The 61,659-nt window shown below is 37.2% G+C and overlaps 3 protein-coding genes across 5 annotated transcripts; 1 reads left to right on the forward strand and 2 right to left on the reverse strand.

Moving 5' to 3' along the window:
• The first annotated feature begins 16,402 nt into the window (after positions 1–16,402).
• Positions 16,403–17,611, forward strand: LOC116267740 (AP2/ERF and B3 domain-containing transcription factor RAV1-like). The gene has a single exon (XM_031649617.2). The coding sequence runs from the start codon at positions 16,417–16,419 to the stop codon at positions 17,500–17,502; it is 1,086 nt and encodes a 361-aa protein (XP_031505477.2). The 5' UTR covers positions 16,403–16,416; the 3' UTR covers positions 17,503–17,611.
• Positions 17,612–30,864: 13,253 nt separating this feature from the next.
• LOC116267699 (ABC transporter A family member 2-like) lies at positions 30,865–45,008 on the reverse strand. Of its 3 annotated transcripts, XR_007572100.1 has the most exons (18): positions 44,475–45,008; positions 39,946–40,177; positions 39,376–39,545; positions 39,076–39,261; positions 38,429–38,524; positions 38,149–38,349; positions 37,814–37,973; positions 37,486–37,715; positions 37,285–37,402; positions 36,924–37,000; positions 36,732–36,821; positions 36,514–36,657; positions 35,183–35,494; positions 34,858–34,938; positions 34,592–34,768; positions 33,816–34,128; positions 33,488–33,578; positions 30,865–31,037 (listed from the first exon to the last, which is right to left on the reverse strand). XR_007572100.1 is itself a non-coding variant. In XM_031649566.2 (17 exons), the coding sequence occupies exons 1-16, from the start codon at positions 44,847–44,849 to the stop codon at positions 33,853–33,855; spliced, it is 2,925 nt and encodes a 974-aa protein (XP_031505426.1). In that variant the 5' UTR covers positions 44,850–45,008; the 3' UTR covers positions 33,394–33,578; positions 33,816–33,852. The 3 variants fall into 3 exon arrangements, 2 of the variants coding, with proteins under 2 accessions (XP_031505426.1, XP_049931233.1); XM_031649566.2 differs by lacking the exon at positions 30,865–31,037 and having other exon boundaries at positions 33,394–33,578; XM_050075276.1 differs by lacking the exons at positions 30,865–31,037; positions 33,488–33,578 and having other exon boundaries at positions 33,660–34,128.
• Positions 45,009–49,835: 4,827 nt separating this feature from the next.
• Positions 49,836–58,493, reverse strand: LOC116267694 (ABC transporter A family member 2-like). The gene is made up of 16 exons (XM_031649561.1): positions 58,116–58,493; positions 56,446–56,677; positions 55,622–55,788; positions 55,219–55,404; positions 54,272–54,367; positions 53,791–53,991; positions 53,129–53,288; positions 52,638–52,855; positions 52,377–52,494; positions 52,202–52,278; positions 52,007–52,096; positions 51,789–51,932; positions 51,184–51,495; positions 50,683–50,763; positions 50,427–50,603; positions 49,836–50,212 (listed from the first exon to the last, which is right to left on the reverse strand). Exons 1-16 carry the CDS (start codon positions 58,491–58,493, stop codon positions 49,943–49,945), a joined length of 2,907 nt encoding a protein of 968 aa, XP_031505421.1. The 3' UTR covers positions 49,836–49,942.
• Between the last annotated feature and the right edge of the window lie 3,166 nt (positions 58,494–61,659).

A 61,659-nucleotide genomic window follows, 5' to 3' on the forward strand; every position in this document is an offset into this window, starting at 1 on the left:
GGGGTGCAACATCTAAATTGAAGGGTACATTGCAGCCATTGTTTATGCCGACGTAGCTCAGGACCTCAAAGGCAAGAGGAACGGGAGGGTTGCAGGACCTTGATTTGGATGATAGAGTAAGATGAACCTATCCTTCACCCTGATTTAGTAGAAGAATTAAATTTTCATATTTTTACCCTCCAAAGAATGAGATGGAGAATATATTTAACTTTGTTGGTACACCTACGCTTTCCTTTTGAATAAACTTATAGCTTCAACGAAGAAAGACCGTTCACCTTATCACTTTTAAATATTAATTAAAGTCCAATCTAACGCTGCAATGCTTAACCATGTATGATATCAATAGTATAGTTAAATAGACTCCTGCAAAATAATAAACTCGAAATTTGTTACTATTCATGGTATTTTAGCATTTTATCTCACGAATATAGCTTTGAGTTAATAATAACCCATCGTATATTGACGGAAGATTATTTTCTATTAATAGATTATTATGAAAAAACAGTCTTCAACAACATAAAAAGAACAAATTCTATTTTCTTTTTATTATAGTAAAAAGTTCAAGTGTACATTCTAAAATTTCAGTAAAATTTAGTGCTTCTGATTCAAGGGCATTTTTTGCATACGACACGAACCTGAATTGGGAGCTGCTTGAAAAGGAAGGTGCTGCCAACATCAGACAAGCAATCAATGGCGTCTTATCAAGATTATGGACTTTTCCTAGTGCGCAAGAAACCGCAGGTCCCGCCATTTTATCATTCAATTCCCACTGTCGGTATCTCTGTGTCTTTTCCCCTCTCGCTCTCACCGGCCTCCTGCAGATGGCAGATTAACGTACGAGGCCTCCGGCGTCCGGTCTCTGCCAATTTGTCGACCCGTCTCTCTCCTATTTCCTGCCCTGACATGCAACTTGCCCGCCCTCCGGCCTTTCCCCGGCGCTCTCTTTTGTTGTTCTTATCGTTGTCGGCATCGCTCTGGCTCTGGTTACAGTCCGTCGACTCCAATTGCATCAGCCCAAAGATGACGAAGCAGCGACTTGGTTTAGTAGAATATTATGATCCTATTGCTAGTAGGATCATACAAATATAAGAAGCAATTTTGAAGTTTCTTCACCCACATAATGTCTGCCTTGCCAACAGAAATTTACAAGACCAGATTAAAGGCAGGCAGATCTAAGCCTTGATTCAACCAAGATATCGAACAAAAGTAAAAAAAAATAAATATAATTCTCTAATCAAACTAATTGCACATAGGAAAAAAGTTATCCATTCCATTACGAGCTCCATGCATGGGAATTTAAGAATGTCAAGGGATTAGATTGGAATCAGATGTATTTTTAACAATATCCTTTTTTTTTTTATATTCATGTACTTTGATTCAAATTTCGGATTCAAATGCAAATGAAAACAAGCTGTATCCAAATCCGGATCCTAAATCTAATTTCCCAATCTAAATCTGGTTTTTAAAATCCGAATCTGAATTTTGAATGGTATGTGGCCGCTTTTCAAAAGGTAAGAGCGTTGGATATATGATATTTATTTAAAACTAAATCCGATCCAAATTCAAATGTATATCGAATTTGATATTTATATATATTTGAATCTAATCGGATGTCATTTCTTAAATTCGAATCCATTTCGATTTTTTAATCTGCTTTTTCCCAAAGGTTCAATCAGATATTCAATCTAGATTAGATATATTGACCTCCCTAAATGAGACCTTCATATATTATAGAATCCAAGAACAAGGGAACTTTTATGTCGATTATCAAATTTTTGGGCAGGAAGATTGCATGTGTGCAGATAAGTTTCAGAAAGATCGCATGCATATATGAACAAAGTGTTCACGTCTTATGTATCATATGTGCTGCTAAAGTTGAGAACAAGGCCTGATCTTCCGCTTATCAACTTAAACTGGCCTCTAGTTTTATGTTTCTTGGACGGCAGTTGTATCTGGACGGTGGGACGAATGCGTCCAAATGAAATGACAGGAATATACATAAAGAAAATAACGTACGAATTCCAAAATAGAGACAATGAAGTACGGGAAAAAGGTGTCATTTGCAAGTTGCACACTGAGCAACAAAATAAATAATAAAATCTTGAAGCACCAGCAGGAATCTGCCTTCCAGTGGGTGAAATTAATATCGTATTGAATTATTGCCAATGAAGAAATCAATAACGTGCTCGCTCTGCCATGTCAATTATCCTCACTGCCTCGTTTTGCCCTCACTTCCATTACTTAGGATTCCATTTACCTATTACCATGCACTGTAGAGGTAATTCTCCATCGTCCAGACGCTTCTCTTTTTGGTAAAGATATAGCATAGATAGTCGGTTAAGTGTCATGTTGACAATACTTCAGTTCAATTTTCACTATTCTTTTGGACCCCAAATGAAGGACATATCATGAAGGACATATCATAAGACTGTTAGTTAATGTGAACGTGTGAGCAATATGTGAAAGTGGAGAGAAATGTTAGTTAATGTGAACGTGTGAGTAATATGTCGAAGTGGAGATCCTGTAAACATGTGGGTATATTTTCTCAGTCACAAATCTGATGCAATGGATAAATTTAAAGAGTTTAAAGTGTTTGCAGAAAAAGAAAGTGGAAATGTAATAAATATACTACGTACGGCTAGAGGAGGAGAATTTTTGTCTGATGAATTTGGTTTATTTTGTAAAAATCATGGCATTTGTAGACAGTTTACAGTAAGGAAGACCCCACAACAAAATGGTGTAGCCGAAAGGAAAAATCGGACAGTGGTGGAAATAGCACGCAGCATGTTAAATGAAAAACAATTACCAAGTGAATTTTGGGCTGAAGCAATCCATACGGCAGTATATCTTCTCAACATTTCTCCAACAAAGGCAGTCAGAAATAAAACTCCATTCGAAGCATGGTGGAATCGCAAACCAAATGTAAGTATGTTAAAAGTCTTTGGATGTGTTGCATATGCATTAATTGATCCTAGTGAAAGAAGCAAGTTGGATAAGAAGAGTGAAAAATGCATTTTCATTGGTTATAGTAGTGAAACTAAGGGTTATCGTCTTTATAATCCTATCACTAAGAAGATGATTATAAGAAGAGACATTATATTTGATGAAAAAGCTTGCTGGGATTGGGTTAAAAATGAAACCATGAAACTCCAAGTTGACGGGGAAGAAGTGAATCCAAGTCATATTGACGAAGAACTAAAGGAGAAAGATGAAGCCTTGAAGGAGACGATCAATGAAGGTATTGAATCCATTTCTGAAGAAACTCCTCCAAGAAAGGTACGATCCTTAAATGACATTTATAAGTGTGCATTCGCTTTTGCTGTTATAGAACCTTCAACTTTTGATGAAGCATGTGTAGACAAAAATTGGATGAATGCTATGGAAGAGGAAATACAAACCATAGAAAAGAATGACACATGGGAGCTCTCTAAGTTGCCGTCGGGGAAGGAACCAATTGGAGTAAAATGGGTCTATAAGGTGAAGTATGATGCTAAAGGTAACGTGAAAAAATATAAAGCAAGGCTGGTTGCTAGAGGTTTTGTGCACGTATATGGAATTGATTTTACTGAGACGTTTTCACCTGTTGCAAGATTTGAGACAGTAAGAATGGTTCTTTTTATTGCTGCTCAATTTAAATGGAAAGTTTTTCAGTTTGATGTCAAGTCTGCGTTCCTAAATGGCTATTTGAATGAAGAAGTGTATGTTGATCAACCACCTGGATTTAAAATTAAAGGAAAAGAAGACAAGGTTTATAAACTTAAAAAGGCATTATACGGACTTAAACAAGCTCCTCGTGCTTGGTATAGTCGTCTTGATAAATTTCTTCATCAAAATGGCTTTCAAAGAAGTGATAGTGAGCCAACTCTTTATGTCAAAGTGAGTGAAAATCATTTACTTATTGTAAGTGTTTATGTGGATGACATTATCTATACTGACACTTCTTCTAGCCTTATTGCAGAATTTAAAAATTGTATGATGAGGGAGTTTGAAATGTCTGATTTGGGATTGTTGCATTACTTTCTTGGTCTTCAAGTAGTACAAAGTGATGAAGGAATCTTTATATCGCAAGGAAAATATGCATTAGATACTCTGAAAAAGTTTAAAATGATGAATTGTAATGGTTGTGCAACTCCCATGAACACCAACGAAAAGCTGAATGCAGATGATGGAATGGCAAAAGTAAATGAAAAATATTTCAGAAGCATGGTCGGTGCATTGATGTACTTGACACATACCAGACCTGACATTGTGTTTTCAGTGAGTTTGATATCAAGGTTCATGCAAGATCCTTCAGTGCAACATCTTGGTGCAGCAAAAAGAATTCTTCGTTACATTCAATCTACACTCAACTATGGAATTTTTTATAAACCTGTGACTAACTTTGGTTTACTTGGATATACTGATAGTGATTGGGTAGGTTCTGTTGATGATCGAAAAAGTACAAGTGGTTTTGTATTTGGATTTGGTTCAAGTGCTGTGTCGTGGTGCTCAAAGAAACAAAGTTCAACAGCCTTATCATCTTCGGAAGCTGAGTATATTGTTGCTACTGCTGCTGCATGTCAAGCGATATGGATGAGACGTATTTTAGAAGATCTTCAATTGAAGCAAGAGAATCCAACTCAGTTATACTGTGATAACAATTCTACTATTTCCATGGCAAAAAATCCATCATTTCACGGAAGGACTAAACATATAGAGTTACGTTATCACTTTATTAGAGACGTGATTGAGAAAGAAGAAATTGAGTTGAAGCAATGTTTCACAAATGAGCAAGTTGCGGATGGTTTTACAAAAGCACTACCACCATCAAAGTTTTTCAATTTTCGAGAAGCGATTGGAGTACAAGATTTTTCACATTAAGGGGGAGAAATGTTAGTTAATGTGAACGTGTGAGCAATATGTGGAAGTGGAGAGAAATGTTAGTTAATGTGAACGTGTGAGCAATATGTGGAAGTGGAGATCGTGTAAACATGTGGTGGTTTTTTTTTAGTTTCTTTTCTTTAGCCATAAAAATAGGAATTAGTGGTTATGTGTCCACAAAATGAGGCTGTTTTTTGGCAAGTGGCATTAGTGGGTAGTTTTTTCTTTTGTTCTATAAATACTAGTTCCATGCGTGTAATCCAAGAGTGAGAAAAAGAATGAAAGTGTTGAGGTCTTTTCAAGTTTTATTTTAACGTGCCCTTTTGTAGTGTTGTTTGGTGTGGGAGTTAGAAAGACTTCCTTCAAAGACTATTCAGGTTCCTCCTAAAATAGCCCTGGATCCTACAGGGAGAAGGAGAGGAGGGGGTTGGCTTTCAAGATTCAGAATCAATCTGCAACTGCAAATGCTTATGCTTGAAAACCCCCTGGAAGTGAGGCGCCTGAAGTTGCCTTTCTAAAGGAAATGTATATGAGTTAAGCGAATAAGGGTGGGAGTTAAATCTGAGATCCAGTTGTTCTCCAACTTCAAACGCACAAAAACCACTTAGAAGATGAGGCTGCCTGCTCCAATATCGAGACTCTCTCTCTCTCCCCATTCTGGTGCTTTGTGTAAGGGGGGAGGAACTGGCCTGATCAGAAGGAGGTCCACACTCATATTGTTCAGGCAACCAACATGATCATTTGGACCTGCGTCTTTCAACCATCCATAGAAAGAGAAAAGAGGATTCTTACTGTAAATATCATCAATCTGCTCAAGGACCACATAGAACTCCTCGTGTTGAAAAATTGGTTAATCTAGAGACAGCACGAACGAGCAGGTGCAGACAGCTTTTCTTCTAAACGATGAGAGAAGCCACTTTTCTGTTCTTTTTTTTTTTTTAATCTTTCCCTTCTCACTACACTTGCCGACCCAATAGGCGCCTGTTCCACGTGCCATTGTACGATTGTCTGTAACTGTAAAACCCGAGGCATATCCCGCAGTCTCTCCCACCGACCAAAAAGGACCCTTCCAGGCGCTGAGAGACAGCTAGAAAAGACACAAATCCCAGCTACATTGAATCGTTGACCTCTTTCATTATGGAGAACAATTTGTTCAGGTTTTTAATTGGAGCCCTTCTGTGGTAATCCCTTCATTAATTCACTAGTTAAAATCGAGTGAAGATCTTTATACTGAAAAATATAGTTTCCATCTTCCCCTCGAAATGGGCGGCCAGCTGCAGAAGGCACCATGTATTCAGGAACTGGACCATCCTATGTCTGTCTTCTTGTCACTTGCCAAGAGGAGCTTGGACCATCTTGTATGAATTGGACTGTTTTGATGAGGATTGAGGAACACAGAAATTTACAATATGTGGTCTTGTTTTTCACTCTAATCATGCAAGTAAAAGGGGAGATAGATTTCACAAATAGAGACGCCCTTGATCTGTTGTTGTATTTTAGTGTGTTGCATACACTTGCAACATTGTGTGTGTGTGTGTGTGTGAGAGAGAGAGAGAGAGAGAGAGAGAGAGAGAGCTCATTCACCTTTGATCGACCATATAATTTGTGGTCTTTTCGTTGTCACACACTATTGACCTTGCAGACATGGAGAGAATCCAGGAATGCTGGCGACGCAGAGGGGTCCAAGAGATTCCCTTAAACTCTTCCATGACAATAGCAGTGACACAACCACAAGAAACAATGTCATATTGGTGACCGAAGCTGGTTATATGCGCCATCTTAGTGTATAAAATTTTATGTGCTATTTTAATAATGACAAAAAATGCCCATAATTAATACAAAAAGAAACTTCTTGTAGGGACAAAACAAGAAACAACAAAAAGAATCAATTCGTACATGCATATCATTGTAACCAATATACCCATTTTAAACAATAAAAAAACATTTTCATTTTTCTGTTTCGCTCATAACATTATCTTATTATCTTATAAATATTTTATTATGTCATAAACATTATCTCATACTCATGCTTAACGTTATCTCATACATCAGTCTGTTATTTCATTATCTCATAAAAATTTTGCTATCTCATAAACATTATCTCATACTTATTTGTTATTTCATACCTATTTGTTATCTCATGCACATGCGTATACAATAATTGAACATGAAAGTAAATGTGCACATTAGTAGTAGGGTCTACATCCACCGTACGCTTGTTACATACATGGAGCGTCATACATAACTTGATTCCATTCATGACCCCTAGTCGAGAAGCTTCCATCTTCCCGATACAAGGGAGTGAAACAGCAAGTAGGGAGATCAAATATACAAGCAACACCAGTGGGTGTATATGGAGACGTTCCGCACCCAAGGTGGAGGTGGCGGTAGCCTATGACATCGCCACCCTTAAGTACAGAGGTGGTGAGGCTATTGACAACATTTGGGTCAGGAAACACAAAGAGAGAAAGTAGAAAACATGAGACTGAGAAATTTTAGAGTGGTTTCGTGTAAACCAACATCCATTGTTCATTTTTATTCAGTTATTACACTGGATCAGCATTTTTTTAGAGAGGCTTTCACTATGTGTTTCTTATACATGAGGAGAAATTTCCAATGATCATACAATTTTCTTTTGGTAAGGACCATGGTGACTTTCCCACGTATTGTTTTAGAGATTTGGAAACAATATTAGTTTCATTTTCTTTTTTTTTTCATTTTCCTTATTTCCTTGTCTTACATTGGAGTGATTACCATTAGAGAATTTTCATGCGACATCTGAGTCTTCCTTCACATTCTTTAGTCTCCCTTTAATAGCCTCTCTCAAGCACATTATGGAGATTTCTGCATTGAGTGTGCTCACAAAACTTTAAGTCTTTGGGTTGGACATTGGCTAATATATCTCCCATTTGGTCTTCAAAAGAAATACATTCCACTTGTAATTCTTTCTTTGCAATTTTGTCTCCAACAAAGTGCACGTCGATCTCAATGTGCTTACTTCAATTAGGAAATATGGGAAGTGATGCCAAGTAACATGCATCTACATTATCACACCATAATGTAGGAATTTGAATATTATTTTCATCAAGTTCCCATAAGAGTGTTGTTATCTATGATAATATTTCGTTGCCACATTAACTACAGCTCTATATTTTGATTTAGTATTTAATATGGATACTATATTTTGTTTCTTTGAACTCCATGATATTATATTTGATCCATAATAAACTACGTATCCTCTTGTAGATTAATTTCTAGTCATCTATACATCCAACCCCATAGACATTAACCGATGCATGAGTATTTGCTTCTAAATTTAATCCATAATCAATTGTTCCTTTTAAATGCCGAAGAACCATTTTCATTGTTGTCCAGTGTTCCATTGTTGGATCTTGCACGTACTGACATATTACTACAATGGCTATACCTGGACACATTCAAATAGCATATCAGAGTGCCCCAACAACACTTCTATGAAGTGTAGCATCATTGAATGGAGTTCCTTCTTTGGTTAACATGAGAGAAGTACCCATAGGCATAGAAGCAGGTTTGGCATTGACCATATATGTTTGCATGAGAAGCTCCAAAATGTATATATTTTTTGAGACAGTTTAATTCGCTTTTGTGACCTATGGACTTCAACACCTAAAAAGAAATTTAATTCTTGAAGATTTTTCATAGCAAATTCCTTAGCAAAACTTTGAAACAGATTAGGGATATGCTTATGAAAATTACCTGTTACAATAATATCATCTACATAGACTAAAACAAAAATGATAATATTTTCTCTTTTAAAAATAAATAGTGAAGTGTCAAATTTGGATCCTTAAAACTTGAATTTTTGAGAAATGAACTCAATCTAGAGTACCAAAGCCTAGGCACTTTTTTTAAAGAGTAGAATACTGTATGGAGTTTTAAAAAATAATGGGGTTGTTGAGAGTCTTGAAAGTTTAGTGGTTGTTCTATATAAACATCTTCATTTAAGAATATGTGAAGAAGAACAAAGACATTTTGAACATTTATATGCTGAATTTATCCATCTATCTTTTAAGACTATAGATAATACTAATCTTATGCAGTGGATTTGACTTAAGGATTGAAGGTTTCAAAATAGTCTAGTCCTTCAGTTTGACTTAACTCATTGGCTACTAAATGGGCCTCATATCTCTCTAAGGTTCTATAGTCTTTTTTCTTTGATTTTGTATATCCACTTGCACCCCAAAACATGTGAAGCTTGACTATGGGGTACTATGGACAAGGTTTGACTATCTTGAAGGGCTAAAATTTCATCTTTCATTGCAGCTTACCAATTTGGGTCAACATTAACCTCCCTAAATGTAATGGTATCATAATTCTCTCCTTATATCATAAATAAAGCAGTGGTAGGGCAAAATTTTCCAACATTAAACAATCTAGGTTTGAATGTTCCATCTTGAGATGTAGTGATCAAAGTGTGTGTTAGAGTTGGGGCTGGTAAGAGAGATGACACACTAGGTGTTTGAGTTGAGTTCAATGAGTGTGGAGGCACACTAGGCAACACTGTAGGGTCTAGTGATTGTCTATCCATATTAGGCCAGTTTTCTACGTCAATAGTTGCTGAGTTGTCTACTACAGAAACATCAAGATTCGGCAGATTAGGAGCTGAAATAATAAACTGTTCTATTCTAAGTGGAGTCAAAACATTTTCAGTATTTCTATAGTCAAATTTATCAAAAGAAATCTGTTTTAGTAAAAAACAACATTCCCAGAAATATAGATACAATTTGTCTTTAAATCAAGACAGATGTAGCTATGATGGCCAAAAGAGCATACCCAAGAAAAACACATTGCTCATATTTAAAATCGACTTTATGTTTTCGATAATCTATCAAACATGAGAAGCATGTGCACCAAAAACTTTAAAAAAATTCATAGTTTGGGGATTTTTTGAACAAGGTTTCAAGAGGAGATTTATGTTACAAGGCTTGATCAACATACAATTGATAAGATGTATACTGTGCTAAAGGCATATGTCAAGTAATTCTAAGGTGTATGAGTGTGAGCCATGAGATAGATGTCAGTTGCCTAGACAAGAAATTCGATGTCCAATGTTGTTCTCAACAAAATATTTTGGCTGGCTTGAAATTCTCTTCCCTAGTCAATGAATGTACTTGATCTTAGAGTTTAAGAAACATTTTCAGCATGTTGTTTAAACATCTTGAAAGCAATAATCACATCAGATTTATACTTCGAAAATAAAGCCACGTATATCTAAAATAAGCATCTACGAACACCACATAAAATATAAATTCATCTGTACTTATTATCAGGGAAGGACCCCACACATAAAAATAGATTATATCTAGAGGTTTTTCAGCATGCATTAAAGATTTAGAAAAAGAAAGTAAATGACTCTTGCTATGTTAGCAAGCTTCAAAGACAAAAGTAAATAAATTTGCAAAAGGTAGTCCATGTTTGTTTAGAACTTGGCAAACAAAACTGGTCGACGGATGTCCACAACATTTGACATCAATAGTCATTGAAACCATTCTAATGTCTGCACTTGAGACTCAACTACATTATCATGGATTCAAAATGAGCAACATAGCTTCCCCATAAATTTTTTCAAATAAAATATGATGAAGATAAGCCCATGACTTGAGCAAGAACGTGTTCAGTTAAAAAAGTAATGAGCCAACTTAATAGTAATTGATTATGTTTTTGCCATACAATATATTTAGGATTAATCTCATGTTTTTCATCAATATATTTAGGATTAGTCTCATGTGTCTCATGTGTTTAATCCCTATCCAATTGTTATGCTGGATCAATATTTTTGAGAGGGGCTTTCACTATGTATTCCTTATACAAGGGGAGAATTAACAACAATCTTACAATTTTTTTCTTTTGGTAAGTACCATGACAGGCTTCTTAAATATTGTTTTACAGTTTTGGAATAAATATTAGTTTCATTTTCTTTGTTTTTATCTTCATCATTTCCTAGTCTTGTATTGGAGGGATTACCATTGGAGAACTCTCGTGCCATATTGGAGTCTTCCTGCACATTCTTTAGACTTCCTTTAATAGTGCAAAGACCAATACCAAACCGTCTTCCTAGGGCTCACTCCAAGGAAGAGATCATAGACGCACTCAAGAAGAACACCTGCCACAAAGAGCTGGCCATGGCCAAGAGCAACACTAATGGCTGTTCTTGTCTCCCATCAACATGGGTGGGGCAAGAGTTTTTCCTTGGATTCACATAGAAGGAGGAGCTGTTTGATAAGGTGCTGACACCCAACAAATGTGGGGAAACTCAATAGGCTCGTGATTCCCAAGCCCCATGCTAACAGGGGCGGAGCGAATATTTTTTTCAAGGGTAGGCCAAACAGTCCAACAAACTTATTTGGGTAGGGCTAAGATATACCTGAACTTAAAAAATACATTATCCAAATAAAAATTTTCAATTTTTGTAATGTATTTTTTTTTTCCAGTTAGTTGGGGTGGGGCCACGGCCTAGGTGGCCCCCCCTCCCTTTGCTCTTGCAAGCCGAGGCATGCTTCTCTCAGCTGCTCAACGGCTGCAGTCATAGCCTATTGCTAGGCTTGAAAAACAAGGTGGGTGAGTTTGGAGGATCAAGTACTCATTCTGGAATAGCAGCCAAAGCTATGTCCTGACTAGCTAAAGGCTGCAGAGGGTTTGTGAAGGAGAAGGGCCTCCAGGCAGGGCCATGAGAAACTTTATCATATAACTTTGAAGCATGCCGAGACCAACACCAACAAGATTAGTTGCCGGAGGAGAAGATGGATTGCTCTGCATATGACCAGCATTTTTGTCAGGTCAATCAATCGGCCTGACATCCATAACTCTCCCCAATCTTCTGGCATGATGCGCAAGTGTCACATGGTCATCATATTTAGGAAAGGATAACTTGTTTTTAAGTGGACTTTAGTATATTATATTCTTCTCTAATCAAGTGAATGTTAATGACCATTACTTATCATAGCATGTTGATCAACCAAATGCATTGAAAATTTTGCATTCAATAATGATTTTCAATATCAGTATTGGCACTTGAATCAAGAAAGGATCAATCCTGACATGTATAATCAATTGATCACATAAATTTCCAAACCTGAGTAGTAGATCTATGGACTTATTCACCATGGGAACATTTGATAGCCTTGGATTTGAGATTCTCAAGATCTGAAAACCGTGGATTTAAAGATCAGCTCCTCCCCCAATGATCTTAAATCCGACCTTTTTTGTCAATGCAAATAAATAAAATAAGGATTCTATATGTAGATCTTAAGTCTGACATAAGGTCCATAGTTTGATGAACTATAAATTTTATCATGGAACTTATATATATATATATATATATATTATATGTATATATATAAGTTAATGGTGTTTAATTTTTTAAATTAATTTTATGTGCATGCCTTCTTGTTTTCTTGCCTTTAAGGGTGAGCATCATGCTGGCTGGGTACCCAATGGGTAGTCAGGCTTGGGCTGGTTATTTGACCTCCGGATCGGCCCAATAAAGCTAGTGTGAGTCGGGTATTGGTGCCCAAATAGGCCCGATATATACATTTAAACCTCACCTCTCTTTGTTCTTTATTTTGTTCTCTCTCTTTCCAACTATTTCTACAAGCTTTTAAGCTTTTGCAGTAGGTACACCTTATATATATAATACAATGTTGTAAAAAGTATATAGTAAGCCGTATCAGTTTGGCTTTAAGATATGCTGTATCGTAAAATATCATAACATATCGTAACCGTATCGCTTTTTTTTTTAAATAAATCAGAAAAAAGAGGGAAAAAAATTGAAAAATTCATAAAAAAACAGTAAAAATCAAGAATAATATGTTCTTCATAAAAAACATGTTTACAGAATGATAGACTTATTATTGCTATAAAGTTACGGTTCATCATCCATAGACATCAAAATTCATAACAATATCAATCTAGAAAGCACAACAAATCAACAATTACATAACGTATATCATAATTTCATAACCATAGATTCATAAGTCATAAGGTCTATAAGTCTATGAGATACCACATTAAAAAACAAGTTTTAGATGTTATGTATTACATCACAAAATGATAATGAAATTGTGAATATGTTCAATGTCAATACATATAAAATGAAAGCACTCTCGACTCTTATTCATAATCTTCATCATATTCCTTCTCATCCTCATCTTCATCTTCTTGTTCATCTTCATCTTCATGATGTAGAAAAACCTCTTTCCTCTCAATGGGAATCAGCCACCCACGCACAAATCCATGGTTTAATCGATGGTTTCATGGTGAAAATCGATGATTTAACGATGAAAGTCGATGATTTCCTTTCATGGAGGACACAATCTCTAGGTTAGAAATGAAGAAGGAGCAGGTTTTTATAGAGAAAACTCGAAAAAAGGGTATTCAAGCCTCCTTTTTTTGAAATCAGCTCGTATGGTATGATACGGGGGCATGTATCGTACGTATCGTACGATACAGACACGATATACCCCTATTTACGATACGAAGGGTGTATCGTATCGTATTTTGTAAATGATACGATACATCATACGGTACATATCGTACAATACGACCTCGTTTCGTATGATACATACAACATTGCATATATATATATATATATATATATATATATATATATATATATATATATATATATATATATATATATATATATATATATATATATATATATATATATACCTGCTGCTGAAGCTTAAAAGCTTGTAGAAACAGTTGGTGACATTTATCACACCCATACGATGTACTTTCATTAAACAAATAATTGATTGGGTAATTTGGGGCGAGCGAGAGATTAATAACCCATTGCTTAGAAAAGAACCTGAAAGGCCCCTATTGTCCTTACATCCGGATTCCTGAGTTGCATCGCATCGGAGTCAATAACTGATTGTTGTACTTAACAAGTTGTAAAAGAGAGAATCTTAGAGGGTCCCTGACTTATTTTTGTGTTTCAAATGGCAATTAGATGCATGCTGTGAAATGGCCTTAAAATAACAAAGAAAACCACCAATCCCTACCTAATTTTTCTTTCTCTTGGTCGGTGTTAGTGTTCAGGGAAGCTGATAATGACCGTCTCACCATATGGCAACTGTCGGTATCTCCTCGGCTTCCATAACTTTACGACAAAGGGCGCACACTACAGTCATTAAAATCATCGTCTTTGTTGACATTTTAAAAGCTTTGGTAAACTGACTCGATAATAATATCGCTCAATGGACGACTCGAGTGCAAGAAAAAAACATCTGGCAGCTACCTGCCTGTAGATGTACGGTTAAGCATATATATATATATATATGTGTGTGTGTGTGTGTGTGTGTGTGTATATTAATGAAATGGTGATGAATGCTTGAAAGAGAAACAATGAGAAAATTGTAAAAGATTGATGGCAATAGCCATTGCATGTTCCTGCAGGCTTCAGAGGGAGTAATGGTGTCTTTCAAGACGATGGATTTTAATCAGTGTGTTTGGCAATTAATGATATCAGACATGCACTGCAGCCAATAACTTGTAAATCATAAACATCGGTACCACATTGAGGGCAAATGGTTGTCCCACGAAGTGGAAAATTGTCTGAAATAGAAGTCTGTCGTATGTCCATGAAAGGAGGATCCATATATAGTTGATCCCGGCGCCTATTAGTTATTTTCTGATATTTTCAAATCCTTGTTACCCATTTTCAATTTCTCTGAATTCATAAACTTCCATTTTCCTGTGACCACCATCTTCTGCTTTGGTTCTGATTTGACGGAGACAAGTCTGCCTTTGAAGTTCTAAACCATTGAATTCGGAAACCATCTTGACCAAACCGAAGCACTCTTGTTCTTCACATCCCAGCCTTTCAGGTTATTCTTTGATTCAAAGATGCAACAATTACACCAGATATTTGAAAATCCGTATTCTCACTTTAGATACTTCTCCCCAACCTGAGATGAGGATTCATGGATTTGAAGCATAATAGAAATCTTAAATCTGCCATCCTCAAAACTATAGTTTGCTAAGACTATAAATTTGAGGTGAAACTCACATCAAATTTCAATCTTTCCATTGAAATTGATATCAAATTAGATTTTCTAATATAAACCTGAGGTGATCAAATCTAACTTTTTACCTGGGTAAGTCCAAAAGTTTGAAGACAAAGGAATGAATTTGGAAAAGCCTGGAATGAATTAAAAGCGCGAGTCTAAAAAGGGATCGGAAAATGCCACTAAAGAAGGGGCCTGCATTTACAGATCAGCAGAAAAAACTCTCACATGAACAGGTTGTGCATGAGCGACAAGAAAAGGGAAGGCAAATGAAACGTGCTGAATCTGCCATAGAAATTTATTCTCGATCTCTGACACTTCTTGATCGGTTCCCCACCTCACTTTATCATTTTGGGGTCCATTCCTGAGTTACCACCGTAGGGATAATTCTTCAGCTTTCTTTCTACGTTCATTGCATCCGCAGCTCAGTAGCAGGACAGCACTGAACCGCTGATCACCAACTTGGCGCCATTTACAGCCTGTTCACGAGGACACCAGCTCAGACTCGCCATACATCTACAGCAACTTAAATTCGTCCATGTCTCCCTGCAACCATCATCCATAACCATAGTCACTTGGAAACCCGCATTCAAAACTCCCATTCAGTACTTCCTTCTTCGTACTCCTCTATCGCTTCATCAATGGCTTCCTAGATCTGCAGACCCTTTTCATCTGCTGGTAGCTGTGCTTGTGTACATCCAAAATTTGGGTTGTATTCATATTCAGACAGTCAGGAGTTGCTGAATGGGTTAAACTAACATGGCTGGGGATAATTTCGAGCTAGCTATTTGTTAATCTGCAACAATGAAGTGGATACGCCGACTTCAAGTGAGTCCCATATGTGAGCATTAAATGCCAAGTTCAAAGCCTGGGTACCATTATCGAACGATTCACTTCCTTGCAGACTAAGTAGGAGGGGGCTGCCTTGTTCCATAATCGGTACTGATATCTCTCTCGCCATTAATTGGCTTCACATAGGGAGGTGAACCAACATCAAACAGACGTCCCCTTATCTTCCATAATCGATACTGGTCTCTTTCTCGCTCTGTCTAGATTTCTCTCATCATTAATGCCTTACCATAGGGAGGTGAACCCACATCAAACAGACGTCCCCTTATGTTCAGTACAAGCAAATTTCTGCTCCGACCTCGCATCTTTCGATTATGATAAAATGAGGAAAACGGGAAAAGATAGTCAATTAATCGCTGCCATCGTTTGGCATCTTGTTCAGATGTGGTGTCCCAGCTACAGGGACCATTGATATGTATACAGTAAAAATGCATCTTAAGTCAGCGTCCTGTGTCCGTCTACTGATTTTTGTTGCTTGCTGCGACCCATCTTACATATGGACAGTTTAGTAAAGGAGCACACAGATATGCTCTTGTTTTGACTTTAGATATTGTGTCACAGTGCCGCTGTTAAAAAGATCTGCTCAGTAATATTGTTCTCGTGTTTTCACTTTAATGGCGTCATAGTCCAGGATCTTCCGCCTTTTAAAGAAAGGAAGATGAGAGAGAGGAAGACGAAGACAGAGAGGGCAATACCTCGACTTTCTCCACATGTTCTGGACATTCGCACTGCAGCTCCGAGCAGCATGGAAAGAATCAGTGAATGCTGGAGCCTCGGGGGGTTAGAAGATCAGAAGCCCTTCTTACTCCACGGCAGCAACAGTGAGCCGAGAACCACCGCCATTGCCGACAGCAGATTAGGACTGGTGACTCCTACCAGGAGGCTTCCATGCTCCCGCTATAAGGGAGTGGTTCCTCAACCAAATGGCAAATGGGGAGCTCAGATATACGAGCGGAACCACCGTGTCTGGCTGGGGACGTTTCGCACCGAGGTAGAGGCTGCGGTGGCCTACGACGTCGCCGTCCTCAAGTTCAGAGGCGGCGAGGCCGTCACCAACTTCAGGATCGTGTGGGAAGACCAGCATCAGACCTGCTTTCTGGAGGCTCACTCCAAGGAAGAGATCATCGACATGCTCAGGAGGAACACCTACCATGACGAGCTGGCTGCTGCCGAGGAGAGGGGCGCCGCCGCCGCTGACTCCTTCCCCTCATCGTCATGGGCAGGTCGTGAGTCTTGTCCCCGGTTCCTGGAAAAAGAGGAGCTCTTCGATAAAGTCCTCACGCCCAGCGATGTGGGGAAGCTCAACAGGCTCGTGATTCCCAAGCATCAAGCCGAGGCTTGCTTCCCTCAGCTACTCGAGGGTGAAAGCGACGGGTTGCTACTGAGCTTTGAGGATGAATCTGGTCGAGTTTGGAGGATCAAGTACTGTTACTGGAGTAGCAGCCAGAGCTTCGTCCTAACCAGAGGGTGGAGAGGGTTTGTGAGGGAGAAGGGGCTCAAGGCGGGGGATGTGATTACGTTCTTCAGGTCCAAAGGGCTTGAGAACATGTACTACATTAACTGGAAAAGTTTGGAAGCCGGCGAACTCCATCAGACGCCAGAGGAGTGGCCGGAGTGCAGATCGGTCTTAAAGCACGACCTCCTGCATCAACAAGGTCAGTCGTTTAGGCTCTTTGGAACTGATTTAACTGCGCAACATATTGAGGCGCTAAGTGTAACTAGCAATAGCAGTTCTAGTGATTGAGTCTGTTCGAGGCAAGCATAGTGGCAGAGTTGCTGACTCATGTACAGAGATCACATTTTGCTTTCTTGCAAACTCTATATCCATATATGATAAGGTTTCTGTCTATGGAACTTTTAAAGGGTGTTCGATAGCCTTGGATTTCAGATCCTAAGGATTCGAGAACTGTCGATTTTAAGATCAGACCCTCCCCCTCTCATCTTTTTGGTCAATCCAAAGTTTTAAAAGATAGATCTTTAGCAGTTCTGATAAATCATTTGAAAATACATTTGCAGCTGCAATCTCATCTTATATCAACCTCAACAAATTTCAAATTCAACCTTTTGTCAGTCAGTCAATTGATAAAGTCCGCAAACTGCGAAATGATATTCAAGTTTTCAGCTCCTCTGGAAGTGTCATACATGACTTCATATCCAGGATGATAATTGGAGTCGATGAGCTTAGAAGTGGCTTGTAACGCCTATCCATTTTCTGCTGCACTACAATAGATTATAGTTTAACCTCTTCGAATATCAAAGTTCCCTCAAGTTTCGCTTCCCTATATCTTAATAGTATTACTTCTTACTTCTGCTACTGTAACTACGTATGGCATAAACCTCAATCATTAGCACCTGAGATTGGGTTATCCCTCCACATCTAGAAATAAATTGCTTTCATCTTGTTGTCCTGAAATCACCTTCTCTAAGTGTTTTCGTAAAGTGTGTCCAATGGCAAAACAAACCAGGTTATAGTTCGGTCGCAATGCTCCTGTTTTAGTGCATTCAAACTTATGCATTGCGATAAATGGGCACATTAATCATAGACATCCTTAACAAGAGCCCATTATCTTTTAACTATTAATGTTGAGGACTACTCAAGAACAATGTGAGTTTTTTCTCATGTGACAGAAGTATGTGATAAAACATTTGTTAAAACAATTTTGTAGCTTGGTTGAACATCGGTTTAGAATATCTTAAACTCAAACATGAAAGGTTGGATTTGGCATCTCTTGAAGTCGTAGATCTTCATGAAAAAAACTATTCATGGATCCAGCTCTGTATATAAACCTCAATAGAATTATATAGTGGAGAGAATGCATCAGCACTTATTATCAATTGCACGTCATGCTCCGAGGTTTCAAGCAAATATGGCGATCAAATATTGGAGAGAATACATTTTGATTGCTGCTTATTCTATGAACCAAACTCTATTTCCCGTGCTTCAAAGAAAAATAACTTTATAGAGGTGTGCCTGCTGTAAATGTGTTTGCAAAACAAAATATAGAGCTAATGAACACATTGAAAGGTACAAGTCAAGCGTGGTGGCTAAAGGACTAATAAATCAAAGAGCTGGCCGATTATCATAAAGTGTATACTACATAGGTGCCTACTAACTGTTGCACTAACAAGTAATTGGATTTTCCAGCAGATGGAAGTGTGTAATACTATAATGCCTTCATCCTCAATGATTTAGAAGAACAAGTTTATATAATGTTTCTGCTTGGCCGTGGTGAAGGGGAGACTCAAATGTCTAAACTAAACAAGAGTCTAAATGGTTTAAAGTAGGCACCACACAACTAGTTTGAAAAGTTCTTCGTTGCATCAGAAAAATATGGTTTGAATTTCATTCTTGTAAATGAGATGCTTTTTGGAAGTGTGTTGGATGGCTTCAAAACTACATGGGTACTATTTTAAAGAGCAGAAATTTTTTATTCGTAAACTACCGAAAGAGATAAAATTGGTATAGATATTTTTAATAAATTTTATGCAACATGGTGTACATGGCACTCAAGTCTACAGTTCGTTTATTGATAGAATCGCTATGACACTTTATGTAAAAAAGAAAATTTAAAAGAAAATGGAAGAGAAGCTTTGTATGTAAAATTGTACGGAAAAAAGAGATGGTGCTGCTTATTTTATTGCTTGTTCTATTGGTGGCAGGAAAACAACCAAATTTACTGGAGTCTGGCACAGATGCGTGACCAGCACTTTTAGTTAGCACTGCCTCGAAAGGTGCTGCCAATAGTCTTCAAGGGAATTAGCATTACTGACAGAATAAGAAATAGATAGACGGCCAGGCAGGGGGCTTCATTTCAAATTTCTATCGCGTCAACCATTTGTACTGCAAAGGACACAAAGCAGTTCATATATTTTATAAAGATTCATATATTTTATAAAGATAACTAAGTTAGGTAAAAACTTGAGCCTTCAGCCCCGCTGTGGATCTCCCTGGTCACCCGATAAAGGTGCTGCCGACAATCGAGTAGATCTTAATTTTAGCCAATTCTTGTGAAGAAAGCCTGCGATTCGCCACCTTATCATTAACCCTCTCTGTGTTCTTTGTCCCTTTCTCCTCTCGGCCTCCGGACTTAAAACGCACGAGCCCTCGGTCGCGCACCATTTGGTCTGCCATGTCATGCCTGTTTCCCATTTCCCCTCTGACATGCAACTTTCGCTTCATCACATGCACGTCCAACTGACTGGTGTCGTCTTCGTTGGAATCAGCAACGGGTTTTTGAAATGCTTTCAGATGGGGAGCTCCGTGTACTCCTCTTTAATCAAATAGTTAATCATTTATGAGTTGTCTGGCTGTTCATACGTCACATTGATCATGTAATAGGGGTGTCAACTATCTCATTCTAATCGGACGTATATCTTATTATATCTATCTTTTCCGATATCTATGTATGGATTCAAATTCATATTTAAATTTGGATGAAAAAAATTTTATACCATAAATTAAACCATCTGATTTCATGATCCGAAACCAATTTTTAAATAAACATCTGAACCTGATTTTTAAATTAACATCTGAATCCAAAATTAAATCTGATATTACTATGTTATAGATATTAAGTAATGATATTTGTTTAAAACCATATCTGGTCTGATCCAAATCCGAATTTAGTCAAAACTTACTTAAATTTGAATTTGAATCCGAATCCAATCAAATGCCATTTTTATACCTGAGTCTGATCTGAATTCTTAATTGAATATCAATATTTTTATGCACTTTGGTTGGATCTCACATCCAAAAAGATTTATTAACATCCCCTTGTTTTTAAGATCAAAGAAATCCTATTGTTTGTGGAAAATTAGTGCTTGGTTTTATTAATAATGAATGAATTAACTTTATGAGTTATTGTTTCTGTTTTCTCTTCCTGTTTTTGCACAAGTACTCCATGCTATGATCAGCTTTCTTGACACAGTTATATTCTTTTGCTTCCCAAATGCTGGGGCCATTAATGTTGATCAATATCAATCCGGATTCTAGTTTTCCCTATTTCATTGTTAAGATTAATTTAAATTATTTTTTAAATACATATATAGAACTTACGGCTTGTTTGGTTGGAGGGAAAGGGAGAGAAAGGAAGAAAGTGTGTTTGGCTGCAAGGGGAGGAAAGGAAAGGAAAGGAAAGGAAAGGAAAGGGAGGGATTGTCTAGTCTAAATGCAATCTTTTTCAAATCGGACGGATTGTGAAGGAAAAAAAAGGAAAGGAAGAAGAAGAGTCTTTTTATTCCCACACTACCCCTCTCATTCCTTTCCTTTCCTTTCTATCCAAACAAGCTTTTAAATCATTTTTTTCATTTTCATTCCTTTCTCTTCCCTTCCCTTTCCTTTCCCTCCCTTGATTTCCCTCCCTTTCCCTCCAACCAAACAGGGCGTTAATGTCGGTGACTCTATCCCCTGCGTTTTCTGACAGGAATTTAAGTAGTCAAGTTTGCGTAAGTTCCGGCCATCTAATATTAAGACGTCCAACCCCGGAATAACCTATTTACCATGTGTCTGAAAAAAATAGTTTCGGACCCACCACATACACAAAGTCCAGAATATCTTATTTACTGTGGGTCTAATATGAAATCTATGGATCTCAAATTACTGTGGATCTTATCTCCACATTGAAACATGCTAAGGTGGTTCAGAGTTTCTTTTATGATTGGGGTGGGAAGCATTACAACCACCGACTAAAATATCTTGCATCCATTATTTCCAAATGAGTATCTCCTATAGAAATCTAACTGAAGAGAGAACATTTTACCGGCACGAGTTATGAGAATGAAATCAAAGAGAACAAAAAAAAAAGGGTGTAGGTAAGCCACTAAAAATTTTCCTGTAAGATTTCAACAAGATGGCCTATGATAGATACCATCAAAACATCGAGTGAATCTCCCTTTGTAAGAATCGTCATTGGAGAAAAGATTTTCCCATTTACCAGAGTTTTCTGGGGTAGTATAAAGTGACATCCTTACATATTCAAGTCAAGTAAAGGCCATATTTGATGTCGACCATAACTAAACTTGATTCTTCACACATACTAATGCATATATGCAGATAAATTATGAAAACGATTGCTTCGCGTATTGGAAGAACACGGATCATATTAAATTAATGAAGGTTGGTAATGGCCATTGACTAACTGCGAGCTATCTGGACGGTGGTCGCCAGAAAGATGCATGTAACGCAAGACCTAGATGCCGGACGGTGCCTTCCACGAGATGACTACTCAAGTTAGCCTGCAATGATAGGTTGGCCGGAGGACGGTTCTGTCTGGATGGCGGTGGCCGGAAATGTTTACATACATACGTCCGAACGACTAAAAGCACGAACTGATGAAAACATCAAATAAGGAAGGGGACAAGGAGGCTTCCTCTCATGAACAAGCGTTGCAGAGAGACAGAAGACAAACTAGAAGAAAACAAAAAATCTTTGTGCCCACCACTCCTTATTAAACTGACTCCGGTCGATCGGATTGAATTGCCAACCAGGAGATCAATGCGATCAAACTGTCATGGAAGTTATTGGTCATGATGGTCCTTTGCCTGAACACTGTGATCCCTCTCCCGTACGTCTTGCTTCATTATCGATTTGAATTCCTTCTCCAGGTTCATTATCTGCGCTTCCATGGTTCAGTTACCGAACACTATGCATTGATCACCAACTTGGCGGTATCCACGGGCTGTTCACGAGAAAACCAGCTCAGACTGACCATATACTTACTGACCATATACTTACAGCCATTTAAATGTTTCCAGATTTCCAGCTATCGCTGTCTATAATCATAGGTTCATAGAAACCTAAAGATTATTCATAATGAATTTTGTAAATTCTGCTTATATAACTCAGCTTCCATGCTGGAAATACTGTTAGAAGACCTGTCGTTATATAAGGCTGGTTCAAAATATCCCTAACAAGAATTGATGAAGACTGCGGAAGGCTCCAGAATAATTCAGTTTCGCTTGGAATCTCATTTTAATATCTTGTATCAAAATATATTAAAGAGATTTATTTCCATTCTTTCATTAAACTCTATCCACATGGTAGAAAAGCAATTGCAGTTTTTGTGCAAAGTCTGGTTTTTAGTAGCGCCGCCTCCTCTTCAGCCGAATGAGAACAACAAACTAACGAAGGAAGTCGAAGACTCGAGTCTCGAATGCCATCGATTTGGTGCAAAAATTTTAACCTAGCGGTCCTAGCCCCTTTCCTATCTGAAAATACTTTTTTGCCACTAAAAGGGGCAAACAAGTTTTAAAACAACCAACTTTTTAAACAATTTACACGCTGTGCCATTTTCGGTCGCACCTTAAAGAAAATGGCAAAAAATGCGCGTTTTATACCCTTTTTTTTAATTTTTGCCGTTTTTTTTAATAAAACGTGTCTTATTCCTGTTTTATTGGATGGAGAGTCATTTGGAGAGTCATTTGGCGTATAATACGCGTTTTTTAAAAAAAAACACCGTTTTTTGTGACAATGGAGCAGGTCTATGACACTGGTGCTTTATGCTAAAAACAAGTTAGGATTTGTCAATGGCAGTATCCTCAACCTCTTGTTGTAGTACCTGAGTACCAGTCATGGGTGCGATGCAATGACTTAGTTCTCTCATGGATCATTAACTCATTATCAAAGGATTTGGCGAGTAGTATTATCTATGCTACCACTATGAGGGAGGTTTGGTGGACCTGCAAGAATGTTTTACACAAAGTATGTTCATCGTAAGTACCAGTTGAAGTCTGAAATCAATTGTCTTTCTCAAGGTATGCTTTTTATTGTTGCTTATTTCACCAAATTGAAGGCATTGTAGGATGAGTTGGGATCGTATGAACCTTTGCCACCATGCACATGTGGTGCGTTGAAGGAAGTATCTGGTAGACAACAAGAATAAAAGGTAATACAGTTTTTGATGGGCTTGAATGAAACATATAATGTGATTCGTGGACAAGTTTTGTTGATTGAACCACAATCTACAATTGGAAAAGTATATAATCTAATGTTGCAAGAAGAAAAGCAAAGAGAAGCAAGAGTTCAGTTTCTTATTGATCATGTTAACTTTTTTGTTAATTCAGATTTAAGAATGAACAAAAATAGAAATCAAAAGAGACACAATTCACTTCTCTTTTTGTCAAGCAACAGGGCAAGCTAGAGATAGGTGTTATAAGTTAAATGGCTTTCCACCTAACTTCAAAGGCAATAAATACAAACAGTATAAACCACTCAAGCAGATGAACACTGCTTCTAGTATGAATGATGTTGTTGCAGAAAATGCTCATAGTGCTGCAGGAACAGTAAGCCATGGAAAGGAGGCCAACTAAGATGCAGCGCCTATCTTGACTTTAGAGGAGTACCAACAATTCAAATAACTTTTTAAGGAGAAATTTGTCCCAACTTCTTCTTCACCTCAGCTTAACATGGCTGATATGTCTATTTCTTATCCAAACCTTTGGGTATTGGATAGTGGTGCCAAAGACCATATGTCCTCCTCTCTGAACTCCATGACCAATGTTGTTAAACTTGGCTTTCTTTATTCTATTTGTTTACTAGATTACAATTTTGTTCATGCCACACATAAGACAAACTAAAATCTAATCAACTAGTTCTTAAACATGTTCTTTACATACTTTAATTTAGATATAATATGTTATCCATTAGTCAACTGACCAAGTCATCTAGGTGGTGTGTTTGTTTTGCTTGTGACAAATGTTACATTTAGGTCCATAACTCCAAGATGATGATTGGCGCAGGTGAAATGCAAAATGGATTGTACTTCCTTAAACCAGCTGTGAGCAAACCTGTAGACTTTGTCTCTACTAGCACACAAACTAAAATCTGGCATTTAAGGCTTGGCCACTGCTTAGTTTGCAAAAATAGAATGTTTTCAGCTCTTGATCATTCTATAGAAATGTCAAAAACTAGTTGTGAAGTTTGTTACTTGTCAAGGCAAGCTCACTTGCCTTTTCCAATTAGTAATACTAAATCTGAGTGCTTGTTTGATTTAATTCACTGTAACATTTGGGGTCCTTATAGTCAAACATCTATTTCAGGTGCTCAATACTTTCTCACAATTGTTGATGATTATTCTAAAGCCACTTGGGTCACATTCTTCAATGCTTCTTTAAAATAATTGAAAATCAATTTCATACATATGTGAAAAGGATTAGGACATATAATGAAGCTGAATTCTTTTCAAATGAAATGCAAAAGTTTTTACTTGTTGAAGGCACCTTGCACTGCATCAACACACACAAGCAAAATGGGGTAGTTGAATGTAAACATAGACATCTATTAGATGTCACTAGATGCTTAAGAATTCATGCATGCTTGCCTTTGAAATTTTAGGATCAATGTATACTTGATGTGTATTTTGTTAATAGAACACCCACACTTGTGCTTCAAGGAGAGATTTCACATGAGAGTTTATTTGGTAGAAAACCCTCGTATTCTCGTATATTTGGGTGTCTCTCTGTCATGTCACCAATGTAATGCCAAAATCCAAATTTGACCAAAGAGCTCAAAAGTGGATTTTCTTGGGGTATCCATATAGCCAAAAAGGACACAATATACAATCTTGAGTCTCATAAAAGTATGTCAACAGGAGTAAAATTCTTTGAATTTGTCTTTCCATTCAAAGATTATAATGATGAAAACCCCTTGTCGTGTTACCTATTTCTATTCCTGATCAAGAGTTGGATAACATAGTTGATGCAACAAACACAAGTTCAGCCCATCTAAATCTACCTAAACTCAGCCTAAATGAAGTGAGAATGCCCATGAAACCAGCCCAAATCAAATTCCGCAACAAGAAATTTCATCGGATTTAATCTTGCGTCACTCTCAAAGAGAACGCAGACCATCAACCACAAAGACTTTTATTGTGGAATTGGAGATGCTGATTGTAGCTCACCTGCTCCGTCATCAACTGGGAGCGGGTGGATCAAAACACAGTAGTAAATTTCCTTTGTCTAAGTACATGTCCTTTGAGAATTTCTTTACACCTCATAAAGCATTTTTAGTGGCCATCTCTAAAGATTTTTGAACCGTCCTCCTTTAGTCAAGCGATTAAGCATCAATGTTGGCGTGACACCATGGCTGCTGAACTTAAAGCACTAGAAGAAAATGAAAAATGGGATATGGTGCATGCTTGAAAAGGCATAAAACCCATAGGGTGTAAGTGGGTTTACTAAATTAAATACATTTCTACTGGAATAGTTGAGAGTTTCAAAGGAAGGCGTGTAGCCAAAGGCCATGCCCAAGTTGAAGGCCTTGACTATCATGACACTTATACTCGGGTGCAAAGCTTGACACAGTGAGGACTTTGCTTGCTGTTGCAGCCAAGGATACTTGAGTGCTGCATTAAAAGGATGTCCATAATGCCTTCCTACATGGAGATTTAGACGAAAATGTATATATGACATTGCCACCCAGATATGGCAGTGATGGGGAGATTAGAATATGTCTTAATTAAATTAATCATTATATGTTCTTAAACAAGCCCTAATAAGCTAGCTTTCAAAGTTTTCCACAATACTTATAGACAATCAAAAGCAAATTATTCTCTCTTCACATTGCTTGACAAAAATTGCTATATGATGTCAAAATCTATGTGGATGACTTGATAGTAGTAGGAAATGATAGAAATCAGATTACCTTGTTCAAAAAATACTTAAGCAGCAAGTTTCATATGAAGGACCTTGGAAAACTTAAGCATTTTTTAGGCATTGAATTAACAAAAACAAAGCAGGGAATTTTTTATCACAACATAAATGTACATGTGATATTCTAGATGAGTATGGCCTTTTAAATGCCAAACCAATTGATTGTCCTTTAGAACAAAAACAGAATTTTTGTGATGAAATAGATGAAGCTCTTAAGGAATCATCTGTGTACGGAAGGCTCGTAGGAAGACTTATATAGCTGACCATCACTAGGCCAGATATAGTTTTTAATCCTAGATAGGTTCATCTAAATGCAGCTTTGCAAGTTGTGAGATACTTGAAGGCTAATCCTAGTCAAGCAATCATGTTATATGCTAATACTAAGTTGCAGCTGGTTGGTTATTATGATGCGGACGGGCGGCATGTCAAGAAACAAAGAGATCAGTCAGTGGTTACTGCATTTACTTGCGTAAAAGTTTGATTTCATGAAAAACAAAAATGCAACAATCAGTATCTTGATCTTCAGCTGAAGCTGAATATTGAGCTATGGCTAATACGAGTTGTGAGGTAGTGTGGTTAAAAGTGCTTTTGGCTGATTTACAGGTGGTTCATGATGTTCCAGCAGAATTGTATTTGATAGTAAAGCGACACTGCATATATCTGAATTGGAAAAAATCCAATATTCCACGAACGCACAAAGCATGTGGAAATTGACCCTCACTATGTGAGGGACTGGTTAAAAATAATATAATTTATCCAGCACATATATCATCAAAGCTTTAGCCTGCTGATTTGTTCACAAAAGCCCTAACAAAGGAGCAGTTTCAGTTTTTTAAGTCCAAATTAGGTGTGTGGAATTTGCACACTTTAATTTGAAGGGGAGTGTTGAAGATTATTCATAATGAACTTTATAAATTATGCTTATATAACTCAGCTTCCATGCTAGAAATATCTGTTAGAAGATATGTCTTGTAAGGCTGGCTCAAAATATCCCAAACATAATTGATGCAGAACTATTCGGTTTCTCTTGGAATCTCATTTTAATATCGTGTATCAAAATATATTAAAGAATTTTATTTTTATTCATTATTTTTTCAGCAGTATATAAATATTCATTCATCAAATGAATGAAATGCAAGGGTCTCTTTTCACTCGCCTTCAGTTTTTCATCCTTTTGTTTCATTAAACTCTATCAACACAAGAGACCTGCTTCCCAGCATAGCCTTCACCATAACATATATATATATATATATATATATATATATATATATATATATATATATATATATATATATATATATATATATATATATATATATATATATATATATATATATATATATATATAAGAAAGTTGGTAAAAACCAAACCTATAAAAATTCATTATTAAAATATATTTTTGCAATCTAACTTTATAGATGATCATAAGAGTGATTTGATGAGAAACATATATTCATTAGTCATTTTCTTACTTAAATAATGATTTCTTAATAGTAAACAAATGGACTGTTTTTATAACATCAAAATGTTGATAGCATAAAGATTCATTATTGTTACAAAAATGACTTGAATTAAAGCATGATTTGTATTAAATTAGTTAAAACACATTAGAATGTTTACATTTTTGTTGAAAACACTTTTTAACATAAATTTTAGAGGTCTTGTTTTTTTCCTTACCCGAGCGGTTTGATATATGCCAATTACTCATATATATATATATATATATATATATATATATATATATATATATATATATATATATATATATATAAAAGTATTTTTCTGCATACAGCCCTATAGACATGATCTTAATAATGTTTTGATGAGAATCATATACTAAATTAGTCTCTTTTGAGTCCAACATGTTATTATAGTAAAAAAAAAATGAACCACTTTTATGCCATCAAATTTTAATGGTAGAAAAATAAGTGTTTCTCTTAGAAACAACTTCAACTAAGACATGCTTTATGGATTAATATTTGTAAACATAGCAGAATTTTCATATCCAGTTTAAAATCAATTTTGTCAAGAATTTAGGACCAAAGTGGTTTGATATATACCTATTTTCACATGACTAAGAGAAAAACAAACTTTTTTTGAACTTATTTTTTTCACATCTGAGCCATCAGATTTAGAATGTGGATGACCTTGATTTCCCTTCCTTTTTTCATTTTCTCTCTTTCCCTCCCATGCTCTCTCTCATCTTGCAAAAGGGGGAAAGGGCGCCGGATGGCTCCTCGTCCACCATTGCCGGCCGGCCCGCCCTTCTGCGGCAATCGGGGACGGCATGAGGGAGCCGCTGGGTCTCCCCCTTACCTCTACCCATCATGGGTAGAGCGAGGTCAGTTCTACCCACAATGGGTAGAGCAAGCCCCGGAAGCTCCCCCCTGCCGTCGCCGGCGGCCGGCATCACTCTGACGCTGTCCAGCGGGGATCGGGGAGAGAGAAGGAGAGGGATGGAGGGATTGGGTGTTAAAAATATGGACCGTCCCATCTTAGATCAAACAGGTCAAATTTTATGTCTCTAAATATATACTAAATCTACTGTCAGGGATTTGCAATTCAAAGAGTGAAGAGCGAATAGTAGTGCCTCTAGAGAAAATCACATTATTTTCCAACCCGGTTGGAGAAGAGTCGCTCAATCTATGTTGCTGACGATGTCAATTTTCTGGTCCTCGAGTTAGAGGACTAAGTTGTATACCTATCATAACTGTTGGCGGGAAGCTTCGATATGGTTCTAATAGAAGATGCTGTGAGACAGGCTCGTCCACTATTTCGGAAAAATAATATTTACATTAGATTAGTTGTATATGGTTGTGGTTTGAGATGTATATTACTGAACTTGGTTTGGATTTTTGTCTGGATATGGTTATGTGATTTGGGCTGATTCGGATTTGGATAGAAGTATGGTTCTATAGATGGTTTTCGGTTTGGGTTTAGGTAAGAGTTTAGTTTGATTTCGAATTTTGACTTATTATGGATTGAACACTTTTGGATATGGATCAGGTTTGATCCTAACATATTTGTTAGACCCAAACAGGATTAGGTAGGATCATGTATCAAATTTGTGGGTACTGGTGGAGTCTGAAATTCATCCAAGATCCTGGGTGAAATGGATATGATTAATTTTGATACAGTCTATATTGAAGCTGAGTTTCCTCCAGGTTGAATTAGTTTAGGCGGTTTCAAAATTTTGATCGGGCAACAAATTAGTGATTGGATTTAGATACGTATTAATATAAAATTAAATTCGGAACTAGGTTTGGATATTAGTTCTTGCTCCATATTATATTGCATTCAAACATTTTTTGTTTGACGACTGTCTTAGAAAATAAAATTAATGAAGCAGAGTTTATCCCCTTTGCAAACACAAACTCACGTCTACATTTCCTGCTCACTATTAGCTGCCTATTTGAAATTAATAAGTATTAACAATAAGGGATCAGCAAGACCATAGACGAGACAACTGCAATAGCTATTCAAAGGTTCAAACCCACGCTATGCACAAGACCCGAGCAATGCCATAATTATCACCAAAGTTATCCATACAACTTTTCCAAATATTTTTTGAATAGAATTGGATCACCTTCACACTTCCACGAATAGTTGCATTTCTATATTAACATATGATCCAGACCATTGTCCTACTTGCATGCACATCTAAAAGACTATATATATATATATATATATATATATATATATATGCTACTTGATGGGAACCATCTTTGATTCCAAGGAGTTCAGATGGAAGAGACTAAATTGCAAATATAGAAGGTAATGTATTTACCATTTCTATGTATTTTAGACCTTTGAAAAAACAACTTGACTTTTATATTTATAACTTAATTTTTACCGTTTGATCTCATCAGAATCGATGGCAAAATGATTCCTATCAAGTCTAGTTCCTAGTTCTAATTAGCTACTGGTTTCAGAGAGGGAGAGAGAGAGAGAGTTGTTGATCCTCACAGAACACCGAAAGTGAATCCTTTAAAACATTACAGCGACGGGAGCACAGGTAGGTAAAGAAGATTAAAATTGGTTTCAACCTTTCGTGCGAAATTAAACTTCATGCCTTGGATGAACAAGGAGGAGGAGGGAGAAAAGGGTCTTATGGCACGAAAAAGCTGCCGAACACAGCAACCAAGGCCACAATGAAAACCGTGGACAATAAGGATGGCTAAGAATACTTTTGGCAACGGCTGGACCCCACCGTAGGTAGCCTGCCCAAAAAACATTCCGTTAGTATACGAGCTGTGGACAAATGATTTTTTTCCTGCCCTCCTGTGTATTCACATGAAAGAAAGAGAAATTTTTTTAAATTTAAATTTCGTTAAGAAAAGCTTATGTAATTAATGTTAAGTTACACAAAAAATTTACCACAGTCAGAAAATTGATATAATATATAAATTAATAAGATTGTAAAACAAAATCATGAATAATTATGCCTCCACCTCCATTTCTGCTGTTCGTCACTCTCCCCGTCTTTAATGTTATCTGCCGCCGCTGGCACTTTAGGTTTGCTTATTCTTCTTCACAATCTCTAAATCTGAAGGCCCTTTCTTTGTCTTCCCAAGCATAGAGTATTTCGCCCAGTGGTGACATGAAGGTCGTCGTTGTCCTTTGATCTATTTTCTGCACATAACTTGACAAATCATATATTCTTGTACTTTCTTTTTCTGTTCTTGATGTGCTACTGTCCGATTTGAATATAAGTGCGCTACAATTTGATCCTACTGGTGCGCTATGCTTAAGACACCGGACTGCCACTGAGTACTCAACTCGACTTGGACTTGAGCTTGAGCTCGAGCCCTGAAAAAAGGCACCGGGTCAGCCCAATTGGGGCTGCTAATTTTTTAATATTTATTTTATTAATTTATATATATAAATATAATATATTTTATTATAATTAATTATATTTATATATTATTTTATATTAAAAAGTATATTTTTTTAATTTAATTGGGCCGGGCTCGGGTTTTAATGGTAGGGCCAAGCCTAGGTTTCAAGTGTCAGGCCGGCCCGAGAACGGCTCCTTATTGGGTTGGGCCGACCGGATGCCCAGGCTTAACTATGCTGCTTTGAGAGGACTAACTAACTATTGTATTTGCTTAATGAATTTCTCCACTATGGTGTTATCTCTGCCTGCCACTTATCAGAGTATAAAGGGCGTTTGATTCACTTGTAACCCCATGAAATTTTAGAATCATTTTCATTCTTAAAAACTGGGAATGTGTTATAAAAAAAAAAAAAATGATTGTGGAATTGTAGGCTCATTCCAGGATCAAAATTCTGGAATCATGATCACACGGTATGGGATGGAATTGTGATTCTAAAATTCTGGATTTTTTCATCTTTCTTTGGGGTACAAAGCATCAAGGCTGTAATTCATGAGTTCTAGAATTTTTTTTTTTTTTTCCCAAAACTTAAGTAGAGGCAGTGAATTGCTTGGAATAAAATCAGGTAGACGATGCATTCATAGTCGAAGAGGCTTGGACCGAGATTCACGTGTTTTTGGATCTAAATATGAGGCCGACTTCTGGCAGGTAAAATTTCGAAAGTTCAGACTAAATGGATTTGGATTCAATTTAACTAATTTTGGTATCTTATCTGAAGCTGGGCTCAAGGGCGTGATTGATTCCATCAAGTTGGATTCAATGCTTAGATCTGAGCCAAGCGCCACCAGTTTACATCCTACACTAAATCAGAGTACAGCAGAATGAGGGAGAAAGTTTATTCTAGATAAAACCTTACCTTTCTCACCCGTTCTATTGATTCCTAGTTAAATGTAACAAGGTGTTTGGTAATTCGCAGGAAAAATTTTCATGGGTACTAGCAGTTCAAGAGAGACAACACCACCCCTCCCCAGCTTCGGATCCAGGCTGTTTCAGGATGTGGATGTTATGGTACATCATGCAAACTACCGCTCTGACATCAAACTGACCAGTTATGCTACGGCCCTTTGGGGCATAAACTTTCATGGATATGAACAGGTGAAGTTTTGGTGACCGTCCGTGCATCTTGAGGTCAACAGACCCTATAGACTGCCCCGGAGTGGTGTAGCATGAGAAAAGTTAACTGAAATCTTTTTCATGCGAGAAAATCGATCTTGCTTGCTCCCATTCACCGAAACTTTTTCATGCGAGAAAATCGATCTTGCTTGCTCCCATTCACCGAAACCTTTTCATGCTACCAAACGCCCCCCAAAATAATCGATACTACTTGCTCCCATTCATCTTAACACGAGGAGAAGAATAATTCTCAAGAAGAGAGGTTCTCTTTCACCCTCAAAGGGGAGCTAAGCTATCCAGGTACAACCTATCCTGTTTTGACGCTGATAGACAGACATGTTGAATTCTAAAATGGCATGGTCACCGATAAATCTTACCAAGCTGGTTATATACGCCATCCCCATGTATTAAATTTAATGTGTCATTTTAATAATGACAAAAAATACCTATGGTAAAAACTTTTTGTAAGGATAAAAATAAAACCGTAAAAAAAAAAGATTTGAGGATTAAATAAAAGTAAAAATTATCGGTTCATGTGTATATCATTATAACCAATATATCTTCATAGTGTTAGCTTATTATCTCATAAATATTTTATAATCTGAAAAACATTGTCTCATACTTATATTTAACAGTATCTCATACATCTTTTTTTTTATCTTATTATCTCATAAATACTTTATTATCTTATATTTAGCTTTAGTGTTATTTCATGCATTTTAAAGTAAATATACATATTGACTGTAAGGTCCATATTTACTTATTTAGTGTACGTTCATTATATACACAAAACAGCGTAATAGGCTGGTTTGACCGAATCAAGCAAATCCTCTCCTTTCCTTTTTCTTCTTTTTCTTTTGGGAAGAATTCCGGCGGAATGGGACACAAAAGCTTCAAAACTTGGTCAGGGACTCAGGGTAGGCACTAGACCTGTATTATCCGTTGACAGTTTGTGGGTCAGGTGGGCATAGGCCCACCCTTAAACCATATGAGAGTCCAGTACGATCACCCCCAGAAATAAGAGACTCTATATATCGACAAGTACAGCTTCGGAAGTTGGGAATATATATATACCTCTTAGAGCGAGAGTGTGCGAGTCTCGGTGAGCAAGAAAAGGATACTGAGATTCAGGTTTCCCACAGAAGCTCAGCTCTCACTACCAAAACTGGAAAAGGAAAAAAGAAAACCTTAACAAATGAATTAAGGCACACGGAAGCCATCTTCCTATCGTTCTGATCTACAAAAATTAATAAATTGTGACTTTATTGAATAACTGAATGCAAAATTGTTACATGCTATCGCAATGCTGTGTGTATTCATGAATTACATACATAGGATGTTAAATGCACACAAGCTACATGCGAAAAGATTTACATTAATGACATATATCAGAAAGACTTACATACATATGCAGCTATATATGCACAGAAGCTAACGTGCTAGAAGCCAGTAGAACGTTGAACCTGATCAGGATCAATGACAGTTCCAACAGGCAGCCCATGGCTTCTGAAAGAGAACCTGCGGCTGCGTGACAAGATGCCTCCAAGGGAGGCTGATGACTGTACATTCGGGGGTATCGGCATTTCATCGGAATGACCAGAGATGCAGAGCTCACCAGCATCGTCTTGTTCCCAGTACACTTCAATCATGACTCCTCTAGGATTTTCCGCAGTCTCAGTCCCTGGTATTCCGACATACCTTGCTCCTTTAAGTATCTGAATCACAAGTGAAACAAAATGGATCAACACCTCTCAGGAAGTTCTAAAAAAAACATTCACGGGTGAGATTACTTGCTCACAAATCTATCGTTAGGTTCAAGCCCAACTACCGTGACTTCACTATGAAATCAAATCAAATGAGCTTGTTTTATTATGAACTGTTGAATGCGGCTTTGTATGGGACACAAAAGAAACAAGTTTAGGCAGCAAAATGTCTTTTTCTGTTATAGCCACAACTGATTCGACACAAGAAAATAGAAAGTGTCAGTGGTACTCTCTCTCTCTCTGTCTCTCTCACACACGAACACATTTTGAAACTTTATTTGGTTGCACAAAGTTGAAGAAAGAAGGAGAATGCATGAATTGTATAGTTCCTAAAGATGGGAGATTAAAATGAACCATGAGACTAGACGTATGATAACATATAATGAGCTCGATAAAAGTATGCGCTTATTCTCACCTGAATAGAAGTACTAGATGTCAAATTTAGAGTCACGAAGCTTCCTTCAGCAAAAGCATTTTCTAATTCTGCTTTCTTTGCTATATTTAGGAAAACTTCCTCAAGAGTGGTCAGACCAAGTTGAATATCTGAGATACCAAACTCTGTCTCTTTATCTTGCAGCTCAGCAAAGAATTTCTAAGTGGAGGAAAAAGAATAATTTCAGCATGGAATACATTAATAAAGGTAAAGAAAATGGAAGAAAAGAAAAGAGAAACAGGACTTACAGTAAGTAAGGGTTCTTTCTCATTAGGAATCACAAAAGTCAAAAATGCCTTGTTCTCCTCTTTGGGTACCACGCCAAGATGCTGTAGTATCATCACCAAGTTAAAGAGTATCAGTTTGGAGGCCTTCATTGACTCATCAAAGATTCTGTTGGTTTAAACTTGGGATTTATTGCTTCTTAGATAAAATAGGTTTAGTTTGACATGAAACCTTAAATTAGTAGCTAAATTCAGCTTGCTGAGAGTCAAGGGACCAGCTGATTCTCATCTTCAAACACATTCACACGCTGAGTAAAGCAACATGAGTGCCTCCTTATGCATGACTTACATATTTGAAAAATTGCTTGACAGCCTCATGTGATGTTTCATGTGGACGTGCATTTGCATTGTGGTTTGGAGTTCGCTCAGGTGAACTTCTGGCAAAGCTAACATTGGCCACATAACCGGCACCAAACTTTGACTTCAAGCGTATTGAGGTTCCTATGCAACGCAACTTTCCTCTTGCCATGATGGCTATCCGGTCACTCAGAATGTCAGCTTCCTCCATGGAATGAGTAGTCAGGACAATTGCACGTCCTTTTTTTGCATCCTCGATGATGTCCCACACGTGCCTACGAGTAATTGGATCCATACCTGTTGTCTGAAATGACAAGATAAACATCATGTTTATGTACACCACATACTGATGGTGAATTACATAGGAAGTCAAAAAGCTTAACAGAATGAGAAAATCTGAGCCTGAGGTCAACAGAGTTTCAGAAGAAGCTGACATAGGAAGATATGTTGAAAACAACTTTGCTTTTATTTTCAAATTCTAAATGAGAGACCTTTACAAATTTTTGTGGTTGAATGAAGAATATTAGATCATCATAACAGTAAGAAAACCACTGATTATGGTTAACTGCTCACATTCATTTTGCAGTTTATGCAGTCACGTGTCCGTCAAGTCACTAGTTAAGAATGTAACAAGGAAACCAATAATATCACTGTCAAGAATAACTTAAATACAGATAGTAGTGTAATAGATTCTTAACAAATTCGACATACGGCATACATCTGCTTATTTGTAATCTAGTTCCAATCAGACTGGCTAGTGGAGTGAATAACAAGAATATGTATGCTAGTCTTAAGCAAGTTTGTGTTAATGTGCTTCAGATACCAAAAAAAAAAAAAAGGGCATGCTTGAAACTCTGGAGGTGAATGAACAACAAGATAGCAGAGTGAATAACAAGATTATCTATGCTCGTACAAACAAATTTGTGTTAATGTCCTTCGGATACAAAAAAGGTTGTTGTCTTCTTGACATGCTTGAAACCCTGAAGGTGAAAAAACAACAAGAGGTTTGTTTTGCGTTTTCAGTGGAATGGTGCACAAGAACTGAAAGATGAAAAGGAAATCATCCTCCATGGAACTGGAAATGCTTGTGGAACTGAGGGGCTATCAACAAGAAGGGGTTCTTCATAGGTTACCATAGAAGAACTGTGAACATGACAATTGAAAGGATAGTTTGGGTGTCACATTGTGATAACCAGAGGAACATATCTAATATAGTTAGCAAATAATACAACTTAGATAGTTTAAAATGTTATATGCAATATGTTAGAGCAGACCAAATATTTATCAAGCAACAAGAGTAAAACAGAGTAAGCATGTCTTTACTGGTTCGTCCAGGAAAACCAATTTTGGGTCCCCAATAAGCGCTATAGCTACACTTAGCCGACGTTTCATTCCTCCACTGTAGCTTCCAGCTCTCATATCAGCTGCATCTATAAGCTTTACTTCTGCTAATGATTTTTCAGCAACCTGGAGAGATGACCATAAATTTTGAGTGACCAGGAAACCATTTCAGAACCTGAGGATATAGCAGTTTCAATTACCGATGCAATTGAAGCAGGAGCTAGGCCTTTGATGCTGGCGAAGAGATGTAGGTGTTCCTTGCCTGACAAGGAATCCCATAATATGTCGAACTGAAGAAGGTTACATGTCATAAGTTAATTTAAAATTGGCAAAAAGTTACTGATGCCAATAAAACATAAGCTTATTGTTGTTCAACAAGATTAATCTAATACCTGGGGACAAACACCTATCATTTTCCGGATATAAGACATCCCAACAGAGCTACGGACAGAGTATCCATAAATCAGAGCTGTTAAAATTTAATTATGGTGTGTCAGTAACTTGGAGCACCTTTTTCTGCAACAAGCTTATAATGGAAGTCTATCCAAAATACTTGCAAACATGAAAGTAATGAACAAATTGCACATTAATTTTATTTGAATCATAAACTTTAGAAGCAGTAGGTCATGCTTTGAAAATTGTAGCTATTTGAGCAAAAAAACCTGGATTTTCTCACTGCGGATTTCCTTATTTAATTTCTGAAAGTTCAGAACAAATTGTTTCAATAAAATAGAGAAAAGAAAGAAGACCTACCGTCACCGCCAGATACTGGAGTTATGCCTGTCAAGCAGTTAATGACAGTGGTTTTACCAGCTCCGTTGGGTCCAAGGAGACAAAATAATTGATCTTTAGGAAAATTCACCCAAATTCCCTGATTGTTCAAATTCAAACATTATGGAAGCCCGAAATTATCAAAAGAACCAAGAATTTACTCAGATCGGTTTCTAAGCATACTTTCACGGCATGGTAGGGTGAAGATCTTTGACACCTGCAACAACCGATCAACTTTGTTGTTCCAGGATACGTTTTCACCAGTCCACGAATTTGAACGGCTACATTCGGGTCAAGCGCATTCTCAGTTGCTTGCCTTCTCACCGTAATTTCTTCTTCAAGGACATCTTCATCATTTTGGGGCTCATCTTCTAGTGGTGGAGTAGATCCTATGCAACTACAAATGCTACCCTCTGAGAAACCATTACAGACAAGTAGGTTCCATGAGCACCGATCTTGGATAACTACTATAACATGAAAGGTACTGCTATTAAAATGTACTCATGGTCACCTGTTGCGCTGTTGCCACCCTGGCCGGTCCAATATGAAGGATACAAAAAATAGAAGCATGATTTCCTCACACCGTTGGAATTCGGGATGATGTTGTCAAAGTAGATAGCCAGAAAAAACCACAAGAAGAATGTGGTAATTAGCCATTTGTAAATTCCATCCTGTCAGGAGCATTGTAGAAAACAGTTAATAATCTACAGGGGTGCTTTACCATGTATTCTAGGTCGGCGGCGATACATGTATCAAGTCTTTTGCAAACAATCTCTATCTTTATGCAAAATTGATGAATATGAAGCCTTGAAAAAATAGGTTGATAAAAAGGTTATAGTCACGCACTATAGTAAGCACACAATTTGGATCTGCATCTGGGCACATTCCACGCCTTTGGAAGCTTATGCCTTCGTCTCCAGCATTGGCAGTTGAATCTCCAAGGAGTTTCAAGGCATGTGAAAGGAGATTAGGAGGAAAGAAGGACCAGATAATCTGGTATGTCCTTGAAAAATCCATGCTATATGGGAATCCAAAAGTTGTAACAAGCTGTCAAGCAAGAAAAAATCAATTATTTGATGTCTCACAAGGTAAGAAGTCAGTGAGACTTTCAAGTAAAAATGTATACCTGGGTCAAAAACCCAATAATGAAGATGGAGAACCCAACTGTAGTTGCTGACGATGACTTACTGATGAAAGTAGATATCATGAATGCAAGACCAATCTGCAAAAGTTGGGATTTAGAGGTGCTACTGCCACATCAACAAGAAAAATCATCATAGCAAATGGACGCAGCTGTGGAGGCGGGAACGTATAGTACACAGACACACAACACCCACAGAGAGAGATGAAAAGATTATCAGAAAAGAAAAAAAAGGGGGATGACTGTCATCGACCAGAGGGGGTGCCGTTTATGGGACGTGGCTAACAAAGAGAGGGAGCGAGAGTCGAGGGGCGGGCAACTTTTGCCCTTTCTCCCTTCAAAAAATTTTTGTTTTTTTTTTAAGACTGGTACGTTCTCCGCTCTTTGACTGCACGGGGATCTTTAACTCGTTTGAGCCATGCTAAAAAGACAGTATGAGTGCCATGTCAGTTTTCTCATCGACCGGCAGCCATCAGCCTGTACCGCCTTTTTTTGTTTTATAAACTTAAAAATTAATTTCAAATTGATCTAAGAAATAAACAAATAAAAACTTGTGCAATGTGACGTAATGAGAAAGAGTTCCCACCAGATAGCAAAACTCCAAATAAAGCAGGGCGAATGAGGACACTTACCATGTTAAATTCGAAAAGGAAGAAAACGAGGAACAGAACTCCGAAACTGTTTGAGAGGAAAAATCGAAATTGAAACATCATGCCGAAAAGTACAATGAAAAGAGATGATATAAGAGTCAAAACTGTTTCCCATGTAAGCCACGATAACCAGTAAGCAGAATCGTAAAGCCCCATGATAGATAGTGCCTGCATCACCATTAGGAGAACTTAACCAATCCGCATCGACCGACAAGCAACTAAAATCTCAAAAGCTGCATGCTTCGTTCAGCATTTCAAGGCGATCCGCTGAAAAAATAGTACCTGTCGAAGCTTGAGCTCCTTCTCTGAGATAAGCGAACTAACTTGCAATACAAAGCCAAACATCGCGGTTGCGAGGAAGAATGTTGGTCCAGCTGTACCAACAGCTGAAAAAGTTTCTAGGGCAGGATGCGCGAACTCCTTGAGCCCAACATTCCAACTAAAACCTGGATCTGCAATCGGTTTACAATGAAAGTTAAGCAACGTACTCTTGGAAAGGAACAACAAAAAATTCTTCGGTATATCACCATGTCCTACCAACATATAGATTGTTCAGTATTGGATACATCTCTAATTCTAGTCAAGCATTCATGTAACAACTTTTTATGATTTAAAAGAAATAATTTTATGGAAATAAGTAAACATGGTTCTGCCTGCTCTTTTTTTCCTTACGCTGTCGCTACATTTAACAGAGTGACACGGGATTCAAAGTAATAAGGGTACAATGACTTCAGTGTGCAATGAGAAAACACTTTACAGGAAAAATGGTCGCAGAGAACAGGGAGGTGGTAACGCACTCACCATATTTTCCCAAAAAGCTGGAGCATCTAGATGAATTTTATCGACCGATACCTTTTAAGAGAGTTCTGGCTATCTCACGCTCTGCTGCAATCTGGAGGGGTATCTGAAACTTGAAAGTGGGGTCCTCAAAATTCCCCCTCCTGATCAACGGAGTGGAGTTAGTTTGAATCCCGTAGCTGATGAAGGTGGCATTCCTCTCTACAAAATGAAGGGCTCCAGGGCAACGCATGGGATTTTTGAAAAGCCAGTCATCAACGGCATCTGATGTCGCGAAAGAGAGAACCTGTAACGATTAAGGCAGGCGCTCAAATCTTTATTTGTCGGTGGGCTACATGAAAACGTAGACAAGAGATGGGGGTAAATCCAAAATACGAAGTTTTCGGGGAACAAGATCCCATGACGCAGTTTCACAGTTTGGTTCATTAGATGCCTAGTTGAAGACATGAAGAATGTTCATTTATGATCTAATACTATTTGAAAACTTTGATTTTCTTCGACAACCAAATGAATACTGGTAGCTGGCCAAAACAATGTTATCACTACCGGAAAACATAAAACGATGTACAATAAATCACAATTAACTTAATACTACTACATTAAATTATATCAGCTAATATGGTTGATACAGATCGCATATAGGCCGATATTTGAAAGGGGTCATTTGGGACCCCTTCTTGCATCGTTTCGTTTGTGTATCGACGGATACGGCCGATGCACACCGCTAATTGATGTCCTAGGGACAAAATTACCCGTCATCTAGGCCCACTTGACTGCCAGCGGTAGCGTGCTTATATCGCAAGCCTGGACTATTGCAACAAATCTGTCTTTTTCTTTGAACTCCTAGAAACCTTGATTGGGAAAAACTTGTGATATATGAATTGTTTGGTTTCTCTCAAGAATGTAGAAAATATCAGCTCACATGCTATACGTAGAAAATTTTCAAACATGGTAGCTGCTTTTGAAGCTTCCATTAAATGGCAAAGAGATTCAGAAGATAGAACTAGGGATGCTCGCTTGCATGGTTGGGAGCCTAACCCAGGCCTTGGCACAGTGCTGTTGGCATCCGTCTAGCAGGTGAATCTAACTCGCGATATTTACAGGGGAATCGCGATGCACTGCCGCATTAGCTTATGCGACTGGTTTTACAAAACAACTATAGCAGTTGTTAAAAGAAAAAACAATTTTTTATAGTTTCCGTGCGCTTCGTTTCAGCGAGTGACCGATTCCATACATTCACCGATTTTGCTTTAACATTGACAACAAACCGCCACGCAGACAACTTGTGTAGGCATAAACTATATCGAGTTTAATTTCGTACCACACGTAAAATCTCATTTAAAATAAAAATTGCCGATGTCTCTAATTGAGAATTTGCTAAGATGAAGAGTGAGAGGGGCCCCAATCCGGGCCCAACTGAATTCCGCTCTTCCTACCTGAACCTGTCGTGATAACGAAGGCCCAAGGGGAAAAAACCTGTTGACTGCCTTTGCAGGTCGCATCAACGTTCCATTAAAATAGCTCGTCCCTCAGAACTTTTCAGAGTAGATCTATCTGCATAGGAGGTCGGTCCGAGTGTCGGAACCACGGTTGAAATTGATAGGGAAGGGAAAACACTTGCTTCAATTCTTTGTGGGTCAGTTAGTTCGTTAATTCAGAAATGTGGGCCCATGTAGCACACTATCGATGTTCTAAACGAGTTGGGCCCGGATGGACTTGTACTTTGTCTAAAGCTGAGGGGTGGTCGGACTAGCGACTTGTCGACAACACAGTGCCTGGGCTCCACGCTTGTGTAAAAGAACTTACCATGACCCCTCTCGACCCTCGACCCTTTTCTGACCAATACTAGACGGCAAGAAAAGAAATAAATCTAGCTAATTCATACAACAAAGGGTCTCACCACATCATTGATATAATTCAATCCACAACGTGACTGAAAGCATGATATGACAGATAGGGTGCTCGATGACAGGCAGACAGAGACTTTTTGGCAAAAGGCCTACAAATTCAGAAAGTCGTTTTCCATGCACCATTTTAGTTATTCACCATGGTGTAAATCGCGGACCCCTCTCCTGCCATCGAAAGAGTCCTTCCATTGGTCTGGCATTTTAAGGGAAAGGACATACACCAGGTATCAAACTCAATAACTCCAACTGGGAAGCTTTAGACCAAACCACTTAGACAGGTGCATAGATCCCTTGTGGGCTTATTCCTGGAAAAATGTACAAATTTCCTTGTACTGAATGAAGTCTTGGGAAGGGAATGAATGAGCTACAGGTCCAAGTTGCCTTCTAGAGACAAACCGTCATCTATGAAATTTTTGCAAGGTCCAACTTGCTTCTTTAAGACGTTCATGGGTTCGATCATGATAATTAGGAAACTGTGAAAGATATAAAGTTGAAATCCCTAGATCAAGTCCTAATATTGCTGTTCTCTTATTGATTTTCTATTAACATTTACAATGGGAGCACATGAATAACATGATAAATGCTTAATTAATTTCCGATCCCTCATTACTCATGCAATCAATATAATCCTTGAAAGCATGTAATCAATTAACTTCCACGAATAAAGTGATTTCCATTTAATCCAACTAATGGTGAAACAATGCCCCCTTTCAGCGTTGTATCTTGTACGCTAATAATTTCGTAACAAATTGAAAAGGCAAGTTTAGGATCCTTGCCAACATGCATCCCTTGCAGCCTAAGTCTAACCGTATCTGATCCTAACGCATGAAGATTGGATCACGATTCAAATCCACCTAATTGGTTTCTACGTTGGATCAGGAACCGAACTCAATAAGACGATTAACTATACAGGGAAATGAAAGTTACTCTTAGATTGACCAAGATATCCCTTGGATAAACCACACATGCCGGCCGTGCTTTTTGAAACAACCGCTCAAAAAGCGAGAAAATTGATTTAATGGAGGCGGACCCAGCTGTACAGTCTAGTGAAAGAGGAAAAAGCAGCTGCCTAACCTTTTCAAATGACAGCCGCTACAACCAAGGGACAAACCCGTCATTCTAGCAGAGGACAGGCATGTGCAGACTGGAACTTGTCTGTGTTCAGTTTTTTATGAAAAGTTGATTCTATCATCTGCACTATTGTGCCTCTTAAACCGTTGACCATCGTTATCTTGATTTCAGTGGCAAACAAAACAAGTACCGAAGAAAATCGCCAATCCGTTAGCGAGTTCTTGCAACGGATTTCATGGAAACAAAATAAAAACATGGTTTACGTGCGGTAAAATACTAATGGGGCTGCTAATTCAGAATGCGTATTTAAAACTTAAGATAAAAGAATATTTTTAGGTTTCTAAAAGGGGATAGAAATCGATAATCGCATTTCCTGCACTAGAGCCAAAATTTTGGCGTGGTCCATTTTTTCCGACCTGGATAAAAAAGTAAAAGGAAAAAGAGAACGATGCCTTTAACGTCATTCATTGTTGAACAGAGAGAGTGTGCTTTCTTCTCCCTTTCTTTTGCGCTAAACTAGTCAGACATGTGAAGCCGATTTTGGAGAGCTTTGATGAATATTTTGATCATAGTTAGGAATTTCGAAAGAAATTTAAAACACAGGCTCGCTCGAAATTTCTCCCAAAACTCGGACCTTGTATGAAAACTTTCGAACGGAAAGTAAGATGCTGACGAATAAACTAAGAAACTCCGCTTCCCTACACGTCCATCTTCAATGGCATACTCTTTCTTCCTTTCCCTTTCGACAAGTTAATAAATTCAAGAGAGAAAAAGACAAGGAACAGCGAACACTTCTTTTCTCAGGGGTGTGAAGAGGACTCACGTCGTGTGGTCCTGTTTTAAAACTTGGAGAAATGCGATACAATTTCGGATAACAAAAATGAACAAAAAAAACTGAAACGATCGACTCGATTTCCGAACAGACAAATAACGAAATAATTCGAATGCTGTTGAAATATATATTTACCTAAAAGGAGAAATCGGTAAGATACAAATTAATTTTCTCTTAATACATCTATAATTAAAATTATGAAATGCCAAAAAAAAAAAGAATTTGACAGGGAAATTCGGCGGGGCTCTTGTTTTAACCGTTCGAGAAAAGCAAACAGTGAGTGAATTGGATGAGTTATGCCTCTGCGAGATGCCGGTTTCTCGATAAACAAGCAGAGGGAAGGAAGTTCGTGAAACCTTGAACCTGGCGAAAGATTCTGAGTAGAGTAATCGAGAGAACAAATGGATGCTTGATGAATTTTAAGGACAAATGGAAGAAAAAGCAGAAAATTGAAACAAAGAATCGCGGCATTTTCTCGTCGACTATCTTTGGCGGATTCCTCATCCTGGAAAACGAAAAAGAAACTCGAAAAACGACGTTTTGCAATTTAGAATTGAACTCTCTAAAACTCGTGGCTCAAGCATCTAAGCCGAGGCAATTGAACTTCCTTGAGACTATGTGAAAGGGGGAAAGAAAGAAAACGGCGGTAAAGTCGAATCCACTTTCATCGTATCATCCCGGAGACTTGACGTAAAGAGCGAGAAAACGTGAAAATTCAAGCAAAAAAACGGATCCGCCGCATCCAAAGAACGAGAAAGAAGAAGATTGCGCACCTTAGACGAAGGAATCGGCCTGCCTGGATTATTCTTCATAATGTTCGAAACGATCAATCCAACCGTCTTGCTCGAGTTCCCGCTCCAGACGAAATCGAAGCACGGGGACTTGATGTAGTACTTCTCCTCGCAGGCTGGTATCGGGGGCGAGACGAGCGCCGGCGGATCCGTCACGTTCTCGTAGTAGGTCGTGGTGGCGAGCCGGGCCTTGATGGCTTCCTGGATGCAGAAGATGAGGAAGATGAAGAAGAGGGACGATAAAAGCTGGAGAGACGTGGCCCTTTTGTTGCGCCACGAGAGGAGGAAGTTCTTCTTCAGGAGGGCCGTGAACTGCTGCCTCAGGAGAGGCACGCCGCTCCGCAGCCCCGTCTCCATTCTCTCCCTCCCTTCTCCTCCTTTCTTTGTTCTCAACGCTCTTCTTCTTTTTTCACCTTCCCTCCCCTTTTTTCCCAACGATCTTCCTCCTCCTTTCTTCTCCTAAACGCCTCCTGTCTAAGGATTTTGGCTCCCGCAGACTCACGGGAAATTCTCGTTGTATTTTGGAGGGAGCAGCTTGGCGGCCTCGGGGGAAGGCTATTTATATCGCCGGAAGTGACATTTCTTAATTACTGAAACGCCCCTAAGTAAGGCGATGGTATTGCGGAAATGGCCCCCCTTTGTGGAAATACCGGAAACACCCTTTAAGAGGCCAAGAAAATGAAATGACGAAAGTACCCTTGACGCGGAGAGCATGAGAAATGGGCAATGAAAGCCAAATTACTTAAACGCCCTTCCCTTGCTGCACAAGCAAGATGACGCCGAATTTTAACGTGACGAAAATACCCTCGCATTGATCTGTGAAGTTTCTGAACCACGAGATGCAGATCCATCCCATTCAGGCAGTTGGCCCACTTGCGACCTTAATTTAATTTTTCTTCCAAAAGAGGCGTTTCTTAGTTGAAATGTTTTAATGACGGTGAGAAATATTATCCCAAGAAGTCTCGACCCACTCGGTCAGACCAATTTTTTCTTGAGAAGTTTGAGTAATGTTTGGATGACACGCTTTACCAAGACTGGATTTGCAGCAATTAGTTTTTCTTTTTAAACTGTTTTGTTAATGAATTTTAAAAACTTGTTTTGCGCGTTTGTGGGTAAGATGACCAAAACATATTATTCATTTTGTGAATCATTCTCTTTTATAAATAAAACTCATATTTGGTGTCATCCAAATGTGTCAGAAAGAGTGATTTGAAAGAAAACCCATTTTCACATGCTTAATGCACTATGAATTTTTTTTCCAGAGATTTTTGGAAAGCATTTTCCTAAGAAGCGCTACTAAGTAGGCCTGAGCATCTGCTCAGCCCAGCCTGATAACACTCGGGCTCCGGCCGGCCCAACACTCGAAAATCTAGTTCGGGTTCAGCCCGGTTAAAATAAAAAATATATATTTTTTATAATAAAATATATAGCATTATTAAATAAAATAATATAAAAAAATAAATCGAGCCGACCTAATACGTTATTAGGCCGGCCTGGGTTATTTTATGAGGCTGGGCACCGGGTACCCATCGAGTACTTAGGCCTATGCCCATGCTTATGACTAAGGGCCTTTGACATGAAAGTCTCCCGAAGAGGGGAGAGGAAACAGAAAGATATGATTTGAGAGCCGTGTTTCTCATGGACTGCATATGTCTCACGTTTCACTTTAGAAAAATTAGTTCGCATAATTTTCATTAAGACCGAAGTACCTTTTCCTTTCCCATGTCCTCAGTGTTCATGGTTCTGAATATGTGAATATCTTGAAAATAGACATGGTTAAGAGTATATCTAATCTGAATCCGATCCTTTGACATTCTTACAAACAAGTTAGTAAAAAGAAAAAAAACAGCAATATTCAACCATATCCTCCCTTCTCTTTCCTTTAGTTTTTTCCTTTAACATATTGATGCGAGATTTGAATGCAACACTCGAAACTTCAAATTGACGTGAGAACATTAATTCATGGTTTTGGAGTGTTTTGACTCCTCTCCATCAACTTATTAATTTACTTTTGAGGAACGGTCACAGTCAAGATGAACAAATTGCTTAAGCGTGTCACCAAATAATGAGGAAGGAACTGTTGTTCTTCGTTGACTGCTATTACTCTACTTGCGGCCGTTATGAATTTTTCTCCTGTCAAAAACCTACATCAGTAACAAAACAGTATAATATCATAAAATTTACGTTTACATTTAGTCAGCAAGCTTATGAGACGAAGATATAATTGCTACATCACATAATCACCATGGATTTGATAATCGAATTGTCAATTAGATCTGATATATTCAATTGTCAAGCAAATTTTGATATGTTAAATTAGATCTTAAAGAAAATGGGAGCTGATTATTAGACGATTTCAGGTTAATTTGGTATTTAATCTTGTAGCTAAATCGATCCGAATCCTAGTAAGATCTAAGTCTATATCCAATCAATTAGGATTCACTTAGGCTAGATTCACTATGAGGTCATTTGGCAGGAAAGACACTTTATAAATGTCTCGTGAATCTCTCTCTCTCTCACACATATATATATAAACACAAAAAATTCTTGGGTTGAGGTTGTTCTTTATTTGTCTCCCATATATTACCAATTTCTCGCTCTTTCTTTAATGGTTGGGCTTCCTTGTAGAATAAGAATGTGTTGACTATTACAATATATATATATATATATATATATATATATATATATATATATATATATATATATATGCTGTAAGTTAAATATATATATATATATATATATATATATGATGCAGTAGTCAACGTATTGGTATTGTACAAGGAAGAGGAACCACTGCCACTAATTAATGTGGTGGTGAATAGTCGGAAAGATGGGTAGCCCATGTTTTTCTCTTTATCGACAGTCATAACTGGTTCTCGGCCTAAGGGAGAGGGCCAGAAGAAATACACGTCCCTTTGCTTCGTCTCCAAGCTCTTGACCTTCCCGTGAAGCTTCCTGCGTCAGCACTGCCTGGGGTGCAAGTCATTCGTACTTTGAACCGGACAAACAAAATACAGTGAAATTTGGGGCTTTAATCGAATTCTCTACTGTTAAAGTTGACAAAGTGCTTTTGCCTAAGCGAATTTTTTTAACTCATTTTCTAGGATGGATAAGGTTAATTTTAATTCTTTAATTTTGATAAAATAATCTATCACGATATGAGAATACATGAAAAAGTATGAGATTTGTCTGTAAAACAAATATATGCATTGGTGATATATTTTAAGATTATATATATATATATATACTCAGCTCTGCAAGATGATTAAAAATTAAAAATAAATAACTGAAAGCACCATAAACTATTGCTGAACCATAAAATATATCACCAATGCATGTCTATTTAACGGTTTTTTTTTAGCTACATATCTTCAACTTTTAGACAACATTCGGCATTTGACAAATATATATATATATATAATTAAACTCTACTAGAGGATGGATGATGCAAGATTGTTAAAAAATTAAAATTCGTTGATAAAAGAACCATACGTTATAACTAAAAGCATCATAAAGTGACACTACAAAAAGTGCATATGGTTTCTGGCTTACAAGGGGCATACATTTCTTTCGAAAAAAAAAATTACAATTTTTATGTGTTTTAAGTTTTCATCATGCTGAGCGCATATGTGCTGTTGGATTCCGACAAGTCAACTTCGACTATAATTTCCAAATAAATTGAATATTTCAAGCATTCGTGTTATGATATAAAATACAAAAATAATTATTTTTATTTTTTTAATATTTATATGGGTGAATAAACCCTCAAGATCATACTTTTATACTTCCAAAGTTCTTTTTCTTTCGGACTGAGTGGACCTATGCTTGGTACCATTTGTAACTTAAAGACCATGGGATTAGGGATGTCAATATATCCGATTTGAATCGGATATTCGATCGATCCGATCCGAAAAAATCGGAGATGGATAAAAATTTAATATCCGATTACGAAATCGGATCGGATTCGGATTTAATAAATGACATCCGATCGGATTTGGATTCGGATTCGGATATACATGAATATCGGATCGGATTCGGATATGGATACGAATCAGATTCATTTTTAGACAAATATCCTCTATCTAATACTTAGAAAATGACGAAAGCCGGTTCAAAATTCGGATTCGGATATAAATATAAAAATCGGATTCGGATTGGATTCGGATTGTAAAATCGGATTTTGGATTCGGATTCGGATATGATTTTGATTTATTCGAATTCGAATCTAAATCCAAATTCAAATACATGAATATCCAAAAAAGCGGATATGATTAAAGATGTATCTGATCCGAATCTGCGTACATAGGATTCGGATCCTTTGTTACCACCTGATAGCACTATTGCCGTTGAAGCTAATTATCTCCATTTAATCAAATGTTATAACATGCACTATTGCAAGCGATAACATTAATGCAAGGTCAATTTATGCTTCTACGACGTTCCGTGGCTGAAAAGCTTTCGACGTCCTTTATTAGCCACTATTCGCCGTGGCTAACTAATGAGCCCCTTTTTTCTTCGAGTTATGACTGATGCTGATGTAAATAACGTAAATCAATTCTCTGTTGGGATTCGAAACTTTGGGATTTACTTTTTTCTTCGAGTTGTGACTGATGCTGATGTAAATAATGTAAATCAATTCTCTGTTGGGACTAGAAACTTTGGGATTTACCAAGGTATTGTCATCTTAAAGCATGCGACTTGCACTTATTATAGGGGCTCTTTATGTCTTGGGGCCAACATAATGAACTAGTTCGATCCTTGCATTTTTCTAAAACAAGATGTATTTCTCTCTCTCCCTCTCACACACATATATAAATATAATTTCTCTCTCTCCCTCTCACACACATATATAAATATATATTTATAAAGATTTATGGTGACTCCAGTTTTTTAGAGTCACCCTGTCATCTAATGAGAACCGTTCAATCCAGAATAATGGATGGTTAAATGAAAACAAGGAAAAAAATGTGACGGACATTTGGACAATATAAAAAACTATATCACATGGGTATGGATATCAGTGCAACGTGTGGGACCATTTCGAAAAACTTGGTATGAAGATATCTCTCTCTCTCTCTCTCTCTCTCTCTCTCTCTCTATATATATATATATATATATATAAGCGCATAAGCCTCAAGGGCAAGGGCGTAGTAGCCACATGGTTTAAGCTGCCAAGATTGCTCAAATGCAGGTTCCTTTTCGACAAAACATCTCCAAACCACATCGTAGCAATTTACGACATCTTATCGAAGCTCCATTATTTCATCTCCTTTAAACTGTATATCTTACATGCATGGAGATCACTAGTTCACACTTAGCATACAGATCACTAGTTTACACTTACTTCAGAAATACAGGACTAAGGTTCTTCTGACAACACGCACAAATGTGTAACTTAAAACATGTGACTAAATGCATGCAGCTGTGGATGACTTCATCTGTGTCCTAAACTAGCTGTTGTTAGCATTCTGAACTTGTTCAGGATAGATGATAGTCCCCACTACTGGTTTGCGCCTTCTGATTGAAAATCCACAGGAAGTAGTGGGTGTAATAGGTGTAACCTCCTGAGCCAGAGGTGGAATGGCAATTTCCTCCGAGTGACCAGAAATGCACAGTTCACCAGCATCATCTTGTTGCCAATAGACTTCAACCATGACTCCTCTTGGGCGCTCTCCTGACTCAGTTCCAGGAATACCCACAAACCTTGCTCCTTTGCTTATCTACAATTAGAAATAAAAAAAAAGATACATATTAAGTTGGTTTCAGCTGAAGTCTTGTAGTAACATGATTATAAGATCGCATAGGAGAAACAAGTTGATGAGTTTAGTTCGTTTAACTTTTTTAGATTGGTGACTGTGTTGAGTTGGTTCGCAGAGTAGATCAAATGAACATGTGACTAAAATGACAAGATGATAAGTTCAGACAATTAAACACCTCTATTGAGGAACCAGATGATAAGTTAAGAGTCACCAAATTCCCCTCAGAAGAAGCATACTCTAACTCTGCCTTTTTTGCTATGTTCAAAAATACTTCTTCTAGTGTTGTAAGGCCAAGCTGAATATCTGAAATTCCAAACTCTTGCTCTCTCTCTTGTAACTCTACAAAGAAATCCTGTAACGTAGTGAAGATGGCAATAGTAAGAAATCTGAGTGCATGTGACTAAAATGACAAAAAATAGAAGTAATCTTACGGCTAATAATGCTTCTTTTTCGTGAGGGATGACAAAAGTCAGGAAGGCCTTCGTTTCTTCTTTTGGCTCTACGTCCAGTTTCTGCAAATTCATTAGTGAAAGTAACTCATCATTGAACATAAATCTGTGACACATGGACATGGCCGGTCTAAACTGGTTTATATTCATGTCAAAATCAGAATGGCAGCCAAAAGATAGTATCCACATGCTACATTACGTATATTTATGTTAAAATTTGAAATTAGTTGTATGCCTTGCCTACCCCCGTGCACAAAAAAAAATTATTCACAATGGTGTTAATGACCAAAATACCCTTAACCAACTAAAACACAAGCCCTTTTATGAGGAACAAAAATGGGTAATGAAAAAATTTAAAATCTAAAAAATACATTTCTTCATAAAAAAATTTCTAAAATACACCAACACCGCTTCTTTGTTCCTCAGGTGCATACTTGTTGCACGCATCGCCGGGTGCACGCAACTCGATCTCGTTAAAATTACCTCTTTAAAAAATTGCTTGACAAGCTTATGTTGTGGCTCAATTGGAAGGGATTGTTCACCGCCATTTAGACTATGTTCAGGGCCGCCTCCATAGGAACTAACAGTAGCAACATAGCCAGCACCAAAACGTGACTTCAACCTTATTGAGGTCCCTAAGCAACAGAGCTTTCCTCTTGCCATAATTGCTATTCTGTCACCTAGAATGTCAGCTTCTTCCATTGAGTGTGTTGTCAAGATGATTGCACTTCTTTTCTTTGCATCCTCAATGATGTCCCACACATGCCTCCTAGCAATAGGATCCATGCCAGTAGTCTGCATTCATGGTAATTAGTGACCCCAATTAGAATACTTACCAATCTATTTAAAACAAGTGTAGCTAAACACCACCACCTTAAGATATATACCACTTATATGATAGTTCAGTCATCCTGTCAAACATTGTTTGCCTGCTAAAGTTAGCTTAGATTAGATGCACTTTGGTTATTGGTGATCATTCACCGGCCAGTTAGACTAACTTTAGGAAAAATACCAAAGATGCATTAAACTTAAAATGCAGGTTGTAAACAAATTGATCAAAGTAATACTGATTGTATCTGTGAACATACTGGTTCATCAAGGAAAAGCAATTTTGGTTCTCCAATAAGTGCTATAGCAACACTGAGGCGGCGTTTCATTCCCCCACTAAAGCTCATAACTCCCATTTTAGCAGATTCAGTAAGTTTTACTTGTACCAGTGACTGCTCGACAATCTGCATAAAGGAAAGATGCAATATGTGAAATACTGCCTTAAACACTTAGACCAAGTGATCATGAGATAGTTTACCAATTTGATTGAGCCAGGAGATAGGCCTTTAATTCTAGCAAAAAGCTGCAGATGTTCTTCGGCAGTTAAAGTATCCCATAGCACATCAAACTGAAGAATAACAATTTGTTTGAAAAAGAATAGAATTTATAATAATAAATTTTAACTTGTCGAGGTGGATATCGAAAAAAATCTATAGACAAAATGACAAATAACCTGAGGACAAACTCCTAACATCCTCCTGATTGCCAACATACCAGCAGAACTTCGGATAGAATACCCATATATGAGCGCTGACAAATCATTAACAAATTAGATATTTTACTAACTTTAAATATATACATATATCATGAAAAATAATTACTAATTTTCCTCTTTTGTTAGTCATTACCATCTCCACCAGTTACGAGTGTAGTGCCAGTCAAGCAATTTATGACAGTAGTCTTTCCAGCTCCATTGGGTCCTAAGAGACAAAACAACTGATCTTTGGCAAAGTTCAACCATAATTCCTGAAATTAATTGTGCATACAAAAGTATAAGAAGAATAAAAAATCCATAACTTAATTATAACTTTCATAATTCACACATGCTAAGACTTATATATCCACTATATTTATTTCTAGACCTTGTCAAAGGCGACTACCATGCATACCTTCACAGCATGGTGTTCTGCAGATCTTTTACAACATCCAACCCTTTTTCCAGGATATGATTTTCTAAGCCCGCGAACTTGAACAGCTACATTTTCATCAACTGCAGACCCCATTGCCTGTTGCCTTACTATAGTATTTTCAACAAGAACATCTTCATCATCTGGAGTTTCAGTACTTGAGGCTGGTATTGAATTCATGAAACTGCATGTCCCCCCTTCTAACAAAGTAAAGAAATCAAAGTTGGTACAAGATTCTCTATTTTCTGAAGTTTAATGACACTAGAGAAGTTCTACATCATGAGGGTCATAGACAACAAACAGATCAAGCTTTAAACTGTTGACTAATTAAGAACACATTTGTCTTCCAATTTGAATATAGTGGCTCTGGTTTTGTCAAGTGAGATCCATAATCTAATATTCGTTTATTTTTTCTTCTCTTCAGCTAAAAGAGTTGGCAAGTACGTGCTGAGGTTTTTAGAGGCTTAGCTTACCTATGGCTGCATTGCCTCCTTTCCCAGTCCAGTATGTAGATTGCATAAAGTAAAACCAAGGCTTCCTCACACCAAATGGATTTGGAAAGATATTGTCAAAGTAAATTGCCAGAATGAACCATAAGAAGGATGTTGATATAAGCCATTTCATGATGCCATCCTACAAAACCATATGCTTATTGGTTAGAATCAAGCAGCACTCTTATTTGTATAGATGATGATGAAGAAGAAATAAAAACTGGATTTATCAATATATTTAGTGACTTCTATCGAGTCGTACTTTTAGATTGTGACAAAAAAAAAGTGTTGTTCTTAGCATCACTAAAAATCCACATACGCTAACTTTTTTTTTTTAACACTTGTAAGTTACATAGCTACTCCTTTACCTGACTAGCTCACAATTAATATTCTGTCTTGAATCTAGTGCTGAGCATTTTATTTTACCATATGATGTACATATAAAACAAAATATAGAATTTGTAGTTTTACAAACTCGTTCGCTTTCTATCTTTACAAAAAAATATAAGTGTTTGGTTGTATGTGTGTATGCTAGAAGACAAACATTGGGGTTAAAATATACAATTAGGATGTAAAAAACAAATAGCTCTATGCTTTCTAGATGTTAATTTAAACAAAAAAAAAATGATAACCATGAAGCTTACAATGGTTAATGAACAGTCAGAATCTGCTGGTGGACACTTTGCACGATCAGACCAACTAATTCCTGTGTCAAGAGGTGTGGCTGTTGCATGTCCCAGTAGTACAAGGGCTTCAGCGAGAAGATTTGGAGAGAATAAGGACCATACTGCCTTTATTGATTTTGAAACATCAAGACGATATGGAAATCCAAAGCTTGTCATAGGCTGCATGAATTCATGAATTGTATATGTATGTAATAAAAGTTCCGGCCAAGTAAAGAGCCACAAAAAATATAGAATGATAGTCAGATCAGGAATGTGCTCCTCCTACCAAATGACATTCATGGCTTATGCCAATATGTATAATATGTTAAAAAGGCTAGTTGAAGTAGATGAGCAAGTCAACTACAATTTGCTGCTATCATCATTCCAGATTTGAAGATGGAACATTTGATTATCATCTTGAAAATACGTAGGCATTTCATACCTCCTTGTAGCAATATACCTGGGTTATAAAGCCAATGATGAGAATGTATAGCCCAAATCTACCACTTGATGATGCCTTGTTGACAAATGTAGATAACATGAAGGCAATCCCAATCTGCAAAAAACTGTTTATTAGAAACCAAGCATCTAGCTAGAAGAAATGGTGAAACTAATCACCAAAGGTAAAAGGTTGGTTCCATCATTTACCTTGTTAAGACAAGATCGTTGAGGACCTGCTGATTAATGCTTGGTGTATAATTTTATAGATTCTGCAAATATGAGCTCATTTTCTAATTGATTTATGAGTCATAAGGTTAAACAAATTCAAGCCATTTGAAACAGAAGCCATTTGTTTTTTAATAAATATTGTCTTGGACTATGGTTGTTGTACAATTGTCATTTAAGAAGCAACAAGCAGAAGATCCCTTCATATTCTGTTGTGAATATCTCATTGAAGTCATTGTCATCATGTCAAGCGCCAGAACATTGACTGAAGGGCCAGGATATATGTTGCATAGGATTAATGAAATTGAGTCACAAGTTAGATACAACAGTACTATGTCTAAGAATAGCTAGGCTCTACTATTCTATTCAGGGTAGCTTGTAGTTGACATAAGAATTTAGGTTTTGGTGCAGTGAATTTGGCCAACATCCTTCTTGGTGCCTATTGAATGAAAAGTCCTTTAGATTTGATGCGCAATTGGGACTTGCATTTTTCATGTGCATGCAAAATGCAGTGCCAGACAATTGAATTTTCCAATCATATGAAATGATTTCATCTTTTAACTCTCGGCTCCACTCAATATTATACCTTTAGACATTGTGACGGCCCAAAAAATCAAATGACAAATGTTTTCAATTAATTTATAAGACAAAAGATCGAATGCAGCAAAACAGAAGACATGTCATGTCTTCAGCTGGCCACTAACAAATGCAAAAAGTTGCAGATCGATATTCACAACTTACCATATTGAATTGGAAGAGGAAAAACAGAAAGAAGAGTATCCCAAAACTGTTCTTGAGGAAAAATCTGAGCTGAAACATCATGCCGAACAATACTAGAAAAAGTGATGACAGAAGTGTCAAGCAAATCTCCCACACCAGCCAAGACAACCAATATGCAGAATCAAAGAGACCCATTATGGTGAGTGCCTGCATTGTTTTTTGCATGTCTGAGGTAAGCACTTCTTTTCTTGAAGAAACATGATGATCATGTGAAGATGAAGAAAAAATAGAGCATATTGGAAGCCTCTTAAGAAAGCTAAATTTACTAACATTGAAAATATTATGGATAAAAATTAACAGTCCTACTAACATGTATCAAACTGACTCTTGCAGCTTCAGCAAAGAAGCTCCATAAAACCAATACCTGACGAAGCTTGAGATCCTTTTCTGCAACCAAGCTGCTCATCTGAAACTCGAAACCAAACAATGCAGCTGCCAAAAACAATGATGCTGAACCCCCAGCAGCAGAGAACATTCCTAATGCAGGGTGTGCAAACTCTTTGAGCCCAACAGTCCAGTTGAAATGGTCATCTTCATGGCCATGCAGTTACGTCATATGTCAGTTTCAGTCCACCAATGAAAGCAAACTTCACTATATGTCAAAGTCATAGTTCATCCCACTTAAGGTTTCCTAACATATTTTTCAACCAACTTATAACTTCCAAGTTTATTTGCTTTTAAAGACTTAAAAAGCAAACAAACGATGTGGTTGGTCCATAAACAGCCCTTGGAACTTGGTTCTTGCCATGCAGGGGCGGAGCTAGAAATTTTTCATGAGAAGGGAGGAGAATTAAAGTTTCTAAATTTTGACTAGGGCCAAAATATCATTTTTCAAAATTTCCATATAAAACAAGTAAATTTTTTTTAAATTTACATGTAAATTTTTTTTAAAAAAGAAAAATTGAGGTGGGGCCAAGGCCCATTCAGGCCCTACCTTGCCTCCACCCCTGTTGCCATGGGTTTTGGAATTGCTCTCTTTATATTACAATCATGGCTATAAGAAAAGTGAACTAGAGTTATTATAATAAAAATTCCCACGAGTGACAAATTTTTGAATGGTGCATATTTTGGCAACAACATATGCTGATATGCCTGCAATTTAATAAATAGCCAAACTCCCAAACGTCTCTTTCTCTCTCTCCACAAGCCTTGATTTATTATATAAAAATATGGCCATGGAGAATGTACCTCCAATCAGTGATCTGGCAATCTCACGCTCTGCAGCAATTTGGAGTGGGATTTGGAATTTGAAAGTTGGGTCTTCGAAGTTCCAATTTTTTGCCACGGTGGTTGAGTTGGTCTGGATCCCATAACTGATCACTGTGGAGTTCCTCTCGAAGAAGTGCAGAGTCCCTGGGCAATGCATGGGGTTGCCATACAGCCATTGATCCACTTCACTTGCCGTCTCAAATGATTTCACCTGCGGCAGTAAGTTACAAATTATCTTGACGCCGTGTGTGCGTTTATGTATGTATATATTTCATTTATCAATTCAATGTTCTTGATGGAGTTCAACGCAAAATCCAGCGTACAGTTCCTGGGTTTTAATTTTCAGTTTTTTAGAACCACCTTCACGTTTATGAATCGTGGTCATGATCAGTTTCTCTTTATTTTATCATTTCTCCTCATTTATTTGCAGTTTTACAATGTGAAGGGTCGAGTTTGTTGGATTGCTCCACTTTAGCGATCTGTTATTTGACCACATGTTAGATGCCTTTTTATAGCTTTTTCTTTTATGTTGTCTTATATTATTAGATGATTATAAAAGGGTATATGACTTAAACATGTGTCTCACAAATGCTACTATCATTGATGATAATATTAAGCTATAACTAGTCGGTATGAAACACATACACTCATACCCTTCAAATGGCTGTTCTACAGTCCTTCTTTCTATTAAACGATAATTGTCCCCTTAAGCATTTCTTTTGTTGTTTTCTTGAGAGATTTTTGTACCGACTGCTTTTATGTCCTTGTGCAGTTAATTCAATAACGTTCATGGAACTTTTAAGAAATTGATTCCATTTCTGTGTTCATATGGAGTGAAAATTCTCTAATGAACTTATAAAACCATTTTTCTGGGAAATTTTTCAATTATTGCAAATTATTAACCATAAATTTACTCCAAATCTGTACCACCGTACATATATTCCACCGTATATGCCGGATGGCTAAACTTTAAAAATTCATTGTCAAAAAGAATACTGTGAATGGTTGCTAAAGCCAATCTAAACCCTCGCTGCACTTTCAGTCATTGCTAATGTCAATATAGTGACTATTTTTTAGTGGCAAATTTTTATACTTTACCCATTCGGCAACATCCGGCATCCGGCAGAATGGAATCAATCTGCTGTTGTTTAATTGATTATCTTATATCTCGTAAGAGAATCAATTTAAACAACAATGGATGGTTCTCTCCATTGATTGTCGAACAACCTAAACAACAACAATAAGATCTCAATGATAGAGATAAGTGTGTGGTCCTAGTAGTATGTTATACATAGAAAGTTAATACCGATTCAACAACTTTAAATGATGTATACGTCTTGGATCTTCCTACATAACTTGATGATATATATATATATATATATATATATATATATATATATATATATATATATATATATGCTTCGAGATATTGATGAGTTATACTGACAAATATGAACTTTTGAGAAGTACATTATTATAAGACCATGAGAACGTCGGAAAACTCTGACAGTGGTGAGCGTTGCTGCTGCGCGTGTGTAGTATGAAATAGAGAGAGGAGACAGCAAGCTAATAATTAAGGACGTTGAGGGCGAATTTCGAATATACAAATATCAGCAGAAGTGAATATTGTTGGTATCGTTGATATATACCTTGTGAGAAGGAATCGGCCTTCCAGGATTGTTCTTCATGATGTTGTGGACGATGGCGGAGATGCGCTTGCTTCCGTTGCCGCTCCATGCGAAGTCGAAGCAGGGAAGCTTGATCGTTATCTTCTCCTCGCATTCGGGGATTGGTGGGGAGACCAGAGGAGGAGGATCGAGCGCATTGTCATAGTAGGTGGTGGAAGAGAGCCTCGACCTGTAAGCCTCCTCGCTGCAGAAGATGATGAACATGAAGATGAAGGACGACATGAGCACGAGGGAGGTGGCTCTCTTCTTCCTCCATGACAGAAGGAAGTTCTTCTTCAGCAGAGCAGCGAACTGCTGCATGAACAAAGGAAAGCCTTCTAACTTCCTCTCCATCTCCATCTATGTCTCTCTTCATTTCTGTAAGTTGTGAATGTAGTGCACAGGTTTTATTAGAAACTCGTAAAATACGAGGTCAACCCGCTTAAAGGGCCAATGACGAGAAAAAGTTGCATCAGCATGGTACGCAAAGGACATTTTGATCATTTATTAAAAATCATTCATAATTTTTTTTATTTATATTTTTGTTTTTTAAAAAATTTAACTATAAATTAAAATATTTTAATTATTAACCATACTCACAAAAGTACAACACATATAACCAGGCACATGACATGTTAAAAGTGCTAGTTTGCCGTTATAAAAAAATTTACTTAAAACTCTTACATATTAAGGGTATTTCAATTGCATAGAGGGGGTTTTAGCTTTTTGAACCCAGAATTGAGGTTGGCAATTTAAACATTCGGTTTTAGCTTTCAATTTGTTTTTTAAATTTACATATAAATTTTAGAAAATTTAAGTTGTTTTATGTAAAAAAAAAATTAAAATGATATTTCGCCCCCGTCAAAATTTAGAAATTTTAATAGAAAAAAATTAAATTCTGCCCTTCTAAAAATTTAGATGACCAACCCATCCCTTTCTCCCACCGTTTGAGATATAAAGATGTGAAAACTGTAGCTGTCTACAATTTCACCGAGGCTGCCACACGCTGAGTTATTTGATTTGTAGGAAGTGATAAACTTGATCCTCCCAGGTGAAGTGATGCTTCAAATTGATAAAAAAATTTTCGCGGATTTCTTTTTCCTGGATAGTGATTGTTTGCTCGTGGACTTTGTTCTCATAGGATAATCAATTTTGTTGTGTTTACTTTAGTAGTATACTGGGGCAGGTTAACTTTTGTACTGATCATAAGTACTTTATCATTAGGTCATATCCATTATTTCAATTACTTAGACTAATATTTCCTACCGATCTCCCCATCACTTTACATCAATAATTACATATTTTATTTTATTTTACTTTCTATTTTATATTTACCCAAAAAAAAGAGTAAATTAATTGAGCTAGTTTCCTGCTAGGACTATGTTTAGGGCAAGAAAAGAATAATGCCTTCTGGTCCAGTCTTTGACTAAGTCAACGCCAACGCCAAGTTAGGTTAGGGAGCAGTTGGGTCGGCCTTAATTGACCAAAACCAGGCCTTTTCATGGTCTGGGCCCTTATGAGCCCAAAAACTAGGGGTACAATGACGCAAATGGGGTAGGCTCGTGTAGACGTGCGAGCACCGGATGTGTGAAGGAAATATACAGTAAAGGGGAGAATGAGATATTTTAGAATTTTTTATAAAGAAATATATATTTTAGACTCTTATTTTTTTCATAATTCATTTGTTGTCGTTATAAAAAAAAATTATTTTTATTTAATTAAAGATATTTTGTTCATTATATGCATATATATATATATATATATATATATATATATATATATATATATATATATATATATATATATTTTGTACAGAAGGGTGTGCACATAACCAGTCTCTTATAGCACTTATGGCATGTGTGATCTGGCCGTTTCAATGCCAAGAGTGGCTTGAGGCATTGGTCAAGGGGCCATCGACGCATGCGCTTGCCCTTAGCTTGTCAGCTGCCCATGGCCGCAGGCCGGTTGGGCATAGTACTACCAAACGGACAAGGGTTGTCTTGTCCCCTTAGTCAAGGTAGGACCTCCATTGGGCCCCACCTCAAATTTTGTTTTTAAAAATTTTTACGTGTAAAAACTTCACTTGTTCTATCTAAAAAGTTTAAAAAATTGATATTTTATTAGTTTTAGTCAAAATTTAAAAACTTTAATTCAGTGTGCAGCCATAATAACCGTACGACACATCTAACCATGTTCATATACAGGGTGCTCAAAAAAGCCTGCAATACAATATGGGAACTTGATGTCACTTATGTGGAAAGGGTATCACATAAAGTTAAGGGTAGAACTAGAAATTTTTTCACAAGAGCTTAATTATATTTTCCAAAATTTTTGCGAAGGCCCAAATATGTTTTTCAAAAATTTTAAAGGGGCCAAACTAAATCTTTTGCAAGTTATAACATGTAAATTTTTTTGTCCAAATATTTTTTTTTTTTTTTTTGTAAGCTTGACCAAACACGCCATGGAATATACAAATGTTTAATGTGGGCTACGAGACTTCTTCATTCACAGTCCGAGACCAAGTTGTGCGTAGATGCTTAATGGGAACGGACCTAGCATATGAAGTATGCAACGCAATTATCTCTCCTTCACAAAGTTGCTAACATGCAAATGTTTGATGATGAAGGCAATCGATCATGTGAAGTACTTAGGCAATAAGAACCTCTTTTACTAACAATTGTTCTCTCTCTAAATATCTAAATTACTAAGAGGAAGTAGGGAGCAATCAACGAGCTCATTCTTTGGCATCTTGTGGGAAATCATCCCTTCAAGTATTTGGTGTGTAAATTGAAAAGTGTAACTGATTGTCTTATATGTATATATTGTACCTCTTATTAATGTAAGAGATACTGTACGAATGTCAACGGTTCGGATTCAAGTCAGACATATCTTAACCATATCTGCATTTTAGAATATTCATGTGTTGGGATTCGAATATGAACACAGAAAAGTCGCATCCAAATCCAAAATCTGATTTTACAGCTTCCCATTACATTCATATTTGAATCTGAATCTGAATCTGCATCCCTGTTTCTATCCGATCGAATATTTATGTATATCCTAATTCGGATCTGAATCCAATCGAATGTCAATTCAAACTGATTTTTAATCAGATATTACATTTTTTATCATATCCAGTTTTTTTGGAACCATTTGGTCGATATCCAATCCAAATGACATCCTGGCTATTAGGTAGCCCAGCTCACATGAAGTGGCAGCTATGTAGTCATTACAAGTATATATCTAGAGTCAAAACGTCACAGTCTTGTCACCAAATGTCCTCAAATTTGCACTACAAATTAAGCTACAAGACTTAAGTGCTCCTCTTGTTACATGCATGTACAAATTAGGTTATTTGAATTTTGTTCTTTTCACTTTTTTTTCCTCTCCGTAGTTTTAAAGCTTTCACCTGATCTTAATTTATCTCTCCATCTTAACATGTGATTGTTTTGGGTTGCATTGGAATTCATGCAAATGTTTGGCATCTCACATAAGGGTATTTTGGTCATTTAAAAAATAGATATTT

The sequence above is a fragment of the Nymphaea colorata genome, chromosome 14 (assembly GCF_008831285.2).
Source record: "Nymphaea colorata isolate Beijing-Zhang1983 chromosome 14, ASM883128v2, whole genome shotgun sequence".
In the NCBI taxonomy this organism is placed as follows: domain Eukaryota; kingdom Viridiplantae; phylum Streptophyta; class Magnoliopsida; order Nymphaeales; family Nymphaeaceae; genus Nymphaea; species Nymphaea colorata.

Coding starts and splice junctions, on each gene's coding strand:
- LOC116267740 (XM_031649617.2), top strand. CDS start 16,417: ATGAGAGAGAGGAAGACGAAGACAGAGAGGGCAATACCTCGACTTTCT.
- LOC116267699 (XM_031649566.2), bottom strand. CDS start 44,849: ATGGAGACGGGGCTGCGGAGCGGCGTGCCTCTCCTGAGGCAGCAGTTC. Junction 36,822..36,923: donor TGATAGGTGTTTGTCCCCAG/GTATTAGATTAA, acceptor AACCTTCTTCAG/TTCGACATATTATGGGATTC. Junction 34,939..35,182: donor TCAAGCAATTTTTCAAATAT/GTAAGTCATGCA, acceptor ATGATACTACAG/CATCTTGGCGTGGTACCCAA.
- LOC116267694 (XM_031649561.1), bottom strand. CDS start 58,493: ATGGAGATGGAGAGGAAGTTAGAAGGCTTTCCTTTGTTCATGCAGCAG. Junction 52,097..52,201: donor TGTTAGGAGTTTGTCCTCAG/GTTATTTGTCAT, acceptor GTTATTCTTCAG/TTTGATGTGCTATGGGATAC. Junction 50,604..50,682: donor AAAAAGAAGCATTATTAGCC/GTAAGATTACTT, acceptor ACTACGTTACAG/GATTTCTTTGTAGAGTTACA.